The following is a 72,089-nucleotide window of genomic DNA, read 5'->3' as shown; positions in this document are numbered from 1 at the left end:
CTGGTCTAACGAGAAGCACTCCGCCTTCGGGATAGGAGGCTGCAGCCGTAGGCTGACCCGCTTGAAGTCTTGAGATCGGATGTGTAATGTTAAAGCACGACAGAAGCACTCTTTTTTTTCTAAGACCAATTTTCGGATTGGCACCGAACACTTGATATTGTTCGGACGTCATGTTTTTACTGACGTTTCTTGGTTTTCCAAGCTTTTTGGCACTTTTAAACTATTTGTGCTTTTCCAGCATCAGTCTTGCAGTGCAATGCCGGACACCTTTAGGGATTCGGCAAAAACATTCTCAGATATTGCTATATACGCATCGGTTTCGAATTGTGTCTTTGGTCAATAGTTGGGTTGCCCGGCTCCTGCACTTGCTTCCTACGTTCCGTTTTGTTCAGCTAGGCGTGCAAAGGGAGAACCACTGCGATTGTGCTTCCAGCTCACATGGTTAAGCACCTCAGTGGAGAAAGCCGAAAACTGACTGTCACAATAAGCGTAAACTGATCAGTGATCCAATGACTGTGTTAAATAATGGGCCACTCATAACAATGGCCGAAGTGTTTACGGCTTGACCTCGACTGTCGCCGAACACTACCGGGGGCTATTAACTAGCCTCCCAAACTAAATCCTCAATATTTTGCTCTTACATAGGAGCTGAGGTTTCATGATCATGCTTAGCATGACAACCCAAAGAAAGGAACCGATAGCGGGACTATTTTCTTTGAAAGACATTTCTTTTGTTAAGCAGTAATATAACATATCTCTCTGCGTACCTTTGTTTATACAACCGTGTGGCCAGATTGCCTTGTTTGTCGTAAATCTTTGCCCTCATAAAGGATTTATAAAGTAGGACAAACACTCCTCGGCTATTGGCCGAGGAGGTGGAAGCTGATGGTCGGTCAACAAAGTTTTGTACAATGCGGATCCGAGCATTAATGACGTAAAGTACTTGGATACATAGAGTCATTACACATAATTTGTGATTTTACTATGGATATCGATCCTTAATTCAGCCACCCGTGCCCGCATTAAGGCTCGGGGGCTACTGGGCTTCGGGCTTATTATTTACAAATATTAAAGGGGCACATCGATCCCCTGATCTAGTGTTGCCACCCGACCAGTGTCTCGGGGGCTACTGCATTGCTTGTCCAATGCAGAAAATTTTATGTGCAATATAGTTTCCAAGGAGATTTTGATCCTCAGGTTGGTCGGCCGCACCCAACCTGAGTCTCGAGGACTGAGCACGCCACTTTTAGTGTCCCGAGGTATTCTGCCGAGCTTGGACTTGATCCTCAGGCCGATTTTGCAAGTCAACCTGAGTCTCAGCGGCTACTGGGACCAGCGGTCTTATGTCATCCTTCAGGTGCATCTTGGGTTTTAGACCGATACACACCTTAAGGGCTACTGGCTATATATCTCGGCAGAGAATAAATTGCACCAATAAAAAATATTCACAAAAATCGGCCCACATTCGGGGTGGTGCACCACCTCGAAAGCAGCCCGGCATAAAGCTCGGGCGCTAATGGCTGGCTCCATAGAGGGCATTTCTGGCATTAAGCTCGGCTAAACTCCTTCAAACTTCTTTGAACCAAGGTGATTTATGACACCTCGGATATAGTCCGGCGTCGGATCTCAGATACATAGTCCGGCGTTGGAGCTCGGATATATTCTGGCGTTCGAGCTGCGAAGCGGTCCGGCATTGGTGCTCGGTTGCAAAAGATACCTCGAATACAATCCGGCGTTGGAGCTCGGACGCAAGAGGACGCTGTCGCCCGGAAACAACTTCAAACCCGAGGTGTGGCATAAAAATAACAAGGCATTGATAAAGGCCGGAAACTTAAAGGAGCTCCTCGGATACCCGACACGTAAACTCGTCGAATGCATTTCGGCGATCCTCAAGATCGAAGATGAGAAGATTTGTTGAACCAGTTTTCAAGACCGGCGACCGAAGATGAAGAACAGTTCGGAAGAATCGAGGAGCATCGCTAACTTGAAGACCGGTTCAGGGGGCTACTGACGGTGTCCTGGACTAGGGGGTACTCACCACGTCGTCTCCCGATCTGTTAGATTGGGCCGAGGACCCCCATGGCCGTATACTCATGGGCCAGTTCGAACAGCTGCCGCATACAAGGAAGATTCCACAAGACTTGGCAATAAAGGCAAGGACTCCACCCCACCGGCGTATTCGGCTAGGACTCTTGTTATCCTTGGCCTCTGGTGCATTATATAAACCGAGGCCAGGCTAGTCGATAGAATCAACTCCATATACAACAATCATACCATAGGCTAGCTTCTAGGGTTTAGCCTCCTTGATCTCGTGGTAGATCTACTCTTGTACTACCCATATCATCAATATTAATCAAGCAGGACGTAGGGTTTTACCTCCATCAAGAGGGCCCGAACCTGGGTAAAACATCGTGTTCCCTGCCTCCTGTTACCATCCGGCCTAGACGCACAGTTTGGGACCCGCTACCCGAGATCCACCGGTTTTGACACCGACACCAATTTTTACTACTAGCTCGTCAAGTGGGTTTCCCACTTAGAAGCCGAAGCTTCGGTGGACCACGCCGGCATGGAAAGGGCCAACGCACATGAGCAACGCGCCCTATCGCACCTCTGGCAAGTCCGAGGCGAGGCGGAGGACGCCGGGCCGGCGTTTAGCGTGTACCACAGATGGCGGCCGGCATCGTCTAGTTAGCTAAGAGTAAGTTAGTACTTGTACGCTACTAGAGTATTAGCGGGAGTAGATAGTTAACTTGGCTATGATGGTTGTCAATGTGGAAGTTCAGTACTCTATATGTGGATCAGACATGTTACTTTGCTCTGAATGTTGAACTTTCCGTTTGAACGTATGGAATGGGCTGTTATTTTTTATATAAATGGGTTGTATTTGTCCTCCACGGGTTTAGAGGCTGACTTGTGGGCCTACCAAGTTGACGCGTACACAATAAGGAGATGATTGTACATGGAGAGGATGACAACAGGGACCCGCCAAGGTCATGGCAGTACGCAAGCAAGTGCCTCATTATTTCAAGCCAATAAAAAAATGGCTCCTCCTAATGGATTTCTGACATCTTGGTCCCATGCCATTGTCAACGTAGTCAATAAATGAGAATATTGCACAACGAGCGGCTGACACCAGGGACCCAGCAGCTCGCCTAGTTATTTTAGTTTTGGGTTAATTTGATAAATGCCACTCCAAATCTGGTGTTTCCGAGAAATGCAACTGCAATTTCCAAACTTTGAAAAATGCCATTTCATGCCATTTCCAGTGGCATTTTTCAAAGTCTGAAGTGGCGTTTTTCAAAGTTTGCAAATTGCAGTGACGTTTTCTAAAGTTTGAAAAAATTGCAGTGGCATTTTTCAAAGTTTGGAAATTGCAGTGGCATTTTTATGAATCGCCATCATTGGAGTGGCATTTATCTAATTTGTTTTTGAGACAGAAGCAGGGTGTCAAACGGGCTATGCGGGGCACTCTGGCCTGTCTAGACAGCCTTCTCTTTTATGTTTACCACAGACCAGCCCAGTAGTTTTTTTTCTTTCTGAAAATGGCTAGCCCAGTTTTTTTGTGATTCACTACTTGAGCACTATATGCCTAGCTTAATGGCTTTAAAGAAAGCGCTGCCAGGGAGACAACCCAGAAGTTTTAGAGAGTCATTTATTTCTGTTGAGTGCTTTTATATAGTTTAAAAACAAAATAAAATAAAGAGGGCAACCCAAAACTTTTTCAAAAAGGAAAGTGGAAGTGAAAAAGACAAGCATTGTTGAAGTGGGAGAGCTCCTTGAACTTTGTTCATGCTCACGGCAACTTTGTGAATCTTGATTATAGAAAATTTTCAACAAAAATAATTATCCCCTTGTACAATTCGATTGTATTATGAAAATAATGTGCCAAGGTTTGCCTTTAGGATGTTTAGTTTGCTTGTTGGTTTGTACGGTGCAGGACAAAAACTTTGGCTGTAGTGCGTGATTTTACATTTTTTTTACTGGAACGTCAAACGGTTCTGATTCTTTTTGCACTGTCTTTCTATACAAATTTTTTATTTTTCCTAATTTTGGTAGAATTTTTCAAGTATCATAAGTATGGTGAATGTTCATATTATTATAGACTGTTCTGTTTTAGACAGATTCTGTTTTTGATGCATAGTTTGCTTGTTTTGATGAAACTATCAATTTATATCAGTGGATTAAGCCATGAAAAGGTTATATTACAATAGACACAATGCAAAAACATAATATGAATTGGTTTGCAACAGTACTTAGAGTAGTGATTTGCTTTATTATACTAACGGATCTTACCGAGTTTTCTGTTGAAGTTTTGTGTGGATGAAGTGTTCGATGATCGAGAAGGTCTCGATGTGAGAAGAAGGAAGAGAGGCAAGAGCTTAAGCTTGGGGATTCCCGAGGCACCCCAAGTAAATATTCAAGGAGAGTCAAGCGTCTAAGCTTGGGGATGCCCCGGAAGGCATCCCCTCTTTCTTCGACAAATATCGCTATGTTTTCGGATTCGTTTCGTTCATGCGATATGTGCAAATCTCCGAGCGTCTTTTGCATTTAGTTTTCATTTTTATTTTATGCACCATGCTGGTATGAGATAGTCCTTGGTTGATTTATAGAATGCTCTATGCACTTCACTTATATCTTTTGAGTATGGCTTTATAGAATGCTTCATGTGCTTCACTTATATCATTTGAAGTTTGGATTGCCTGTTTCTCTTCACTTAGACAACCGCCATTTGTAGAATGCTCTTTTGCTTCACTTATATTTGTTAGAGCGTGGGCATATCTCTGTAGAAAGAACTAAACTCTCTTGCTTCACTTATATCTATTTAGAGAGATGACAGGAACTGGTCATTCACATGGTTAGTCATAAAATCCTACATAAAACTTATAGATCACTGAATATGATATGTTTGATTCCTTGCAATAGTTTTGCGATATAAAGATGGTGATATTAGAGTCATGCTAGTGGATTAGTATAAATACTTGTGTTGAGGTTTGTGATTCCCGTAGTATGCACGTATGGTGAACCGTTATGTAATGAAGTCGGAGCATGATTTATTTATTGATTGTCTTCTTTATGACTGGCGGTCAGGGACGAGCGATGGTCTTTTCCTACCAATCTATCCCCCTAGGAGCATGCACGTAGTACTTTATTTCGATAGCTAATAGACTTTTGCAATAAGTATGTGAGTTCTTTATGACTAATGTTCAGTCCATGGATTATACGCACTCTCACCCTTCCACCATTGCTAGCCTCTCTAGTATCGTGCAACTTCCGCCGGTACCATAAACCCACCATATACCTTCCTCAAAACAGCCACCATATCTACCTACTATGGCATTTCCATAGCCATTTCGAGATATATTGCCATGCAACTTTCATCATCATCATATACATGACTTGAGCATTTATTGTCATATTGCTTTGGATGATCGTAAGATAGCTAGCATGATGTTTTCATGGCTTGTCCGTTTTTTGATGTCATTGCTACGCCAGATCATTGCACATCCTGGTACACCGCCGGAGGCATTCATATAGAGTCATATCTTTGTTCGAGTATCGAGTTGTAATATTGAGTTGTAAGTAAATAAAAGTGTGATGATCATCATTATTAGAGCATTGCCCCAGTGAGGAAAGGATGATGGAGACTATGATTCCCCCACAAGTCGGGATGAGACTCCGGACGAAAAAAGAAAGAAAGAGAAAGGCCAAAAAAAGAGAAGGCCCAAAAAACAAATAAAAATGAGAGAAAAAGAGAGAAGGGGCAATGTTACTATCCTTTTACTGCACTTTGCTTCAAAATAGCACCATGTTCTTCATATAGAGAGACTCTTGAGTTATCACTTTCATATACTAGTGGGAATTTTCATTATAGAACTTGGCTTGTATATTCCGATGATGGGCTTCCTCAAACGCCCGAGGTCTTCATGAGCAAGCTAGTTGGATGCACACCCACTTAGTTTTCAGTCTGACCTTTCATACACTTATAGCTCTTAGTGCATCCGTTGCATGGAAATCCCTACTCACTCACATTGATATCTATTGATGGGCATGTCCATAGCCCGTTGATACGCCTAGTTGATGTGAGACTATCTTCTCCTTCTTGTCTTCTCCACAATCACCATTCTATTCCACCTATATTGCTATGTCCATGGCTCATGCTCATGTATTGCGTGGAAGTTGAAAAGGTTTGAGAACGTCAAAAGTATGAAACAATTGCTTGGCTAGTCATCGGGGTTTTGCATAATGTGAATATTTTGTGTGGTGAAGATGGAGCATAGCCAGACTATATGATTTTGTAGGGATAACTTTCTTTGGCCATGTTATTTTGAAAAGACATGATTGCTTTATTAGTAGGCTTGAAGTATTATTGTTTCTATGTCAAATGATAGACTATTGCTTTGAATCACTCGTGTCTTAATATTCATGCCATGATTAGACATATGATCAAGATTATGCTAGGTAGCATTCCACATCAAAAATTATATTTTTTACCATTTACCTACTCGAGGACGAGCAGGAATTAAGCTTGGGGATGCTGATATGTCTCCGTCGTATCTATAATTTTTGATTGTTCCGTGCCAATATTCTACAACTTTCATATACTTTTGGCAACCTTTTATATTATTTTTGGGACTAACATATTGATCCAGTGCCCACTGACAGTTCCTGTTTGTTGCATGTTTTATGTTTGGCAGAATATCCATATCAAACGGAGTCCAAACAGGATAAAAACTGATGGAGATTATTTTTGGAATATTTGGAAAATCTGGGAGAAAGATCAACGCGAAACGATGTCCGAGGTGGGCACGAGGCAGGGGGCGTGCCCCACCCCCCTGGGCGCGCCCCTGACCCTCGTGGTCCACCCGTAAGGCGGTTGATGCCCTTCTACGGCCGCAAGAAAGCAAATTTTTGGTAAAAAATCACGGAGAGGGTTTCGGTCCAATCGGAGTTACGGATCTCCATATATATATATATACGAAACGGTGAAAGGGCAGCAACAGAGAACGCAGAAACGGAGAGAGACAGATCCAATCTCGGAGGGGCTCTCGCCCCTCCCATGCCATGGAGGCCAAGGACCAGAGGGGAAACCCTTCTCCCATCTAGGGAGGAGGTCAAGGAAGAAGAAGACGAAGGGGCCCGCTCTCCCCTTCTCTTCCGGTTGCACCGGAATGCTACCGTGGCCATCATCATCATCACCGCGATCTGCACCAACACCTCCGCCATCTTCACCAACATATCCATCACCTTCCCCCTTCTATCTAAGCAGTCCACTCTCCCGCAACCCGCTATACCCTCTACTTGAACATGGTGCTTTATGCTTCATATTATTATCCAATGATGTGTTGCCATCCTATGATGTTTGAGTAGATTTTCGTTGTCCTATCGGTGGTTGATGAATTGCTATGATTGATTTAATTTGCTTGTGGTTATGTTGCTATCCTTTGGTGCCCATCATATGAGCGCGCGCGTAGATCACACCATAGGGTTAGTTGTATGTTGATAGGACTATGTATTGGTGGGCAAGAGTGACAGAAGCTTCAACCTAGCATAGAAATTGATGCATACGGGATTGAAGGGGGACCAATATATCTTAATGCTATGGTTGGGTTTTACCTTAATGAATGTTAGTAGTTGCGGACGCTTGCTAATAGTTCCAATCATAAGTGCATAGAATTCCAAGTCAGGGATGACATGCTAGCAGTGGCCTCTCCCCCATAATACTTGCTATCGGTCTAGTAAAGTAGTCAATTGCTTAGGGACAATTTCGCAACTCCTACCACCCCTTTTCCACACTCTCTATATTTACTTTACTACTTCTTTACTTACAACAGCCCTTAGCTTTTATTTACGCTCCCTTTATTATCTTGCAAACCTATCCAAAAACACCTACAAAGTACTTCTAGTTTCATACTTGTTCTAGGTAAAGCGAACTTCAAGCGTGCGTAGAGTTGTATCGGTGGTCGATAGAACTTGAGGGAATATTTGTTCTACCTTTAGCTCCTCGTTGGGTTCGACACTCTTACTTATCGAAAACTATTGCGATCCCCTATACTTGTGGGTTATCAGCGTGTGGGGAGGCATTAATATTCGATGCCTTTATAAGGGGATAAGGATTCCCTCTTCCTCTCTCACGCCCTCTCTTCGTCTCCGCCTTTCCAATCTCGAGCTCCAGCGCCCAAGTTCTCATCTCCTTTCCACTCAAGCAACCATGTCCGGATCCGGAGGTCAAGGCAAGTGGATGGTCTACTCCGTCAAGGAGGAGGGCATTACTGAGCTTCGGGCGGCCGGATACTTGGAGAAGGAGATCACTCACCGCCTGCCGACCGAGGGACAAGTCGCACCCATGCCAAAGCCCACCGAAAGGGTAGTGTTCATCCCCCATTTCTTCTACGGGCTAGGGTTTCCACTCCACCCTTTCGTCCGTGGGTTGATGTATTATTACGGGATAGATTTCCATGATTTGTCCCCGAATTCCTTCCTCAACATCCCGACGTTTATCGTCGTATGTGAGGCCTTCCACCGCATCCAACCCCACTTCAGGCTGTGGCTCAAAGTCTTTAACGTGAAGCCGAAGGTGGTGGATGGCCAGCACGTGGAGTGCGGAGGAGCCATGGTGAGCAAGCTGTCCAACGTCTCCTGGCCCAAAGGTACCTTTGTGGACATGGTAAAGGAGTGGCATAAGCAGTGGTTCTACATCACAGAACCTCGCGGCACCACCTGGGTCGCAGTTGCCGAATTCCGCTCCGGCGCTCCCATGCGACTCACCTCCTGGGTCGAGAAGAGTCTGGACTGGTGTTCACCTGACGAGCTGATAGTGCTGCAAACGTGCGTTCAAAGCATGGTAACCAAGAACGTCAAGCTCGTTGATGTGATCCATGTGATGCTAGTTCACCGGATCCGTCCGTGCCAGCGTCGAAGCCGCCCTCTGTGGAAGTTCAACCCGAACAAGCACCAGACCCTGGTGAGGCTCTTCGAGACTACTCACGAAGGTGCATGGAAGTTGCTCTTTAAGGGCAACGAGAAACCGCCAGCCACAGATTCAGACCGCAGGCACGATGTTAAACGCCTCGCTAACGAGGTATGTCATTTTTGATGCATTCTCCACTTGTTTGTTTCAAGGATGATGCCTGAGCTTTTATTGTTGCTTTTTTAGGATTGGATGGAGAGGGTGAAGCGGGTCCAATGTCCGGCCCCGCTGCCCAAAGAACCATTCATCCCGCGTCTGGCGAAGATGCTGGCGCCGGCGCCCTATAAGGCGCCGGAGAAGAAGGCCAAGAAGAAGGCCAAGGGGGCCAAGAGTGGCCCCCGTCACAGACGACGAAGCTCATTCCTATGTCCCTGAGGACAATGGCGAGGAAGAGGAGGAGGAGGAAAACAACCCTCCCTTTGAGGAGAGGAGGAAGAAGAGGGCGGCTTCGGCGCATCTGGAGGCGGAAACTCCCAAGAAGGGGATGGGCGTCCCAGCGGTCAATACCACGTGGGACGTTGACAGCAGTCCGGAACGACACCCCCGCAGTAAGCCCCTGGCCGCATCGTAAGTGACATGGCTCGCTCATGCGCACATCTGGCCCTTTCTCTTCATTATTTTGACATAGTTAACTGTACTATTGCAGTCTGGCCTGCGACCTTATCCAGAGGTCCTCATCTGGAGGTTCATTGGCTCCGTCGAAGATGGCGAGCATGTCGCCACCGCATGCTTATTCCCCCGGGGCCAGGGACAACTCCGAAGTGTTATCCCGGAGCACCGCTCCGAACCGGGGAGGAGCCCAGGACACCGTCCGGGAGGCACCACAAGGAAAGACCTCCACTACCGGACACATGGGGGAGCTGATCCCCATGGAGACTAGCGAAGAGGGACGCATCCAGTTCAGCCCTCGGCCGAATACGATTCCGGAGACCCATATGGCTTCGGAGTCGGGCGTGCAGCCCCCTTTGAAGGAGGGGGGGGGTGCGCCGCTTCCACCGGTGGCCCCTGTCCATCCAGGGGCGCCGGATAACCTAATGGAGGCGCTTCGAGGCGCCTCCGTCGTGGACGAGCACTGTGTCCTTATGGGTGCGATGATCGAGAAGATTAAGTCTGCCAAGAGTGGACTGAATGAAGCCTACAGCAGCCTGTTGACAGGTTTCGAGGTAAGAAAGAGAAACCCCGTGTAAACAGTAGCCCCCGAGCAGGCGTCGCTGTTGGTCGCAACCTCACATGCTGCCGAAGTATCTAAACTGAGCCAGAGGCTGGAGCGGACCGAGAACGAGCTCGACGAGGTTAGGGTTCGGCTCCAGGAGAAGCAAGGTGAGTGACGACTTGATGTATGTTCGGAAGGAGTAGGCGCTGTATATTGACCACGGTGTCGCAATATGTGCAAGAGCCGCGACCAAGGTCGAGGCCCTCAAGAAGGCCCTGGGCGAAGCCGAGGAGAAGGCTGTCCAGCAGCAAGCCGCCCGTAAGAAGCTCAGGGCCCGGGTCAAAGAAGTCCAGCAGGAGCTCCAGGATGCGGTGAAAAAATGCGAGGCCTTGGAGCATGATGCGTCGGTTCAAGGGGACGAACTCGCCAAGGCTCGTCAGAGCGCGGAGACCGCACGGAATGAGGCCCAGGCCACCCTCCAGGAGATTCAGGAGGCCAAGAACATCACGACGGGTAATGCATTTAAGATGCAAATCAAGTATGCGGAGAAGCAGTACCTTTTACTGACCCGGGTTCGGAGTTCCCTAGGAGCTTTGGCGGATTTACCACGCAGTGTATCAGACGCCACGCTGAAGGAGGGGGTTCTACGGAGAAGCTATTCTGGTCGTAGTATGCGGCGCCAGAGCATCCCGTCTCCTTCACCGATCAGCTGAAACAGTTGGTGGAGCTGCATTGGGTGGCCGAACTAGCCATAAAGGATTTGGTAATCTGGTTATGGCCAGCCAAAGCTATGCCAGGCAGCTACTTTGGGCTCGTGAGGCGGATGGTGAGCGCCTTTCCTCGGCTGGACGTCATCAAGCGCTCGGCCTGCATTGAAGGTGCGTGCATGGCCTTCGCCCGTTGCAAGATGTGGTGGGTGAAGATGGACGCCGTCAAGGTGACCAGAGGGCCAGCGGAGGGCAAGGAGCACCGCACACCCGAATGGTATTTTGCGGATGTCCTGGAGGGGTCTCGCCTTGGGGCAGCACAATGCTCGCAGGACGTTGTATTCGAATAAATGTATTCGTGTTGCCCTTGCCTTGTATTATGAAAACAAAGCCTGTTTGTAATATAATTTTTATGCTTTAATTGTTTCCTCCCGTGCGGCCGTGTTGTATGTAATCTGAGGGTTGGCCAGTCGCCGGCTTCTGCCCTCACGTAGGTAGTACGGAGGTGTTCGGGATGGAATCTAAACAATCTTGATCCAATTATATGGTCCTTGAAGGAGTTGTTTAGCGCAACGAACAAGGCAATCAGACTATGCAGCTTAAACGCCCTCACTTAGCCATAGGAGTTTTATAATAAAGCATGGGCGCAACCCCTGGTTCAAACCAGAGTGCTGTCAGCATCTGATCGGGAAGTGCCGATCTTTCACATAATGCGGAAAAAATCTCCAATGATTTGTAACCCTCGAACAGCTGACCGGCTCTCGCCGTATCATGATAGTCAGTTTTCGGCTTTCTCTACTAAGGCGTTCATCTGGTCAAGGCCAGGGCACAATCGCAGTTTTTCTCCCTTTACTACCCTAGCCGATTTAGCGGAACGTAGGGTAGCAAGCACAGGAGCTGGGCAACCCAACTATTGACCAAAGACATGATTCAGAGCCAATGCATATAATGCTAAATTCAGGGTGCTGAACTTATCTGTAAGGAGTGTTCGGACTTTGTTGTCGTATCGTGGGGCGATGGGGAGGCCCTGGCAAATATGAAATGTACCAGAGTGTACGGTTGCTAGGGAATAGGTAATTTGAAGGAAAACGGAGGGAGAACAGAGATAGGATCTGGGGCCCTTGAATTTGGATCATGAACTGTTTCCATTATAGTTGGGTTAATGTGTCCAAGCACGTTGGTACGAAATAATGCAATAAGCAACCGGCTATTTGACATGCCACAACTGGTGGCGAGCTGCATGTGGGTCCTAAAAACAGATAGAGCAATCGTTGAGTTAGCCTCTAGGGATTCTCATGTACGCATGTGCTCCATGTCAAACCGGTGTGTTTATCCTTTGACAGGACCGTTAATCAGGCCGTCGAAGGAGGCCCGCATAAGAAAAACCTGCGAAAAAGGGAAAAAGGAAATAGTAAAGTTATATGTGTGTCCGGGATTGATCTAGCCGAACTGTAGATCCCGCCGTCGTCGATGTCCATGGAATTTTGAGTGCGTAATTGTGTACGCGTGGTATGAATGCCGCTACTTCATCGGGACTGGGACGGAGGCTGAATTGCTAATCGAGCTCTTGATGAGCCGCGATGTCCTATTGTAGTGTAGTCCGGAACCACTTGATGATGTCCAGGGGCTCGGCAGTCGTACTATGGTGCCGCTTGAGAAGGCCGCTCTGTACCTCTACTGCTAGGGCGGCGGTGTGCTCCTCTGTTCGGAGGGAGCGTTCAGTATTGCCATTGACTGTTATGACGCTGCGTGGACCGGGCATCTTGAGCTTGAGATAAGCATAGTGTGGCACTGCGTTGAATCTAGCGAACGTGGTTCGTCCGAGCAGTGCGTGGTAGCCGCTGCGGAAGGGGACGATATCGAAGACTAACTCTTCGCTTCAAAAGTTGTCCGGAGAACCGAAGACCACCTCTAGCGTGATTGAGCCCGTACAGCGGGCCTCTACGCCTGGTATGACTCCTTTAAAGGTAGTCTTTGTTGGTTTGATTCGTGAGGGGTTAATGCCCATCTTCCGCACTGTGTCCTGATAAAGCAGGTTGAGGCTGCTACCACCGTCCATCAGGACTCGTGTTAGGTGAAACCTGTCGATAATTGGGTCGAGGACTAGTGCGGCTGAACCGCCATGACGGATACTAGCTGGGTGATCTCGACTATCGAAGGTAATCGGGAACGACGACCACGTATTGAATTTTGGGGCGACTGGGTCTACCGCGTAGACGCCCCTAAGTGCCAGTTTGCGCTCCCTTTTGGGGATGTGTGTACTGTATATCATGTTCACCATTTTGACTTGAGGGGGAAATTTCTTCTGCCCCCAGTGTTCGGCTGCCAGGGCTCTTCGTCCTCGTCCTCACTTTGTGATCCCTTTTCTTTGCTTTCAGCATTTAACTTGCCAGCCTATTTAAAAACCCAACAGTCTCTGTTAGTGTGATTGGCTTATTTATCTGGGGTACCATGTCTCTGGCACGGACGATCGAGTATGCGATCCAGGCTGGATGGTCCCTCGCTGTTCCTTTTGTAGGGCTTCTTTCGCTGGCCGGACTTGGAGCCGCTGAATCCGGCGTTAACGATGGTGTCATCGGTGTTGTCGCCATAGCTTCGGCGTTTGTGCCTATTGCGCTGAAGCTTGCCGGTGCTGTTTTTGGCCTCGGAGGGGCCTGTCTCACTGGCTGTGTTTTTGCTACGAGCTAGTCAGTTGTCCTCGCCCGCGCAAAAGCGGGTCATGAGTGCCGTAAGGGCTGCCATGGACTTTGGCTTTTCCTGGCCAAGGTGGCGTGCTACCGTTCGTCACGGATGCTGTGTTTAAAGGCCGCTAGGGCTTCGGCATCTGGATAGTCAATGATATGGTTCTTTTTGGTTAGGAACCTAGTCCAGAATTTTCTGGCTGATTCTCCAGGTTGTTGAACTATGTGGCTTAAGTCATCGGCATCGGGTGGCCGGACATATGTACCTTGGAAGTTGTCAAGGAAGGCTTCTTCCAAGTCCTCCCAGCTGCCGATGGAATTTTCGGGCAGGCTATTTAGCCAATGTCGAGCTGGCCCTTTGAGCTTTAGTGGGAGGTATTTGATGGCGTGGAGGTCGTCTCCACGGGCCATGTGGATGTGGAGAATAAAGTCCAAAATCCATACTGCGGGATCGGTTGTTCCGTCGTATGATTCAATTTTGACGGGCTTGAACCCCTCAGGGAATTCGTGACCCAACACCTCATCTGTGAAGCAGAGAGGGTGTGCGGCGCCTCTATATCGGGCCACGTCACAGCGCACCTCCTATGAAGTCCGTCTGCGGTTATCGGCCCGGGTGTGACTAGGTTTGTCACGTCCGAATAGGTAGTCATCGTCCCGAGTCGGGAAGCGTCCTCACGATCCATAGATTGATCTGGTATGTCCTGCTCTACTGTCCAGATCCTGCCGAAGGTCGTATGTATGGCCCCGAGCGGTTTTGTCCCTGTTTTTGCGAGGCGGTGGGGCAGGCTGTTGTTCGGCTTGAGTTGCCATTTTATCCCGACCGTGGGGTGGTCGGTCCGCCGCACTATCCTGACCACATGGCGGTCGGTCCGCATTGCATGACGGAGGTATGGGATATGGTGCCTCCTCATCGAACTGAGGTAGCAGTTTGCGCTTTGGGTAACTCTTGGCTGGGCGCTTGAGGCCGTATTATTCGGCTGCCAGGACATCAGTCCACCTGTCAATGAGCAGGTCTTGATCAGCTTGGAGTTGCTGCTGCCGCTTCTTCAGGCTTCTTGCAGTGGCTATGAGCTAGCGCTTGAAGCGCTCCTGCTCGAGGGGTGCCTCGGGCACGATGAAGTCCTCATTGCCGAGGTTATCATCATCCTCGGAGACTGGACAATAACTATCATCATCTGGGTCATTGGGCATGGCCTGTTTATCAGTGTTATCTTGCCCGTTGTTTTGTTCATCCTGTTCGGATGCAGCCCCGACAGGGTCTTCATTGTTTTCGGCGTCGCCCGGAGTACTATTTTCTCTGGTGCCAGTGTTGCTATCTTTTGAGCTACGAGGCTTAGAGCGGCGTTTAGGATGCCGGCGCTTGGACTGTGCCTCAGAAGGTTTATTCTCAACTGGATCTCCTTTGTCATCGTCGCTAGCTTTTTACGTGTGTCGACCATGTACACATCGTATGAAGAGGTGGCTGTCCAACGTCTAGTAAATGGCGGGTCTTGGCCTTGTTCCTTGTCGGCATCTTCGTCCATACCGTCGATGTCTTCGGAGCCGTAATCAAGCACGTCGGTTAAGTCATCGACATTGGCTATGAAGCGGGTGGCGTGTGGGAAGCAAAATTTCCCATCATCAGCCTCTGGCTCGAACCGAACATAGTTCGGCTGTGAGTCCTTCTCCAAGGACAAGTTCTTTAAAGAGTTTAGCACATCACCCAAAGGTGAGTGCTGGAAGATGTCCGCGGCGCTAAATTCGAAAATCGATAACCGATCCAGCTCGGTGTCCGTAGGCGTGCCCAGTCCGGAACTTATAGCCGGAGACGAGTCCAGAGTTCCATTGACCCAAATATTGCAGGGTGCCGAGCCCGTGTGCAGCTCCAACGCCGCGGACTCTGTGGCCTCGGATGGCATGATCCGCTCCGGTTTAAGGCCGTCGCAGTAAGAGGGACCATTTCCTGGATGTGATCCGATGACAGATTTAAGTCATATTCGTCGGGGCGATGGGTAGCGATCGCTAAGGTCTCAAATCCATTGAAGATCAAGTCTCCACGAATATCCGCAACGTAGTTCAAGCTTCCAAATCCGACCTGGTGGCCAGGGGAGTAGCTATTGATCTGCTCCAAATGGCCAAGCGAGTTGGCCCGCAGTACGAAGCCACCGAACACGAAAGTCTGTTCGGGGAGGAAAGTTTCTGCTTGGACAGCGTCACTATATATGATTGGAGGGGCCATCGAACCTTTCGTTGACAGCATAGTGGAACTCTCAATGAAAGCACCAATGTCGGTGTCAAAACCGGCGGATCTCGGGTAGGGGGTCCCGAACTGTGCGTCTAGGATCGATGGTAACAGGAGACGGGGGACACGATGTTTACCCAGGTTTGGGCCCTCTCTATGGAGGTAATACCCTACGTCCTGCTTGATTGATCTTGATGAATATGAGTGTTACAAGAGTTGATCTACCACGAGATCGTAATGGCTAAACCCTAGAAGCCTAGCCTGTATGACTATGGTAATGAATATCCTTTCCGGACTAATCCCTCCGGTTTATATAGACACCGGGGGGAATCTAGGGTTACATAGAGTCGGTTACATAAGAAGGAATCTTCATAGTCGGTCGCCAAGCTTGCCTTCCACACCAAGGAGGGTCCAATCCGGACAAAGATACAGTCTTCAACCTTCATGTCTTCACAGTCCATCAGTCCGACCCATGGATAACAGGCCAGACGCCCGAGGACCCCTTAGTCCAGGACTCCCTCACCCTCCACGGGGTCGCCCTGTTCATCCAGCCCTCCACTGGGTCCTTTTCATCCAGACCCTACCCGCTTGATCGATCGGGGTCCTATTCATCCAGAGGCAACACCACGGGGTCCTGTTCATCCACCCCCACCGGGAACTGTTCATCCAACCCCCCCCAGCAACACTCACTGTTCATCTAGAGGCAGCATCGATCGGCTTCAGTTAGCAGCAGTAGCGAAGGAATCGCTCGATCGGGTTCAGTTAACAGCCAACGATCGATCGCTCGGGTTCAGTAACGCGTAGCCTCCAGTGCAAACGCTCGGGTTCAGTTAGAGCCCAACGCCTCGCACCCACTCGCGTGCGTGTACGAGAGAAACACAGATTGATCGGCCGCGACCACCCACCGTAACCGGGAACACCGCGATATTTTCCTCGCCCTCGCTTCTTGGACGGCCCAAAGAATGTCATGCAGTTGCGTCTCCGGCCCGCCCAGGATGAAAAGCCCATTTTCTATCATGATTTTTTGTCTTAGAAGTAGGATACCACCACATCTATGATGATACGGGTTTTATCACAATTATCATCATAGAAGTGTCATAAGTATGATAGAAAAAAAATTCGTTCGGCCCAAAATGTCACGGTGTCTTTTTTGTAGTGATTATTGTTACTGCTAGAAGAAGAATCTTTCTTACTCTTTTTGCTATATTTTACTTGTGGCATATAAGTAGACAAGAGTACACGCTTGGCAATGTAAGAAGAACTTTTCTTATGAATATCATCATTGATTGCTTTTAAGAACCCATGCTCTTGCTCTAGATTGAGCGTTTCAAAGCGTAGCTTCTCATGAGTCTTTAAAAGCTCTCGATGATCTTCCAAGGTAGTTTCATGAGCTACCTTATGGGTGCTTAGTTCTTTAGTTAGACGCTCAATCTACTTCTTATCATCGTCATTCGTTTTATCTTGATTAGCATGATTAATAGCAAGTTCATCATAGTTTTCATCACTAGAGTTGTCAACAAGTAAATCATCATCACCTAGCAAATCATCTTCATCACTATTGAAATCAACATACTCGGGGTGTGATACCTTTTGGCCTTTAGCCATGAAGCATCTTCCAATTTCTTCATTTGGTGAGACAAATATGTCATAGGAGTTGGTTGTCACAAGTGCTAGACCAGCAACACTTCATCTTGAGTATATTCCGAGTCAGAGTGATAACTTCTCTTGGAGTGATGGTCGGAGTCGGAGCCGGATACCCATTCACCAACATGAGCTTGATGTCCTCGTTTTGTGTAGCTCGTTGATGACTTTTCCTTCCTTTCCGAATCCTTGCTTCTGAGAGAGGTTCTTCGTTGATAACGATCATCTCTACTCCTTCTCTCCCTTGGAGGTGATTCTTCTCTTCTACTTCTCCTTTTAGGTGAGTCTTCTCTTCTTTTGTAGGGAGTCGTACACTCATTGGAGTAGTGTCCGGGTCTTCCACAATTGTTGCAATTACGCTCACGACTAGAAGATATTTTATCATTGTAGGACCTTGGCTTGGAACTTCTTTCTTTGCTTCTACTCTTGTAGAACTTGTTGAAGTTCTTCACCATTAGGCTCAATTCCTCATTGAAGACTTGTTTCTCACTTGATGATGTAGGAGCATCACATGAGGCTTTGTAAGCACCACTTGACTTGTTGTGAAGATCTTCTTTATCCTTGAGTGACATCTCATGAGCAACAATTCTCCCAATGACTTCTGTTGGCTTGAGATCTTTATAATTGGGCATCATTTGGATCAATGTGCACATGGTATGTCATTGGGAATGAAACCTATGGGATCACAAGAATCCCTACTACGGTTGCGGGGCGCGGGGTTGTGAGAAGAGCGGATCAAACAGATAGCACACGGTTCGTTTATCCAGGTTAGGGCCGCGAGGATGCGTAAAACCCTACTCCTGCTTTGGTGGATTGTATATCTGTGTTCTTGAACTAGCTATGGGGCGTGAGGAGCTCCAAAAAGCCGAATCCTCCTCCTGGTCGCCTCGGGCCTCCTTTTATAGGAAAGGGGTTGCCACAGTGGCACACAGGAGGTGGAAAGGGTACAGTGATGTGAGGTTATCCCTCGCATTACATGACAAGGCGCACTTAATGCGTCTTGCCCAGGTGTCCTTGCTTTATCGGGGACGGGGAAGAGCCCTGCCTCGTCCATCGCCGCTCCCTCTCGTGTCGACACGCGCCCTGGCCAGCGACGCCCGCGGTGCCATGTAGGCAGGCAGGCAGCTGAGGTGGGGCAGTGGTGGGTCTCCATGAAGATCCGCATGCCGCCACGCAGGTGCCTGCCCAGCTGGTTGGGTCGGCAGCTGCATGCGAACGGCGATGGAGGTTTGACTGGCGTGGGCCTGATGGTGGCCCTACGGGTGTTCTTGGCAAGGGCCTTGCCGGGGCCCCAGCAAGGGTCTTGCCGTGGCGCCTGCTGTCATCCTCGGCAAGGCTCTTGCCGGGGGCCTTGTGGTCCTCCTTGGCTAGGATCCCGCCAAGGATCATCATCTTCTAAAGGGTGTATCTGATCTTGAATGCCTTCACAAAGATCTGCATGCCACCACGGGGATGTCTCCCGAATCCTTGCCCCATGGGGGCAGTGGACTCAAGGGTGACTCACTCCGTAGGTGTGGGGCGAGCTGCCACGGCAAGGGTCTTGCCGGGTTTGCTAAAACCGCCTCCCGGCAAGGATCTTGCCGGGGGGAGTCCGCTTCGTCTCCTTTGCTCTTTGTGGGCTTGGTCTTGGCGTCGTTCTGCTTCTCTCGAGCTTCGGCCTTACCTTGGCTCACCTCCCTTGCCTTGCTTAGTGTGGTGGTGCCCGTGGCTCAGACTGCCCGTGCACAGTTATAGGGGTACAAAAAGTGTACCCCTGTTTTTGTACACCGACAGGAGCCCCCGGGCCTGGGCCACACGTAAGCGCAATCGCGTCGTTAGGCTAGGCCCAAAAACGGTGCGCGGGCAGGCGGGGCGGTTTTTACCACGGTAAGTCTCTTCGCGCGCTGCGCTTCCCACGACTCCTGCGCGTGGCGCGGCGTGGGGAGGCGCGTGTGACGTGGGCGGCATGCGTGGGGCTGAGCTCTGCATGCATGCGTCACATCGTAGTAAAGGGGGTGGTTCGCACCTTCCTCATAAACGGAGGGAGGCGTGGAGGCGCAGCCCATTTACTGAACAGGGCTGAGGCGTGGTCTTCAAGGCGTCCACTCCCCACAATCATGGGGTGGGGAGAAGTCGCCTCACCCGTTGCCTCGGTCCTGTACGCCTGCCACATGGCTCTCATGCGCTTGGGGTGGCGAACGGTGGAGGCGGGAAACTGGGCTGCCGCGGGCTGGGGCGGCGGGTCGGTCCCAGTTCCCTGCGCCTTCCGCGTCTTGATTGGCTGAGCGGGGCGGCCGAGCCCACACCCCATTCCTTTATAAAGAGCGGGAGGGGGATGGCGTCCCGCGTTCCTTCATCTCCTCCTTCCTTCAGCTTCTGCTTCCCCCTTCCATCCGCCATGGAGAGAGGGAATCCTGGTCCTTCAATGGTGGCGGCGAGGGTCGCCGCTCGACAACGCGTGCCTCCTTCTCTTGCACCCGCGGTGGCAGAGCCAGCCATGAGGGGAATGGGGAGGGGGCGAGGCCGTGGGCGAGGCCGAGGCGCTCGGGGAAGAGGAGGACGGGGCGGCGCACCGGCCTCGCCTCCGCCAGCAGTTCCTCCCCCCTATGGAGGGCCACGTTGGGGATGACCCTTGCGAGTTCTTCATCAGGCTGCGCCGGCCGCCTCGTCGTCGCCTTCGTCTCCCGACTCCATTCGCTTGGGAGATGGAGCTGGATCCGCCGGAATCGTTGTGGCTGCACATGAGGGGCTGCGCGATCAATGGCACGCGGGCCTGCGTCGACTTACCCTCCCCTCACGTGATGTATCTCCGTGGGGGATGGAAGACGTTTGCCCATATCCATCGCTTGACGGAGGGGCTCACTCTCCATTTTAAGCTGATGGAGGGTGGCCTTCTCTCCGTCAAGGTCTTCGGGTGCTTTGGGACCCGTGCAAGGTGCTGCATGGAGAGCTCTTCTGATAGTGAAGACTCCTCCTCGGGCGGGAGTGACGAGGAGGACAGCGGCAATGACGACGAGGGTAGTAGGCGGCAGGATGACGGGTCCAATTAGGTGTTGGGTGCTGCTCCGTGCGGCACCGGCGACCCCATCATCCGCGTCGCCAGCTCCCTGAACTTCCCGGGGTCGTCTCGTTGGTAGGCTGGCGTTGGGAGGCTGCGGAAGAGGAAGAGGGCGGGCGGCAAGGCCGTCAAGTCAGAGTACGCGGGCACCGACGCCTTCGACGCGTGCTGGCGTCTTTCCGCCTCGTCTTCGAGCTCTGCTTCCGGCGCCGCCATCACCATCCAGCCTTTGGACGGCCACCAAGATGTTCTCTTGGTGTCTTCTGCCACCCATAGCTCGCCTAGGCGCCCCTTTTGTCTCTTTCGCCTCCTTGACCTGCCTCCTGAGTGGAATGTTTTTAATGAAAAACGGATGCTTGTCGGGTCATTTGTTTGCGGGTGGAACCCACGACAAGGAGTAAATCCTTGATATCTTCAAGATAAACATTTGCTTGCCCGGCAATAGGCCTTGCCGTCTCCCCACTTCGCTCGACCTTCCTCACGCCTTTGGCGGAGGCAGGGATGAGGCGGGTTCTGGCTCCTTGTTTCATCCTTTCGCTGCTGCGACTACGACCAAACTTGGCCCCAGGAACGAGCCCTAGGGCCTAGAGTTATGGGAGCACGGTAGCTTAGGGGAAAACGAGGTTTCACATACCTCAATCCATAAGGGAATGCATGATAAGGGATGAAGAACTTATGTGAAGCTGTAGCCCCCGGCAACTCTGGTTTGCCATGGGTGAATCCTTGCTCTTGCAGCCCCCGGCAATACTGGCTTGCCGGGGTCTAGATGCTGGTCTGTCCCTCTTCCCTTTTTCGTCCTCAAGTGATCCGGCAAGGATATCTGTGAGTCATGCGAACCAAAGAAGACGAAAGAACGGCAAAGAGACGCACACTCGACCTCTAAGATAGGGGTTAGTCGCCGCTAAGCACTATCAACCCTAACCAAGGACGAGACTCGACCTAGCATGCATGCTATAACTTAGGTCGCCAGCGCTTCATTTATTTATGCTCAGGGTCTGCGCCTGGCTTTGTACAAAGGGTTACATGCATCATCGGCAATGCTTGTACAAAAGGTAGCTTGCCGGGGGGCCCGGCAAGCCGCGCCTCACAGGTAAAACTTGCGAAGATGCTCCATGTTCCAGGAGTTACTCACCGGAACGGCATCTTCGGTCTCCAGGCGGACTGTGCCGGGCCTGGTGACTCATATTACCCGATAAGGGCCTTCCCACTTTGGCATCAACTTGTTGGAATTCTTGGCCGATTGAACGCGCCGAAGGACAAGGTCGCCTTCCTCAAGGCTTCGGGCATGAACCTTGCGGCTATGGTAGCGGCGCAAGGCTTGCTGGTAGCGTGCTGCTCTCACAGCCACCCGAAGACAATCTTCCTCAAAGAGCATTGTGTCATCTTGCCGTAGTTGCTCTTGCTCAAGCTCATCATAAGCGAGCACTCGAGGTGACCCGTATATGAGTTCAGTGGGGAGAACTGCTTCTGCCCCGTATACTAGGGCAAAGGGTGTCTGGCCGATGGCTCGATTTGGCGTCGTCCTGATCGACCAAAGAACCGTCGGCAACTCATCAATCTAGCACCTTCCACTCTTGTGCAGCCTGTCAAAGGTCTTGGTCCTTAAGCCTCGCAGTACTTCAGCGTTTGCCCTCTCATCTTGACCATTGCTTTGTGGGTGAGCAACAGAAGCGAAACAGACTTTGCTGCCGAGGTCTTGGATATATTGCATGAAGGTGCGGCTTGTGAACTGTGTGTCGTTGTCGATGATGACCCTGTTGGGTACACCAAAATGGCACACTAGTCCCTTGAAGAACTTGACGGCTGACTGAGCTGTGACCTTCCTCACTGCCTCCACCTCCGGCCACTTTGTGAACTTGTCGATTGCAACGTACAAGTACTCAAAGCCCCCGACAGCGCGGGGGAAAGGGCCCAGTATGTCGAGCCCCCAGACCGAGAAGGGCCAGGAGAGAGGAATGGTTTGAAGGGCTTGAGTTGGCTGATGAAGCTTCTTTGAATGGAACTGACACGCTTCACACCTGGTGACTAGTGTCGTCGCATCCTGGAGGGCGGTGGGCCAGAAGAAGCCTTGCCGAAATGCCTTGCCGGCAAGGGCCCTTGACCCGATGTGGAATCCACATATGCCTCCGTGTATCTCCGCCAACAGCTCCAGTCCTTCCTTCCGAGGGATACACTTCAATTTCACACTGTTTGGCCTCTTTCTATACAGGACGTCATCGACGAACTGGTACATGGTAGAGCGACGGGCTACCTTTTCCGCTTCTTCCTGCTCTTCAGGAAGTTCCCCTGTTTGGAGGAATCGGACGGTATGCTATGCCCACGCTGGAGCCTGGGGCTCGACGGCGAGGACTAAAGGCATTTCCTCCGCTATAGGAGCGGCTGTCTCGACGGCAAGAGCTTGACGCTCCGCCGGAGCTAGCCGTCCCGTGGCGGGCTCAGTGTCCCCGACAACATCCTTGCCGGTGGCTCCGGGGAGCTCGGCGGGAAAGTACTTGCTGGGTCCTGATTTCCTCCTCTTGTTCTGCTCTGTTGATGGATCAACGGATGGCTGAGTTAGCTGGAGCACAAAGGTACCTGGTTCCACAGGTAGCTTGAGGGCAGCGCGCTTTGACAGGTAATCGGCGATATCGTTCTCCGCTCGGGGAACGTAATTAGCCTGTATACCGTCGAAACGCTCTTCCAGCTTTCTCACTTCATCGACGTAGGCCTTCATCAACGGGCTCTGGTAGTCCTTGTTGACTTGCTTGACGACGAGCTACGAGTCGCCCCTGACGATGAGCTTCTTGATTCCGAGGTCCGCCGCGATACTAAGACCGGCAAGCAACCCTTCGTACTCTGCCGTATTGTTTGTTGACACCTCCCTGGGGAAGTGCATCTGGATCACGTACTTGAGGTGCTCTCCGGTGGGCGCGACAAGCAGTACGCCAGCCCCGGCGCCGTGTAAGGAGAAAGCTCCATCAAAGTACATGATCCAACTGCAACTTGCCTCCTTGCCGGGGAGAGCAGTCTCTTGGGCTTCTTCGTCAGGCGTTGCGGTCCATTCTGCAATGAACTCCGCCAGGACATGGCTCTGAATCGTCGAAGTACTTTCAAACTTGAGGCCAAAGCTGGACAGCTCCAGTGCCCATTCCACAATTCTTCCCGTTGCATCTGGATTGTGCAATATCCGTTGCAGAGGGAGGCGAGTGACGACAGTGATCTCGTGTGCCTGTAAGTAGTGACGCAGCTTCCTCGAGGCCATAAGAAGGCCGAAGAGCAGTTTCTGCACGCTGGAGTACCTTGATCTAGCTCCCTGCAGGAGGGAGCTAACAAAGTAGACTGGGTGCTGCATCATTTTCTTCTTCGGCGGCACTTCAACTGGCTGTGTCGTCTCTGCATTGGTGGTGTCGGGCTCTGTCGCTGCCATTACCTCGTCGTCAACCTCTCTCTGCGCCACTAGTGCGGCGCTGACCACCTGGTTCGTTGCTGCCAGGTATAGCAGCAACGGCTCCTGTGGCCTAGGCGCAACTAGTATTGGCGCGGAGGAGAGGTACTTCTTCAAATCTTGCAATGCTGCTTTGGCTTCTGGCGTCCACTCCATCGGGCCCGCCTTTTTCAGGATGTTGAAAAAGGGAAGGGCGCGCTCGGCAGACTTGGAAATGAATCTGCCCATGGCGGCGACGCAACCAGCAAGCCGACGCACATCCTTGATTCGCTTGGGTGCTTCAATCTGCTCTATAGCTTTGATCTTGTCCGGATTGGCCTCTATCCCGCGCTGTGACACAAAGAACCCGAGAAGCTTGCCGGACGGGACGCCAAAGACGCACTTCTCAGGGTTCAGCTTGAGATTGATCTTGCACAGGTTTGCAAATGTTTCTTGCAAATCCAGTATGAGGGTTGCCCTGTCCTTGGTTTTGACCACTATGTCATCCATATAAGCTTCCATATTTCTATGGAGCTGTTGTTCAAAACCAATCTGGACCGCCCTTGCAAACGTCGAACCAGCACTCTTCAGCCCGAAAGGCATCCGCATGAAACAATACGTACCACATGGGGTGATGAATGCTGTTTTCTCTTCGTCTTCCCTTGTCATGAAGATCTGGTGGTAGCCGGAGTAGGCATTGAGGAATGACAACATATCACACCCAGCTGTGGAGTCAACAATCTGGTCGACGCGCGGCAATGGGAAGGGGTCCTTAGCACAAGCCTTATTGATATCTGTGTAATCAATACACAGCCTCCACTTCCCATTAGCCTTGCGCACTACGACCGGATTGGCCAACCACGTTGGATGGAACACTCCTCTTACCAAACCCGCTGCTTCCAGTTTCTGGATCTCCTCTGTGATGAACTCTTGTCATTCCAAAGCTTGCTTTCTGACCTTCTGCTTGACGGGCCGCGCATGAGGACAGACAGCAAGGTGGTGCTCAATCACCTCCCTGGGAACGCCGGGGATGTCGGAAGCTTGCCATGCAAACACACCGACATTCGCCCGCAGGAAGGTGACGAGCGCATCTTCCTATTTGTCGTCAAGGGTGGAGCTTATGGTGAAAGCCCCTCCCGTGCCGTCCTCATTGACAGAAACCTTCTTGGTTCCCGGCGGTATGGCCCTGGGCTTCTTATTTCCGCCGGTGGAGCTCTCTGGCAAGTCCTCGACGGGAGCACTACACTCCGGAGAGGTGCGCTTGCCGGAGTGGGTGTCCGAGGTCTCACTGATCTTCTTCTTCTTCCCTCCCGGGGTCCCAGCGGTAGGAGCAAGTGCCCTTATGGCGGCAGCTGCTGCAACTGCTTGCTGGTATAGTTGGTCAGCGCAAATCAGCGCATCTTTCTTATCGGAGGGGATGGTGATGATCGTCACAGGTCCTGGCATCTTCAGGGTGTTGTAGGCGTAGTGTGACGCCGCCATGAACTTGGCCAGCACTGGGAGGCCAAGGATCCCGTTGTAGGGCAAGGGGATCTTGGCAACATCAAACACGATCCTCTCCGTCCTATAGTTTAGATCGCTTCCAAAAGTCACGGGCAGCGTGACCTTTCGCTTAGGTTTGCTTCTTCCCGAGTTGACCCCCTGAAACGTGCCCGTCTCTTCGAGGTCTCCATCAGGAATCTGTAGTTTCTCGATCACGGCAGGCGAGATCAAGTTCAGACCGGCCCCGCCATCGACTAGCATCTTTGTCACCTTGAGGTTGCGTTGGTGAAACCAACAATGGCAAGCACCCGACCGCAGTAGTGCGATCAGGGTGATCCTCAGTGTCAAAAATGATAGGTGCGCTGGACCACTTCAGCGGCCTTTGGGCATCAAACGATGGCTCTGCCGCTGTAATCTCTCGCTCCCACTGTTTAAGCTGGCGGTGAGAAGTATGCAGCGAGGCGCCGCCGTCGACGCACATGGCCTCTGTAGCTTTCTAAACCTCTTGGTCGCCGGATTCGTCGTCCTCTTCGTGATCGTCGTCTTCTGGCTTTTTGTCACGGCCCCGGGCGGGCCTCTCCTGTTGTTTATCCTTGCCGTGACGGCCCGCCTGGCCGTCACGCTTCTTGCCGGACCCCTCAGCACCGTCTTGGCCCTTCTCCTTGTCCCGCCTCTCATATTAAGCCCTCTGCTTCTCAGCGAGGAGCTCAACCTGTCGGCAGTCTTGGAGAGCATGGCCTTTGGGGCGATGGATCTTGCAGTATCGCTTGTCGGAGTTTCCTAGCTTCTCGGCAACCACCAAGGCCCGGCAGGAGACACATCCGACAATTTCCTTGTCGGGGTCATCTGCCTTGGTTTTCTTGGTGGAGCCGGTGTCACCAGATCCCTCGACGGCACGCACGGCTTTACCTTTCCGCTTCCTGTTGCGGCGCCGACCCTTCTTCGCCGGGGCGGCAGTATCTTCATCTGAGGAGTCGGTTTCCACGCCGGCGTCTTCGCCGGGGTACTTCCTTCCCTCTTTAGCCCGGGCACATCTGTCAGCAAGAACATAGAGTTCTGCTACATCTTTCACCTTGTTCATTGCCAGCTCTTCGTGCATCTTACGGTTACGCACGTTCTGATGGAACGCGCTGATGATGGCGGCAGGGTGAACATCAGGGATATTGTACTATATCTGGCTGAACCTCTGTATATACTTGCGGAGACTCTCGCCTCCCTTCTGGGGAATGACGTGCAGGTCGCTCGCTTGGCCATGGGCTTGGTGGCCTCCAGTAAAGGCGTCCACAAACTCATGGCACAAATCCGACCAGGAGGAAATAGAGTCTACAGGCAAGTGCATCAACCATGACATGGCGTTGGGTTTAAGAGCCAATGGAAAGTAATTCGCAAGCACCTTATCGTCGCGGGCTCCGGCAGCTTGCATCGCAATGGTGTAGATGCTGAGGAACTCGGACGGGTGGGTCTTGCCGATGTACTTTTCGCCCACGTCAGGTTTGAAGGTGCGGTGAGTGGGCCACTGGAACTGCCGTAGTTCAGGAGTAAAAGCCGGACAGCCTACCTCGTAAGGTAGGCCTCCAGGGCTCTCCGTTGTCGGGTGGTTCACAGCAGGCCCTGCTCGCCCGTCTGACTGGTGGCGTGCTCCGCGCCGGCGCTTGATAGTGGTTCGAGCGTCTTCATTTTCTCGTTCCTGAAGGACTTGGCACTGGTCACAATGGGTCCGCGGGTCGGACGACGCAATGGAGATTTCGTCGCCCGTAACGTCGCGACGGGCTGGCGTCCGCGGTACCGGGCGAGGAGGAGGGGAGTGCACAGTGGTCGCGGTGCTGCCGGCTTTCCTGCCACTGGTGCGTGGGACTCCGTCGGAGCATCGACCCGGGGGCTCCACCGGACTCGGTTCGTCTTTGTTGGCCACCGCAACAAGGCTTCGGATAGTGGCTCTCCATTCATCGAGTTTCCCCGTAGTGGGAGGAAAATCGAGGAGCAACTGCGCGCGTGCCAGGGCTTCTGCTGGCGTTGGTGGCAGCGAAACCTGCACGGATCGCGACGCGCTTCGACTTCTGACCATGTCAGAAGGAGCTCTATCACAACCCCGCGGTCGCATACCATCTTCACCAGCGCCTCGGCGAGCGGGCAGGTCTTCTACCTCCCGGGAGTGGCGCTCGGGGCTCTTCCCGCGGCGACGCCCGACGTCTTCGGCATGATTACGCCATTCGTCGCGCGGCGCCTGAGAGGAGCGCGCCGTCGGCGCCGGCGTGGGAGTCTTGGAGGCCCTCGCATCGCCTTCGGGCGGGGTGGCAGCGATCTTGGAAGGCCCCGCACCACTCGTGGAGGGCCTGGCTCCATCTTTGGATTTGGCGTACCAGGTGCACAAACATCGCCGCCTCCCAAACTCTGGCTGCTGGGACGGTGTTGGTGTTCGCGAACGGCGCCCCAGGTCCTTTCTACGACTGGTCCGCTGCTCGCCCGCGTCGGGACGGGATGTCCGGCTTCCGACGGGCCAACCGCCACCGTCGTCTTCTTCTTAGGCGCCATGATCATGAAGAAGGGTCGAACTAACTGCTAAAGCCGATTCTCACAACTGCGCTCCCTACCTGGCGGGCCAAAGATGTCAGTGGGAATGACACCTATGGGATCACAAGAATACCTACTATGGTTGCGGGGCGCGGGGTCGTGAGAAGAGCGGATCGAACAGATAGCACACGGTTCGTTTATCCAGGTTCGGGCTGCGAGGATGCGTAAAACCCTACTCCTGCTTTGGTGGATTGTATATCTGTGTTCTTGAGCTAGCTATGGGGCGTGAGGAGCTCCAAAAAGTCGAATCCTCCTCCTGGTCGCCTCGGGCCTCCTTTTATAGGAAAGGGGTTGCCACAGTGGCACACAGGAGGTGGAAAGGGTACAGTGATGTGAGGTTATCCCTTGCATTACATGACAAGGCGCATTTAATGCATCTTGCCCAGGTGTCCTTGCTTTATCGGGGACGGGGGAGAGCCCTGCCTCGTCCGTCGCCGCTCCCTCTCGTGTCGACACGCGCCCTGGCCAGCGGCGCCCACGGTGCCATGTAGGCAGGCAGGCAGCTGAGGTGGCGCAGTGGTGGGTCTCCACGAAGATCCGCATGCCGCCACGCAAGTGCCTGCCCAGCTGGTTGGGTCGGCAGCTGCATGCGAACGATGGTGGAGGTTTGACTGGCATGGGCCTGATGGTGGCCCTACGGGTGTTCTTGGCAAGGACCTTGCCGGGGCCCCGGCAAGGGTCTTGCCATGGCGCCTGCTGTCATCCCCGGCAAGGATCTTGCCGGGGGCCTTGTGGTCCTCCTTGGCTAGGATGCCGCCAAGGATCATCATCTTCTAAAGGGTGTATCTGATCTTGAATGCCTTCACAAAGATCTGCATGCCACCACGGGGATGTCTCCCGAATCCTTGCCCCATGGGGGCAGTGGACTCAAGGGTGACTCACTCCGTAGGTGTGGGGCAAGCTGCCACGGCAAGGGTCTTGCCGGGTTTGCTAAAACCGCCTCCCGGCAAGGATCTTGCCGGGGGGAGTCCGCTTCGTCTCCTTTGCTCTTTGTGGGCTTGGTCTTGGCATCGTTCTGCTTCTCTTGATCTTCGGCCTTACCTTGGCTCACCTCCCTTGCCTTGCTCAGTGTGGTGGTGCCCGTGGCTCAGACTGCCCGTGCACAGTTATAGGGGTACAAAAAGTGTACCCCTCTTTTTGTACACCAACACGGTATCATATTTTCCATCCAAGGCTCTTAGGATCTTCTTGATGATGAATCTATTGGTCATCTCTTCACTTCCTAAGCCGGCAATCTCATTTGTGATGAGAGCTGGCCTAGAGTACATTTCAGCGACACCTTCACCATCCTTCATTTTGAACTTGTCAAGCTGACTTTGAAGCACATCCAATTTGCATTCCTTGACAGAGTCAGTACCTTCGTGCATATCAATCAAAGTATCCCAAATTTCCTTTACATTCTCAAGACGGCTGATTTTGTTGAATTCTTTGGGGCACAATCCATTGAAGAGGATATCGCAAGATTGAGCATTTTATTGCAGCATCCTCAATTCTTTTGCGGTGGCTTCACGATTTGGTTCTCTCACATCAAAGAATTCACCGTGCAAGCCAATACACACACAATAGCCCAAACGATGGGGATATGTCCAAGAATATGCATTTTCATCTTATGCTTCCAACTAGCAAAATTTGTACCATCAAAGTAAGGACCCCTACGGTTGTAATTTCCCTCACTAGATGCCATACTCTCATAGGTTTTGAAACCAAGGCTATGATCACCAAAGCTATGGAAATCGAGGCAAATGGAGACCAAGGCTCTAATACCACTTGTAGGATCGAAAGTATGTCTAGAGGGGGTGATTAGACTACTTGGCCAAATAAAAATCGAGCATTTTACCAATTTTAAGTCTTGGCAGATTTTAGCAACTTAACACAAGTCAAGCAAACAACCTACACATGCAAATCTAAGAGTGTAGCAGCGGAATGTAAATCATTGCATATGAAGGTAAAGGGGTGGAGTTTGGAGAGAGCAAACGCAATGTAGACACAGAGATTTTTGGCGTGGTTCCGATAGGTGGTGCTATCATACATCCACGTTGATGGAGACTTCAACCCATGAAGGGTAATGGTTGCACGAGTCCACAGAGGGCTCCACCCATGAAGGGTCCACGAATAAGCAACCTTGTCTATCCCACCATGGCCATCGCCCACGAAGGACTTGCCGCACTTGGGAAGATCTTCACGAAGTAGGCGATCTCCTTGCCCCTACAAACTCCTTGGTTCAACTCCACAATCTTGACGGATGCTCCCAAGTGACACCTAACTAATCTAGGAGACACCACTCTCCAAAAGGTAATAGATGGTGTGTTGATAATTAACTCCTTGCTCTTGTGCTTCAAATGATAGTCTCCCCAACACTCAACTCTCTCTCACATATATGGATTTGGTGGAAATATGATTTGAGTGGAAAGCAACTTGGGGAAGGCTAGAGATCAAGATTCTTGTGGTTGGATTGGAATATCTTGGTCTCAACACATGAGTAGGTAGTTCTCTCACAAAATGAATGCTGGAAGTGTAGGGACGTTCTGATGGCTCTCTCCAAAAATGGAGGAAGGGTGAAGGGGCATATATAGCATCCACACAAAATCTAACCATTACACACAATTTACCAAACTCGGTGGGCCGAATAGTTAAATTCTGTCAGACCGATTTAGTTCAAAATATGAACGTTAGGATTTTCGGTGGGACCGACATGTCAACTCAGTGGGACCAATTTTATTAGGGTTAGGGCATAACGTAATCTTAGTGAGACCGATCACATGAACTCGGTGAGACTGATTTCTGTAATAGGCAAACAAAGAGTTGGTCAGGTAAACTCGATGGGACCGATCGCTCATTTCGGTGGGACCAAAATGTTACGAAAAGGAAACAGAGGGTTTGCATTGCGAACTCGGTGGGACTGATCTCTCATCTCGGTTAGACCGAAATGTTACGAACGAAAACAGAGAGTTTGCAATCCCATCTCGGTGCGGCCGAGATCCCTATCCGTGAGACCGAACTGATTAGGGTTTTTGGCTATGGCTATGTCAAATGAACTCGGTGGCGTCGGATAGATCTAATCGGTGGGGCCAAGTTTGACTTTTGGTTTGGGACATATGTGGAAATGAGAAAGTGGTTGAGGGCTTTTGGAGCATATCACTAAGCATTTTGAGCAAGCAAACCATTAAGAAACACCTCATCCCCTTTTAATAGTGTCGGTGTCGAAACCGGCGGATCTCGAGTAGGGGGTCCCGAACTGTGCGTCTAGGAGGATGGTAACAGGAGACGGGGGACATGTTGTTTTTACCCAGGTTCGACCCTCCCGATGGAGGTAAAACCCTACTCCTGCTTGATTGATCTTGATGATATGAGTATTACAAGAGTTGATCTACCACGAGATCGAAGAGGCTAAACCCTAGAAGCTAGCCTATGGTATGATTGTGTGTTGTTGGTCCTACGGACTAAACCCTCCGGTTTATATAGACACCGGAGGGGGATAGGGTTACACAGAGTCGGTTACAAGGAAGGAGATCTACATATCCGTACTGCCAAGCTTGCCTTCCACGCCAAGGAGAGTCCCATCCGGACATGGGATGAAGTCTTCAATCTTGTATCTTCATAGTCCCACAGTCCGGCCAAAGGATATAGTCCGGCTGTTCGGATACCCCCTAATCCAGGACTCCCTCAGTAGCCCCCAAACCAGGCTTCAATGACGATGTGTCCGGCGTGCAGATTGTCTTCGGCATTGCAAGGCGGGTTCTTCTTCAAACTCTGAGTACCTGCTAAATAGTGTACGGCTTCTCGTAAATGTTGCGCTTCTTGGCTTCTGCGTCCAATAATGGTCATCTTCCACGTGTCAAGAGAATGTGAGGAGCCAGGGTGTTTTTACATTTACCACCCCATCTATGTGAATGAACTGTCTATTAAAGAGTTGAGGATCCTCAGATCCAAACCACACCATCCTCCCTCAACGAGCATTCATCGGAGCGCGCCCGAAAAAATCCATCCCAACATGGCCTGCCAGCGCAGCTCCTCCTCTCGCTCCCGCAGCCCCAAGCCTGGAGATTGGGAGAAGTGTTCCGTCCCGCACAGCCAATTAGTGAAGCTATAGACCCAGGGATTCCTCCCTCCAGCGTATATGGTCCCGGTTCGAGTCGGGCTCACCACCTATAATGGCGGGGAGCAAGCGGAGAGCTTTCCCAACCCCTCGAAGGGAGAGCGGGTATGCCTTGTCCCTTATTTGTTAAGGGGACTCGGATTTCCAATCCATCCATTTTTCTAAGGGCTCCTGGAGTTCTACGGCCTCTAGTTGCACAATCTCACCCCTGCCTCCATACTGCACATCGCTAGTTACGTAGCCCTTTGCGAGCTGTTTCTGGGTTGCGAAGCTCATTTCGTGTTGTGGAAGAAGTTGTTCTGCCTTGTGCCCCGTACACAGAGGGGATTAATATATCAAGTGGGCGGAGCCGAAGTATGGCGCAACACCGGGACCGGATACCTATCCGGTACCCCGAAAAACACGTCTGAGGACTGGCCTTTGGAGTGGTTTTATATGGAGGATGTTCCTCTCCCGGATCCTATCCGGATTGGTCTTCCTGAGTTCGACAACGCCCCTTTGAAGAAATGCCTAAGCTGGCACCCATGGAGCCCACAAGAGGAAGATGATAGAGACGTATTTTATCTGATGGGCCGGATGAAGTTGTTGGCCAAATCAGGACTGACCATAATCGAGGTTATGGCAATATGCATTATGCGGGGGGTGCGGCCACTTCAATATCAAGGCCACCCCATGTGGCACTTCAACGGGGAACATGATGTCACTCGCTGTGGGCGCAAGAGACCGGACTCAGTTGCTGCTCTAGCAAAAATTCTATCCGATCTGTATAAGGGGGAAGAAGAGGAGTTCCTCTGCATCAAGCCATGGGATGGATTCTCCATGAACAACCCTCGAAGCTGGGTGAGCTTCCGCTCTTTTTACTTCCATCCTACCTGTCGGTGTCAAAACTGGCGGATCTCGGGTAGCGGGTCCCGAACTGTGCGTCTAGGCCGGATGGTAACAGGAGGCAGGGAACACGATGTTTTACCCAGGTTCGGGCCTTCTTGATGGAGGTAAAACCCTACGTCCTGCTTGATTAATATTGATGATATGGGTAGTACAAGAGTAGATCTACCACGAGATCAAGGAGGCTAAACCCTAGAAGCTAGCCTATGGTATGATTGTTGTATATGGAGTTGATTCTATCGACTAGCCTGGCCTCGGTTTATATAATGCACCAGAGGCCTAGGATAACAAGAGTCCTAGCCAAATACGCCGGTGGGGTGGAGTCCTTGCCTTGATTGCCAAGTCTTGTGGAATCTTCCTTGTATGCGGCAGCTGTCCAAACTGGCCCATGAGTATACGGCCATGGGGGTCCTCAGCCCAATCTAACAGATCAGGAGACGACGTGGTGAGTACCCCCTAGTCCAGGACACCGCCAGTAGCCCCCTGAACCGGTCTTCAAGTTAGGGACGCTCCTCGATTCTTCCGAACTGTTCTTCATCTTCGGTCGCCGGTCTTGAAAACTGGTTCAACAAATCTTCTTATCTTCGATCTTGAGGATCGCTGAAATGCATTCGACGAGTTTACACGTCGGGTATCCGAGGAGCCTCTTTAAGTTTCCGGCCTTTATCAATGCCTTTTTATTTTTATGCCACACCTCGGGTTTGAAGTTGTTCCCGGGCGGCAGCGTCCTCTTGCGTCCGAGCTCCAACGCCGGACTGTATTCGAGGTATCTTTAGCAACCGAGCACCAACGCCAGACCGCTTCCCAGCTCTAACGCCGGAATATATCCGAGTTCCAACGCCGGACTATGTATCCGAGCTCCAACGCAGGACTATATCTGAGGTGTCATAAATCACCTTGGTTCAAAGAAGTTTGAAGGAGTTTAGCCGAGCTTAATGCCAGAAATGCCCTCTATGGAGCCAGCCATTAGCGCCCGAGCTTTATGCCGGGCTGCTTCCGAGGTGGTGCACCACCCCGAATGTGGGCCGATTTTTGTGAATATTTTTTATTGGTGCAATTTATTCTCTGTCGAGATATATAGCCAGTAGCCCTCAAGGTGTGTATCGGTCTAAAACCCAAGATGCACCTGAAGGATGACGTAAGACCGCTGGTCCCAGTAGCCGCTGAGACTCAGGTTGATTTGCAAAATCGGCCTGAGGATCAAGTCCAAGCTCGGCAGAATACCTCAGGACACTAAAAGCGGCATGCTCAGTCCTCGAGACTCAGGTTGGGTGCGGCCGACCAACCTGAGGATCAAAATCTCCTCGGAAACTATATTGCACATAAAATTTTCTGCATTGGACAAGCAATGCAGTAGCCCCCGAGACACTGGTCGGGTGGCAACACCAGATCAGGGGATCGATGTGCCCCTTTAATATTTGGAAATAATAAGCCCGAAGCCCAGTAGCCCCCGAGCCTTAATGCGGGCACGGGTGGCTGAATTAAGGATCGATATCCATAGTAAAATCACAAATTATGTGTAATGACTCTATGTATCCAAGTACTTTACGTCATTAATGCTCGGATCCGCATTGTACAAAACTTTGTTGACCGACCATCGGCTTCCACCTCCTCGGCCAGTAGCCGAGGAGTGTTTGTCCTACTTTATAAATCCTTTATGAGGGCAAAGATTTACGACAAACAAGGCAATCTGGCCACACGGTTGTATAAACAAAGGTATGCAGAGAGATATGTTATATTACTGCTTAACAGAAGAAATGTCTTCCAAAGAAAATAGTCCCGCTATCGGTTCCTTTCTTCGGGTTGTCATGCTAAGCATGATCATGAAACCTCAGCTCCTATGTAAGAGCAAAATATCAAGGATTTAGTTTGGGAGGCTAGTTAATAGCCCCCGGTAGTGTTCGGCGACAGTCAAGGTCAAGCCGTAAACACTTCGGCCATTGTTATGAGTGGCCCATTATTTAACACAGTCATTGGATCGCTGACTGGTTTACGCTTATTGTGACAGTCAGTTTTCGGCTTTCTCCATTGAGGTGCTTAACCATGTGAGCTGGAAGCACAATCGCAGTGGTTCTCCCTTTGCACGCCTATCTGAACAAAACGGAACGTAGGAAGCAAGTGCAGGAGCCGGGCAACCCAACTATTGACCGAAGACACAATTCGAAACCGATGCGTATATAGCAATATCTGAGAATGTTTTTGCCGAATCCCTAAAGGTGTCCGGCGTTGCACTGCGAGACTGATGCTGGAAAAGCACAAATAGTTTAAAAGTGCTAAAAAGCTTGGAAAACCAAGAAACGTCAGTAAAAACATGCCGTCCGAACAATATCAAGTGTTCGGTGCCAATCCGAAAATTGGTCTTAGAAAGAAAGAGTGCTTCTGTCGTGCTTTAACATTACACATCCGACCTCAAGACTTCAAGCGGGTCAGCCTACGGCTGCAGCCTCCTATGCCGAAGGCGGAGTGCTTCTCGTTAGACCAGTTTAGCGAACTAAACTCGAGCGGTCACTAGCGGGAAAATGGGTTATCTGGCTATTGACCACACACTCACGTCGAAAAAGGAGCGATAGAAAAAGACTTTGCAATGACCAAGAAGAAAACACATTTACTATAAAATAGCTCATAGAAATTTTATGAGCCCCCAAGTGACTTGGGTGGAAGAATGATTGCATGTACCGAAGTACTTATATCATATCTATGTTCAACCGAACTTTAAACGCGTCTTAACCGACCGTCAGCTTCTCCCTCTTCGGTAAAGGACCGAAAAGTGTTATGTACTCCATCGGTCGAGAATATCGACGGTGTTTCCAATAACCAGGCAATCAGGCCATAAGGCTGTAACAGACAAAGCGCGCTCAGGGAACCTATGCTATATTACCGTGAAGTGTAAGAAGCATCTTCGAAGAAAATAGTACCCCCACCGATACCTTTCTTCGATGCTCATTGTTATTATGAGACTTGTGCAATAGATTTTTTGTACTCATGAGTTCCGTTGTGTGCCGACCATCATTGAAAACTATAAGAGCACTAGCTTTCGGCTTCACCCAGTCTGAGGTCCGGCTCAGGCGACCCGATCGTGACAATCGCAGAGGTGCTCCCTTTACTACCTAGCCGAACAATCGAGAACGTAGGGGTAAGCACAGGAGCGAGGCAACCCAGCTTGCAAATCGCTTAAGTCAATATGGTGCATATTGTGGCGTAATACACGAACAAGGAACGAAGTCGTACAAGTATAATCATATGCAAGAGGAAAAGCTTCATGAAGGAAGCCCCCAAATGAATTGGGTATTTGAATTTATGCGTCACAAATAAAGGTTGGACAAGGAAATTTTTACAAGCAACTTTTTTCCAAAAAGTATAATGCTTGGTTGAACCGAACACAAGTTAGAAATTAAAGCTTTGAGCATGCAAGCGACTTAGCTGGTTAATGTGTTCGGTATTGATGACGCGGTCCGAGCTTGATGCGGGGCAAGGTTCCATCCCCCAAGCCGGTCTCGAGGTGGCGGCGCGGAGAGCTCGAAACGCCGAAGTGGTGACATAGCACGGTCAATGCAGACCGACAGAGTGACGCCGAAGTCCCCGGATCATTTTCTTGTGCACAAAAAATAGTGCAAACCGGAGATAGTAGTAATAATGATAATTTTAAAAAAATCGTTGCATAATAAATAATTTATGCAAAGTGAGTAATAAAAGAAATATGGCCTGGCGCCGAAGTCAATGTCGATGCAGGGCGTCGGCGTGATGCGGTAAAGGCGTGGCGAAGCCTGAATTCGCAGGTCGGTCGGAGCTCCGGATGTGGCGTTCGCCGGACTATGTACAGAAATTGACCGAACCACCATGCGACTATCGTGAATGCGGCTACCATTTGATAGACCTGTGTACATATGATGGACAAACCAGAGTAATAATTCCTTGGGAAAAATGAACTCAAACAAGCAAAAAATATTTGGGATTGATAGCACCTGGTTTATTTGTTGTAGCAATCCGAAGGAAGGTAATTCCCAAAATTGGGACTCGATCCGCACACCCATTGCCTGATGGGCGATAAAACGACGGCATGGCAATCCTGATAAAGGTTGGCTCGCCGAGGCAAAGCCCTCGGCCCAGCTAACATGACGGAGCTGGTCGGCTAGTGACGCCGAAGTGGCCGGAGTAGGTTGATGAAGAGATGGCGAAGCCCCCGGTCCAGCCGAGATGTCGAAGCCCCGATGCGAGCCGATGAGTCGAAGTAGGTCGGCGTGATGGACACCAGCTTGAAGAAGCGATAGTGCGGCCCTGTCGATGCAGGTCGTGACGTGGTCGATACCGGCTTGATGAAGCAACCGTGCAGCGATGCCGGTATGCCCGCTCCGTGTAATCCATGGGGCGGCGATGTTGTTGATGATTTATCCTTCGCGATGCCGGAATCTTGTTCGGCTTGCCGAGATGATGATCCGAAGAAGTTGAGCTCGGCTCAACAAAGTGACGCCGTGTCTTAGCGTAGGTCGGTAGCCGTGGAGTAATATTGCCGGACTGGTTTGACACCAGCATGATGTTGAAGATCATGTTCAAAAGATCTTAAAGTTAGTGGGATGTGTTCAGGAACAAAACACAATACCCCATACAAAACCTCCTTCAAAAGGGATGTCCGAAATCCTGTTCATAGAAAAGATGAAATCGGGTCGGATTCGGTTTCGCGCAGAAAACAGATCCGAAAAATGATGCACTAATCGGAAGGTTTCCAGAGTTTGGACGGTTGGATCGAGCTGAAATTTTGAGAGGTGGTAGATACAGGAATTCCGCAGCCGATAAACGGTTGGATCTTCCAAAGGACGTCCGAGCTAGAAGCTGGACACCACTCCCTAAACACATCCAAATTCCCGTCCAGATTTGACACGGCTCCGGTATATCGTGGATTACCAGAGATTCCTCCATCGGAACTCAACGAAATTTTCCAGGGTTGTTGTAGACTCAATTCCGCACAATTCCACCAAAGAGATCGTCAAAGCGATACTCGAGGAGGTGGTGGAAGCAGATACGAGTTCGCTGTCCAGAAAAACAGCACGATCGCTTGAGGGCAATGTTGACGTTGAGCCCCCGAGCTCCATGGATGATTCCTCCGTGATCTTGATAGAGATCGGAGTTGATCTTTGATGAAGGCCCTCGTCCGAACATGGTGATCCGAACATGGGGCGCAATTCCTTGTCGAACCAAGGTGACCAGTCGAGCTAGTGACGAAGATGCCGAAGTCGCAGTTGATCTGCAGGCGAGCCATCGATCCTTTTGTCGACCACAGAGCGGAACTCTTAATGAAAGCACCAATGTCGGTGTCAAAACCGGCGGATCTCGGGTAGCGGGTCCCGAACTGTGCATTTAGGCCGGATGGTAACAAGAGGCAGGGAATATGATGTTTTACCCAGGTCCGGGCCCTCTTGATGGAGGTAAAACCCTACGTCCTGCTTGTTTAATATTGATGATATGGGTAGTACAAGAGTAGATCTACCACGAGATCAAGGAGGCTAAACCCTAGAAGCTAGCCTATGGTATGATTGTTGTATATGGAGTTGATTCTATCGACTAGCCTGGCCTCGGTTTATATAATGCACCAGAGGACTAGGATAACAAGAGTCCTAGCCGAATACGCCGGTGGGTTGTAGTCCTTGCCTTGATTGCCAAGTCTTGTGGAATCTTCCTTGTATGCGGCAGCTGTCCGAACTGGCCCATTAGTATACTGCCATGGGGGTCCTCGGCCCAATCTAACAGATCGGGAGACGACGTGGTGAGTACCCCCTAGTCCAGGACACCGTCACTACCCTTGTGAGGGAGTCCTGGATTAGGGGTATCCGGACAGCCGGACTATATCCTTTGGTCGGACTGTTGGACTATGAAGATACAAGATTGAAGACTTCGTCCCGTGTCCGGATGGGACTCTCCTTGGCGTGGAAGGCAAGCTTGGCAGTAGGGATATGTAGATCTCCTTCCTTGTAACCGACTCTGTGTAACCCTAGCCCCCTCTGGTTTCTATATAAACCGGAGGGTTTAGTTCATAGGACTAACAACAACAATCATACCATAGGCTAGCTTCTAGGGTTTAGCCTCTTCGATCTCGTGGTAGATCAACTGTTGTAATACTCATATCATCAAGATCAATCAAGCAGGAGTAGGGTTTTACCTCCATCGAGAGGGCCCGAACCTGGGTAAAAACATCGTGTCCCCCGTCTCCTGTTACCATCCGCCTAGACGCACAGTTCGGGACCCCTACCCGAGATCCGCCGGTTTTGACACCGACATTGGTGCTTTCATTGAGAGTTCCTTTGTGTCGTCATCGTTAGGCAGGATGGCTCCTTCAATCATCGATAGCGATGTAGTCCGAGGTGAGACTTTTCTCCTCGGATAGATCTTTGTATCCGGCGGCTCCGCACTACGGGCCAACTCGCTTGGCCATCTGGAGAAGATCGAGAGTTACGCCCCTGGCCACCAGGTCAGGTTTGGAAGCTTAAACTACACGGCCGACATCCGCGGAGACTTGATCTTCGACGGATTTGAGCCCCTGACGAGTGCGCCGCACGGTCACGATGAGCATGATTTAGCTCTACCATCGGACAGTGTTCAGGAGACCGCACCGGCAACCGCTCCGACCCTCAATTCGGAGCCAATTGCGCCATCCATGGACAGGTGGATAGACCCCGCCACGGAGGCCGCATTATCAGCGGCGATCGAGCCGAGTATCGACCTTACCCTTCACGGGAGCCGTGACGCCGAACTGCCGGATTCTTCCCCGGCCACGGACTCCGAACCGCCTGCACCCGTGCCTATCGCATCCAACTTTGCACCGATCATGGAGTTCACCTCCACAGATATCCTTCAGCACTCACCCTTTGGTGACATACTGAACTCATTAAGGTCTCTCTCCTTGTCAGGAGAGTCCTGGCCGAACTATGGCCGGCCAGATCAGGATGTGGATGACGAAGAAATTCGCCGCCCACCCAGCACCCACTTAGTAGCCATTGTCAACGATTTGACCGACATGCTCGCCTTCGACTCCGAAGACATCGACAGTATGGACGACGATGCAGGAGACGAACAGGAGCCACTGCCCACAGGGCACTAGACGCACACTTCATCATATGATGTATACATGGTGGACACACCCAAAGAAAACGACGACGAGGAACGGAAGTACGCAGCGAAGGATCGTTCCTTGGAGAAGCAGTCAAAGCGGTGGCGTAAGCGCCGCTCCAAATCCCGCCTCGGCAGAAACAGCGATCATATAGACCTAGCGATAGAGCAGGGTGAGCCAGCAGATGACAAACACGGCGTTGAACCACCGTCCGACCACGGCAACAGGGAGAATCAAACCGAACAACCCGACTCCGGCGAAGATAACAGTCCGGATGACATCACACCGGACAGGCACCCAGAGCAACAGAATACCCATCAAAGGCTTGTTGCCACTACGAGGAGTCTGAAAAAGCAGAAGCAAAGGCTCAGGGTTGCACAAGACACACTCAGAATTAGATGGAGTGAAGTACTCAACACTGCAGTAAAGTATGGCGGTAGTCGCCACACAAAGAGCTACCCGAAGCGAAAGCTGCTACCTGAATTCGATGAGGAGGCCTTAGATCCCCCACAATCAAAAAACAAAACAGCCATTCAGTCGGATAGACGACCTCGTGGCCAACATAGAGCGGCAAACGACTCCGCACACAAGCCAGTACGCGATCCACGTGAGGGCTCGCATCAAAATGACGGTGCAACCAGATCCATCTATGGACCAAGCAAGCGCGCTCCAGCATGCAATGCAACACAACAAAAATCCGAACACCATGGTACACCCAAATACAGGGGTGCCGCACACCCCCTATGTTTCACCGATGAGGTGCTGGACCATGAATTTCCAGAGGGATTCAAACCCGCAAACATAGAGGCGTACGACAGAACGACAGACCCTGGGGTCTGGATTGAGGACTACATCCTCCATATCCACATGGCTCAGGGAGACGACCTCCACACCATCAAGTACTTACCCCTCAAGCTCAAAGGGCCAGCTCGGCACTGGCTTAAAAGCCTCCCCGAAAACTCCATTGGAAGCTGGGAAGAGCTCGAAGACGCTTTTCGGGAAAATTTTCAAGGGACCTATGTCCGACCACCGGATGCAGACAATTTAAGTCATATAACTCAACAGCCCGGAGAGTTGGCCCGAAAGCTTTGGAACAGGTTTCTCACTAAAAAGAACCAAATAGTCGACTATCCGCATGCCGAAGCCTTAGCACCTTACAAGCACAGCGTTCAACACGAATGGCTTGCCAGACACCTCGGCCAAGAAAATCCCAGAACAATGGCAGCATTAACAAGCCTCATGACCTGCTTTTGCGCAGGCAAGGATAGCTGGTTAGCCCGATGCAGCACCAGCGACCCAAGTACATCCAAAGTCAGGGACGGAAATGGGAAGCCACGATGCAGCAAAAACAAGTGCCGGAATAAAGAAGACAGCCCGAAGAGCACCGCGGTAAACGCCGGATTCATAAGCTCTCGGCCAGGTCAGCAAAAGCTGCCCTCCAAAGGCAACATAGACAAACTGTCCAGCCTGAACAAGATTCTAGAGAAACTATGTCAGATCCATAGCACCCCCGATAAACCTGCAAATCATACCCATAGAGAATGTTGGGTCTTCAAGTAGTCCGGCAAACTCAACGCCAAACACAAGGGGCAGGATACACCAAGCGAAGACGAGGACGAGCCTCGCAATCAAAGCATTGGCGAACAGAAAAAATTCCCACCAGAAGTCAAAACAGTAAACATGTTACACATGATGAAGGGCAGAAACAAAGAGGCACTCCTAGAGACACATGCCCCAGGGCCTATCACCGCGGAGTTCTGCCATTGGTCATCCAAACCGATCACCTTTGACCATCAGGATTACTCGGCAAGTATCCGGCATCCAGGATGGGCTGCCTTGGTGTTAGACCCAATAATTGACGAATACCACTTCACACGAGTCCTGATGGACGACGGCAGTAGTTTAAACCTGATATATCAGGACACAGTCCGCAAAATGGGGATAGGCCCAACAAAAATCAGCCATAGCAATACTATCTTTAAAGGAGTAACGCCAGGCCTAGAAGCCCATTGTACGGGCTCCTTGCTACTAGAGGTTATATTCGTCTTTCCTGATAACTTCCGCAGCGAAAACTTAACCTTCCACATCGCTCAGTTCCAAAGTGGCTATCAAGCACTACTCAGACGCGAAGCTTTCACTCGCTTTAACGCAATACCGCATTACGCTTCTCTCATGCTTAAGATACCCGGTCCACGTGGCATCATTACATTAAATGGAAATATTGAGCGCTCCTTTCGTGTGGAAGACCGTGCGGCTGCCTTGGCAGCCACAGACTAGACGGCCTCACAAACTAGAGCATCTGACAGGTCCTTAAGACCACGGACACGGTTAGATGAGTCTGGTGTAGCTATATATAATTGATACAGGTTTGATGGCTATACCCCTATAACAATACAAGGGGCTCAACGCGTGTAAACAAGTGACAATTAGGCTCAACTTTACTAATCTTGAACTGTACATGGTTTATTTAGTATAACCTACCTTTTGCATGACAACTTTTCAGCTAAGTTCCTCTCTTTTACAGATGACCATCGTGCTACACCCGTCCAGGATACGGCACATCGGAGACACGGGCGCAGATGTGCAGCAGGGACCCGTTCCAAGGATTCTTTTTAGATTAAGACCCTGCGTAAACCTTTTTTACTGTCTCTTGTTGATACACATCACCCGGATTCTCAGTACAACTGAGAAGGATGCTGATGTATTGGCATGTGGCCACGTCAGAATATTGCACGTACCTGGACACCAGGGGCTTATTACAAAGGGCATTGTTTAGCCCGGTTTACATCATAAGGACCGAATACCTTAGGGAGTGTTCGGCGTCGCGAGTTTGGCCTTATATGCATCAGCTCCGAATCATGTCTTTGGTCAAATGTTGGGTTTGCCCGGCTCCTGTGTTTTGCCGCCTTACGTTCCGCTCTATCGGCTAGGGCGGCACCAGGATAACTACTGCGATTGTGCCCTGGTTCATCTGAATGAGCACCTCACTAGAGAAAGCCGAAAACTGACTATCATGATATAGCATGAGACTGGTCAACCACTCGATGATCTAGCGGAATCTTCAGGATTCCTCCGCCTTAACGAAGGGCCATTTCCCAGCCAGGCATGTACGCGCCCCGAATTCGGATGAGCGCGGAGCCACCAGGGGCTATATAGTAGCCCCACTATCAAACTCCTCTGGCTAAGTGAAAGTGTTAAAGCATTATAGTCTGATTGCCTAGTTCGCTGCGCTATCACCTCCTTAATGGACCAATATGTTGGATCAAGTGTGAACATGCGTCTTCTGCGAGCACCCCCGCATTATATGCGTGGGGGCTGAAGCCGACGACTGCCATCTTTTAGGTTATATACATATATACATAAACGGCCACACAGGAGGCGTCATAGTACTTTCGGGCAAAAGTATAAAAACAGCCTTGATAAAATCAATAAAACATTGTTTTTCAATGGGAATACATGTCATTAGAACATAATATTCTTCGAGCATTGCGCTTGTATCAAACGAGCACCCACAAGAACTTCTCGAAAGTAGTGCTCAGCAGGTACTCGGCTCTCGTCCGAATCTTGGGCTGCAATGGCGGTGGCCTCCATCTCCACCCAGTATGTCTTCACACGGGCAAGGGCCATCCGCGCACCCTCTACACACGTCGACCTCTTCATCGCGTTGATGTGCGGCACCGCACCAAGGAACTGCTACACCAAACTAAAATAACTGTTCGGCTTTGGCCTTTCCGGCCACAGATGATCCACAACAGACCTCATGGCGAGTCCGGACAATCTATTCAGCTCAGCCCATTTGGCCAACCGATCAGTCAATGGAAGCGGACGCTCTGGAACATAAAATTGTGACCAGAACAGCTTTTCCACTTCATGATCTTTTTGATCTTGGAAGTATTCGGCCGCATCGGCAGCACTCACCGCTAAGTCCAGATATGCGTCCGCAGAACTCCACAGCCGGTCCAAAGGGGCGTACCGAGGATCTCCATTCTTCATCCGTAGCATAAAGGGCTTCACAGCCGCGATATCCCCGGCTTGACGCAGCTCCTCCTTCATCGCTCTCATTGCAGAGCGGGTGTCTTTGGTCGCCATCGTTGCCTTCTCCAGGTCTGTCCTCTTTGCTCGATCTTCCTTTTCAAGAAGCTCATAACGGTTAGCGGTGTTCTTCAATTCCACAGCCATCCTGGCTATTTCCTCCTTGCTTTGGCAGTGAGCACCCTGTTCGGCTTTCAGCTCCTCGATTTCCTTTAGGGCAGCCACATCGCTTTTCCTGGCTTGTTCTTTGGCTCGGGCAAGTTCCGCCCAAAGGTTCTCCACGGCCGCAGCTTCATCTGCATTCACACACATGTTATAGATACTGGCATCATGCTCCTCTTCCCATGTGTCACCAGAGGAATCACATACCAAGTGCCTCGTCAAGCCGCTTGTTGACAAGTACGATGTCGGCATCTGCCACGTCAAGCTGCCGCTTTAGCTCGGCAAACTCATCAGTCCGGCTGTCCACCGGACCCTCCGCCACCTGCATATTAAGGCGGAACGAGTATTCCTTGGACTATGATCCTATGTGCGTTGTCGTCTTCGACAGCACCCAGAGTCTCAGGGGCTACTATCTACACAGGGCACATCTAAAAATGTGTTGTACCGTCAAAAATGTACATCATTTCGCGTACCTCAAAACCCGTCAGTAGACTCATAAAGGCTTCATGCAACCTGCTTTCGGTGGACGAAATCCTTTCAATCACCGTACCCATCAACGTGCGGTGCTCTTCTGAGATAGCCGCTTGCTCTAGCAAATCCCTCAGTACGTCCGACCGTACACCAGACGGTGCCAGACTCTTTCGATTGCTCTCTTCAAGAGCCGGATACTGAGGACTTCAGGTGGCCATAGGATTACCTTCTGGCCTTGCCGGATCAGGAGAAACCCTCCGCAACGACACCTCAGGGTCGCCCGCCTCATGAGGCGGTATGGCAGGGGGAGGCATTTCGCTCTCCATCATCTCTGGAAGAAGATCCCCTGAAGACGAGCTCTGCTGAGAAGGGCTAAGATCCGAACTGCAACATAAGTGCTTCGGTTATTTTCCTCAGAAGTAAGGCGAGATATTTTCATTTTTAAGTACCCTTTTACTTACAGCTCGGTGGAGGGCTGATCCCCTTGAGGGCATAGTGCGGCCGGGGTATCCCCCAGGGCAGGACCCTCCGCCGAAGATTTCTTCCCCCGTTTGGAGACCATGGTCTCCAGGTCCTCAGAGGCGTTCCTCTTCCTTCCCTGGGGAGAGGAAGTTTCAGTTCCTCCTCCCCGGTTAACCTCCTTCGCGGAGGCGCTAGCCTCGTTGTCCCCCCCTTTATCTTCCCCTAAGGGCGCTTGATAAGGCGCGATCTCCAGCATCCTGGTTAGCACGGGATTTGGTGATGTCTTAGGGAGGGGGTCGGACGCCTGATCAACTTTGCCTTTGCTATCCAATCCTGGTCAATGAGCGGCTTTTTTAGGGCAACATTGTGATAAACTAACGGACAGTGTGTTCGGATGCGGGGCTACTTACTTGGGTATCCAGACGATTGCAGCTCAGACTTGCATCCTCAGTGATGTCCGGGCACATTATTTGTGGTCCGAAGAACAATCTGTACATCTCCTCGGGCGTCATGCCAAGGAAGTGTTGAATAGCTCGCGGTCCTTCCGGGTTGAATTCCCACATGCGAAGGGGCCGGCGTTTGCAAGGCTGGACTCGACGAACTAGCATAACTTGCACTACCATAACCAGACTGAAATCTCTCTTAAAGAGATCTCGGATACGGCTTTGCAGTATTGGCACGTCCTTGGCTGGACCCCAGCTCAGCCCCCTGCTGATCCATGATGTCAGTTGTGCTGGGGGGGCTGAGAGAAAGGTGGGGGCAGCTACCCACTTGGCACTTCGGGGAGCTGTGATGTAGAACCACTCCCGCTGCCACAATCCGGACACCTCTAGGAAGCTAGCCTCAGGCCATGGAGCGTCAGCAATTTCGCTTATTAAAGCGCCTCCGCACACTGCGTGCTGCCCCTCGATCATCTTCGGCTTCACATCGAAGGTCTTGAGCCACAGGCCGAAGTGAGGGGTAATGCGGAGGAAGGACTCACATACGACAATAAATGAAGAAATGTGAAGAAGGGAATCCGGGGCCAGATCGTGAAAATCTAGCCCATAATAGAACATAAGACCCCTAACAAAGGGTTCCAGAGCGAGGCCTAGTCCTCGGAGGAAGTGGGAGACAAACACAACACTCTCGTTGGGTTTGGGAGTAGGGACGACCTGCCCTCAGGCGGGCAGCCGATGCGAAATTTCGGCGGTCAGATATCTCACCTCTCTCAACCTCTTGATGTCCTCCTCCATGATGGAGGAAGGCGTCCACCAACCTTGAAGGTTGGATCCGGACATAGTTGAAGGTCCGAAGCACCTGACCTGAGTTTTGGGTGTTAGAACTCAAGGAGGGGGAAGGATTTGATTGAGCACGAGAGGGAAAAAAGAAAAAGCCTTGTCCCCTTTATAAAGAGAGTGAATATCAAGCATCCTCCTCGTGGCCGTTTGGGACTTGCCTAAGATCTAGGAGTCCTACCAATAGGCACGATTGGGTTACCCACGTCCGTATTGATGAGAATCCCGTAATAAAGGGGACACGATCTCTGCTTCGACAAGACGTGCCAAGGAAACCGCCTCGCGAAACACGCTGAGATTGGTTACGAAAAACGATTCGAATAAAGACCTGGCTGTGGTGTGATGTCACACTACGGGGTACGTCAGCAGATTGGATTTATGGAAATATTATTCTCTCTACGGTGGTATGTGGAACTTGTTTTGCAGAGCCGGACACGATCCTCGTGTTTAAAATCTTCTATGAAGTATTCGGAGGAGGAAACCGCCTTGCAATGCCGAAGACAATCTGCGCGTCGGACTCATCGTCATTGAAGCTTGGTTCAGGGGCTACTGAGGGAGTCCTGGATTAGGGGGTATCCGGACAGCCGGACTATATCCTTTGGCCGGACTGTTGGACTATGAAGTTACAAGATTGAAGACTCCGTCCCGTGTCCGGATGGGACTCTCCTTGGCGTGGAAGGCAAGCTTGGCAGTATGGATATGTAGATCTCCTTCCTTGTAACCAACTCTGTGTAACCCTAGCCCACTCTAGTGTCTATATAAACCGGAGGGTTTAGTCCGTAGGACCAACAACAACAATCATACCATAGGCTAGCTTCTAGGGTTTAGCCTCTTCGATCTCGTGGTAGATCAACTCTCGTAAAACTCATATCAACAAGATCAATCAAGCAGGAGTAGGGTTTTACCTCCATCGAGAGGGCCCGAACCTGGGTAAAAACATCGTGTCCCCCGTCTCCTGTTACCATCCGCCTAGACGCACAGTTCGGGACCCTCTACCCGAGATCCGCCGGTTTTGACACTGACACCTTGTTTTCATGATAAATATTTACCTTGCTGTTTCATCGCAGGGACTGCGTAAGGCAGTAGGGGAGATCAATAGCCCACCTCCACAACCGGAGGATCCTGAACGGGTCCTCGACCCCGGCCTCAAAGAGGATCCGGACATATTCGTGGAGCTGATTGACAGGATTTTCTATCAGCTAAGCTGTGATGACGCCATGGTGGCCATTATAGCCGACTACCCTGGGCTACTCCCAGCCTCGCAGGTAAATGAGACCGGAGTCCCAACCTTTGAAAAGGATTTCCTTTTATGCACTTCACCTGCCGTATACAAACGGTGTTTTATAGGGAAGGCCCTCGGGACGCCATGCCGAGCCCGCGGTGACTCGCCCACAAGGGGTTCCAAAGCCAGACAGGCTAAAAAGGAAGGTGGTCCGGACGGAGACACCGGCGCAGAGGTATGATGCAACACCTCACTCCGTGGTTGTTGTCTTTAAAAACATAATAACACCCATGTTTCCTAGAAGGAAGAACGCTCGTCGGACAATATCCAGTGAGGTTGCCGATCACGCCTCTACCAGTCAGGCTCCAGGTCCGAACACAGAGGCGAAAGCTAACACGAGGCACACGCCGGATACTCCTTGAGGGAGTCCTGGATTAGGGGGTCTCCGGACAGCCGGACTATCTCTATTGGCCGGACTGTTGGACTATGAAGATACAAGATTGAAGACTTTGTCTCGTGTCCGGATGGGATTCTACTTGGCATGGAAGGCAAGCTAGGCAACACGGATATGGATATCTCCTCCTTTGTAACCAACCTTGTGTAACCCTAACACTCTCCGGTGTCTATATAAACCAAAGGGTTTTAGTCCGTAGGACAATAATCACAACATACAATCATACCATAGGCTAGCTTCTAGGGTTTAGCCTCTCTGATCTCGTGGTAGATCTACTCTTGTACTACCCATATCATCAATGTTAATCAATCAGGACGTAGGGTTTTACCTCCATCAAGAGGGCCCGAACCTGGGTAAAACATCGTGTCCCCTGCCTCTTGTTACCATCCGGCCTAGAAGCACAGTTCGGGACCCCCTACCCGAGATCCGCCGGTTTTGACACCGACATTGGTGCTTTCATTGAGATCCTCTGTGTCATCGCCATTAGGCTTGATGGCTCCTACTATCATCGATAGCGATGCGGTCTAGGGTGAGACTTTTCTCCCCAGACAGATCTTCGTATTCGGCGGCTTTGCACTGCGGGCTAATTCGCTTGGCCATCTGGAGCAGATTGAAAGCTACGCCCCTGGCTGCCAGGTCAGATTTGGAAGTTTGAACTACACGGCTGACATCCGTGGAGACTTGTTCTTCGATGGATTCGAGCCACAGCCAGGCACGCCGCACTGTCACGATGGGTATGACCTAGCTCTGCTGCCGAACAGTACCCCGGAGGCCGCACCTACATCAGCTCCGACCCTTAGCTCGGAGCCAACTGCGCCAATCGAGGACAGGTGGTTAGACACCGCCTCAGGGGCTGCAGTCTCAACGGCGATCGAGCCGAACACCAGCATAATCCTCTGGGCAGCCCGTGACTCCAAGGTGCCGGACTCTTTTTCTGAGTCCGAACCGCCCGCGCCCCTGCCAATTGAATATGATTGGGCGCCGATCATGGAATTCACCGCCGCGGATATCTTTCAGCACTCGCCCTTCGGCGACATTCTGAATTCACTAAGGTCTCTCTCTATGTCAGGAGAGCCCTGGTCGGATTATGGCCAACGGGATTGGGATGCGGGCGACGAAGAAATTTGACGCCCACCCACCACCCACTTAATAGCCACTGTCGATGACTCAACCGACATGTTCGACTTCGACTCCGAAGACATCGACGGTATGGACGACGATGCGGGAGGCGAAGAGGAACCACCGGCCACAGAGCGCTGGACGTCCACCTCATCATATGACGTATACATGGTGGACACACCAAAAGAAGACGACGACGAGGAACGGAAGGACGCACTGAAGGCTTGTTCCCTCGAGAAGCAGTCAAAGCGGCGGCTCAAGCGCCACCCCAAATCCCGCCTCGGCAGAAATAACGATCATACAGACCAAGCGTTGGAGCAAGGCGAACCACTGCCGGACCACGGTAATACAGAGAATCAAACCGAACAAACCAATTCTGTCAAAGATAATAGTCCGGACGACATAACGCCGGACTGGCACCCGGAGCAGCAGAATGCCCGTCAAAGGCTTGTTGCCACCACGAGGAGTCTGAAAAAGCAGAAGCAAAGGCTCAAGGCTGCGCAGGACACACTCCAAATCAGATGGAGTAAAGTACTCAGCACAGCAGCAAAGTACGGCGGCAATCGCCCCACCAAGAGCTACCCAAAGCGGAAGTTGCTACCTGAATTCGATGAGGAGGCCTCAGACCCCCCACAACCAAAAATCAAAACGGCCACATGGCCGGATAGACGACCTCATGGCCAACATAGAGCGGCAAACAACGCCACTCACAAGCCAATACGCGATCCACGCGAGGGCTCGCACCAAAAGGACGGCACAACTAGATCCATCTATGGACCACGCAAGCGTGCCCCAGCATATGATGTAACACAACAAACATCCGAACAACGCGGTACACCCAGATACAGGGGTGCCGCACACCCCCTATGTTTCACCGATGAGGTGCTGGACCATGAATTTTCAAAGGGATTCAAACCCGTAAACATAGAGGCATACGACGGAACAATAGACCCTGGGATCTGGATTGAGGACTATATCCTCCATATCCATATGGCTCAAGGAGATGATCTCCACGCCATCAAGTACTTACCCCTCAAGCTCAAAGGGCCAGCTCGTCACTAGCTTAAAAGCCTCCCCGAAAACTCCATTGGAAGCTGGGAAGAGCTCAAAGACGCTTTTCGGGCAAATTTTAAAGGGACTTATGTACGACCTCTGGACGCGGATGATTTGAGTCATATAACTCAACAGCCTGGAGAGTCAGCCCGAAAGCTTTGGAACAAGTTTCTTAATAAAAAGAATCAAATTGTCGACTGTCCGGACGCCGAAGCCTTGGCAGCTTTTAAGCATAGCGTCTGTGACGAATGGCTTACCAGACACCTCGGCCAAGAAAAGCCGAGAACAATGGCAGCATTAACAAGCCTCATGACCCGCTTTTGCGCTGGTGAGGACAGCTGGCTAGCCAGATGCAGCACCAGCCACCCCAGTACATCTGAAGTTAGAGATGGAAACGGAAAATCACGGTGCAACAGCAATAACAAACGCCGGAATAAAGAAGACAGCACGAAGAGCACGGCAGTACATGCCGGATTCAAAAGCTCTCGGCCAGGTCAGCAAAAGCCGCCCTCTAAAGGCGCCAGAGACGAACTGTCCAGCCTAAACAAAATTCTGGACCAAATATGTCAGATCCATAGCACCCCTGGTAAACCCGCTAATCATACCCACAGAGAATGTTGGGTCGTCAAGCAGTCCGGCAAGCTCAACGCCGTACACAAGGGGGAGGATACACCAAGCGAAGACGAGGATGAGCCTCTCAAGCAAGACACTGGGGAACAAAAGAAATTTCCACCAGAAGTCAAAACAGTAAACGTGTTACACGTGATCAAGGGGAGAAACAAAACGGCACTCCCAGAAAATATGCCCAAAGGCATATCACCGCGGAGTCCTGCCACTGGTCGTCTCAACCGATCACTTTCGACCATCGTGATTACTCAGCAAGTATCCGGCGTGCAGGATGGGCTGCCCTGGTATTAGACCTAATAATTGACGAATACCACTTAACACGAGTCCTGATGGACGGTGGCAGCAGTCTCAACCTGATATACCAGGATACAATCCGCGAAATGGGGATAGACCCAACAAAAATTTGCCATAGCAATACTACCTTTAAAGGAGTAATGCCAGGCCCAGGGTCTCATTGCACGGGCTCCCTGCTACTAAAGGTTATATTCGGCTTCCCCGATAACTTCCATAGCGAACATTTAACCTTCCACATCGCTCCGTTCCAAAGTGGCTATCAAGCACTACTTGGACGCGAAGCTTTTGCTCGCTTTAATGCAATACCACATTACGCTTCCCTGACGCTCAAGATGCCCGGTCCACGCGGCATCATTACAGTGAACGGAAGTATTAAGCGATCTTTGCGTGCCGAAGAGAATGCGACTGCCTTGGCAGCCGCACATTAAAAACGACCTCACCAACTAAAGCATTTGATAGGTCGTCGAGACCACGGACGCGGTTAGACGAGTCTGGCGCTGCTATATGTAATTTGTACCGGATTGATGGTCACACCCCTATTACAAATACAAGGGGCTCAACGCGCGCAGACAAGTGGCAATTTCTACACATTTTTAGTTATACATGGTTTCTTTAAGAACTATCTTTTTGCACGACAAAATTTTCACCTAAGTTCCTCTCTTTTACAGATGATCATCGTGCTACACCCATCCAGGATACGGCACAATGGAGACACAGGCGCAGACGTGCAGCAGGGACCCGCTCCAAGGATTCTTTTTAGATTAAGACCCTGCGTAAACCTTTTTTACTGTCTCTTGTTGATACACATCCCTCGAATTCTCAGTACAATTGAGAAGGATGCTGACGTCTTGGCATGTGGCCAAGTCAGAATAATGCACGTACCTAGACACAAGGGGCTTCTTACAAAGGGCACTATTTAGGCCCGATTTATACCATAAAGACCGAATACCTTAGGGAGTGTTCGGCGTCGTGAGTTTGGCCTTATATGCATCAGCTCCGAATCATTGTCTTTGGTCAAATGTTGGGTTTGCCCGGCTCCTGTGTTTTGGTGCCTTACGTTCCGCTTTATCGTCTAAGGCAGCACCAGGAGAACTACTGCGATTGTGCCCTGGTTCATCCAGACGAGCACCTCAGTAGAGAAAGCCAAAAACTGACTGTCATGATATAGCATGAGACTGGTCAACCACTCGATGACCTATCGCAATGTTAGAATTCCTCCGCCTTAACGAAGGGCCATTTTCCAGCCAGGCATGTATGCACCCCAAGATCGGGAGAGTGCGGAACCACCAGGGGCTATCTAGTACTCCCACTGTCAAACTCCTATGGCTAAGTGAAAGTGTTAAAGAATTATAGTCCGGTTGCCTCGTTCGCTGCGCTATCACCTCCTTAATAGGACCAAGACGTTGGGTTAAGTGTGAACACACATTTTTTGCGAGCACCTCTGCATTATATGCGTGGGGGTTGAAGCCGACGACTGCAATCTTTTAGGTTATATACATATATACACAAACGGTCGCACAGGAGGCATCACATTACTTTTCGGCAAAAGTATAAATATAGCCTTACTATATTTCATAAAAAACATTGTGTTTACAATGGGAATACATGTCATTCAAACATAATATTCTTCGAGCACTAGGACTCTATCAAACGAGCACCCTCAAGAACCTCTTCAAAATAGTGCTCGGCAGCTACTCGGCCTATGGCCGAACCTTGCGCCGCAACAGTGGTAGCATCCATCTCTGGCCAGTATGCCTTGACACGGGCAAAGGCCATCCGCGAGCCTTCTATGCATGCCGACCTCTTCATCGCGTTGATGCGCAGTACCGCACCAAGGAACTGCTGCACTAAGCTGAAATAGATGTTCGGCTTCGGCTTCTCCGGCCACAAATGATCTACAATAGACCTCATGGCGAGTCCGGACAACCTATTAAGTTCGGCCCATTCGGCTAGCTGATCTGTCAAGGGAAGCGGACGCTCTGGAACATTGAATTGCGACCGGAATAGCTTTGTCCACTTCACGATCTGATTGATCTTGGAAGTATTCGACCGCATCGACAGTGCCCGCCGCCAAGTCCATATATGCGTCTGCCGAACTCCATAGCCGATCCAGAGGGGCATACCGCGGATCTCCGAAGTTCCTTCGCAGCAGAAAGGGCTTCCCAGCCGCAATATCCCCGGCTTCGCGGAGCTCCTCCTTCTTCGCCCTCATAGCAGAGCGACTGTCTTTGGTCGCCATAGTGGCCTTCTGAAGGTCCGCTGCCTTCACCCGGTTATCTTCTTCAAGGAACTGGCAACGGTCGGCAGTGCCTTTTAATTCTATGGCCATCTTGGCCATCTTTTATTTGCTTTCGCAATGGGCGGACTTCTCAGCTCTTAACTCTTCGGCCGCCGTCAAAGCAGCCGGATTACTAACCCTCGCTTGTTCCTTGGCTCGGGCGAGTTCCGCTCGAAGGGTCTCCACGGTGGCAGCTCCGTCTGCAGTAACAACATATTAAAGATACTGGCATCATGCTGCTCTTATTGTGTGACATTCACCAGAAAACATTACTTACCCTGTGATTCGTCAAGCCGCTTGTTAACAAGATCAATGTCGGTATCTGCCGCATCCAGTTGCCATTTTAATTCGGCAAACTCACTAGTCCGGCTAGCCACCAGAGCTTCCACCACCTGCACATAAAGGCAGTCTGGTTATTGCCTGGGACTATGATCCTCTGTTCGCCGCGGTTCTCGACGACAACCAGAGTCTCAGGGGCTACTATCTACACAGGGCACACCTAACATGTGCGGTACTATCACATATTATTTCACATACCTCAAAGCCTGTCAGTAGACTCATAAAGGCTTCAGGTAATCCGCTTTTGGCGGACGAAATTCTTTCCATCACCGTACCCATCAGCATACGGTGTTGTCAGGACCCCGATTCTAAGTCACATCAATCTAGCCGGTAACACCTCATATCACTTTGCGGCCTCACGCACGGTATTCCCACGGGTGTCGCCTTACCATGGCCCGGGACCGTTGGCGCCTTTTGGCTCACGTATATGATAGTGTCGCTAGCATCCATATGACAGAGAACCCGGGCCGACATGACTAGTTGTGAACCCAAAGTGGCACTAACTTACGGGGATAGGCATACATGAATCAACATCGAGCATGTCGGTCAGCAGCGTGCGAATGCGGGCTGTAGCACTGGGCTAACAGGACTCCGGTGAACTGGGCTGTAGCAGGCTAGGCAGGACTTCGGATGTCACCGCGTGACATTTTCCTGAGGGGACAGACACAGGAACGAAGTGAATCACATGCCGGCCAGTCAAGTGTTCCGGAGCAGTAGTGCTGGGCTAGCAGGACTCCGGTGAACCGGGCTGTAGCAGACTACTATGGCTCATGGAAGCACAAGACTACATTTCCCCATAAGAGAGGCTACCAAGGATGAACAACTAGGTTGTCGGATTCCACACATACCAAGCATTTGAATCATACACACAATATGCTCGATATGTGTAAATACAACATGGCATCACAACATAACTCTACGACTCAAGTATTTATTCATTAGACTCCGAGGAGCCAAGGATTACAAACATGGGTCTCATGAACCAACATACAGAGCATACAGGCAACAAGCACATGCGGAAGCTTAACTTGTCTGAGTACAGACAACTACAAATGAAGAAGGCTCAGAAGCCTGACTAACTACAAGACCCTCCCAAGGGTACAAGATCGTAGCTGAGGTAACAAGCTAAACATCGAAGTCCACGTGGAACTACTAGCGAGACTGAAGTCTCTCTGCAAAACATAAATTAAGCAAACGTGAGTACAAATGTACCCAACAAGACTTACATCAGAACTAACTACATATGCATCTGTATCAACAAAGGGGTAGTGGAGTTTAACTGCAGCAAGCCAGCTTTGACTCGGTGGCTATCCTGAACTACGACTGCAAGTAACTCTTTTGAGGTGGCGCATACGAGTCCACATACTCACCATATCAATACACCACTATGGATCCGCTCCCGTCTCCCTACGAGAACGCCATCCATAGCACTCACGCTTATCTTGTGCATTTTAGAGTATCCACTTTCACTTGTCTATGAACTATGTAAGGGGTCCAAGTTTCCATATTCGAGGAATCCGGCAATTCGAATAGATAATGATAACCCTGCAGGGGTGTAATTCTTCACACACGCTCTCGTCACTTACCACCATGTACACGTCGTGTATCTCGGCAACCTTCAAGCGGAAGCCTGGCGAGGGAGTCGGCCACAACCTGACTAACCAACAAGTCTCTAGTCTAGGTTTATCGCCTATTCGGGTTCCATCCGCAAGGAGATCCGGCCGGGGTGTCGCTCATGGCCCCAAACGATGTGAGCAGGGTTCCCAAGCCCACCATTCAGGTGCCACTTGGTACACCGTGCCACTGTGCCTAGTCTGTCCCAAGCCCACCTGTACCGGGATCCACTTGGTAGACTACTAACACTACCTACTGTTATGGCGCTGCTAGAAGGAGGGCGCGAGAGGGCCGGCCGGGGGCCTTTTGCCCACGGCCGGGCAAGATGGAAGGGATTTCCTTCTTGATTCTTGCTTGATTAGATTGATACATCTCCTCTCTTTATGTAGAGAGGTTTACTTGACTCCCAAGCAAGGCTTACTTGACCCCTAAGAAAGCGACCCTTATCTCTAATTAACCCTAAGACTAACGGGCTATACCGCCAGCCCAGGCCATTAGGCCCATTACGTACTCTAACACTACACCCCACCTGGACATGCAGCTTGTCCTCAAGCTGCAGCCTAACCAACTTATAACCATGACTCGAGGCAACACAAACCTAACACCTAAAAACAAGCCTTTTACATCTTAGCTTGTTTTATTACTCTCAACCTGAAATGGACTGGGATGATTTATTTTGGACCTCTTAACAAAAAGTGGATACCATCCGCACGTCGGACGTGCACGTGTACAGCCACCTGGATCCCATGGACACCATATGGACAAAAGCAGTGCATGTGTATGGCCACCTGGAAGTGGTCGCAAGAGCGACCAGCAGAGGCGCCCTCGTGGCGGCCGGCGGCGGAATGCAGTGGTGCTACGCGGTGCGCTCTTGTCGGTGACACCATGCCTTCTCCCCGCCGGACAGCTGTTGGTCGGCACCGCACATAGAAGAGTGGAGGGTTGTCGATGGACAATGGCGAGGAGGGGTGCGCCTCCCCAACCGCCGATGTCACAGACTTTGAGGGCGTTGTCCTTGGGGAAAACAGCATGCCCAAGATCCCCAACACAGCGGACGAGATCAAGGTCCTTTGCGCAGCGAAGCGCAACTGGGAGGAGCGGCAGCTGCAGACCACGCAACTCCCGCACACGCCGACGCGCTAGGAGGCCGCGTGCAGCAGCCTGCAGCCTCACCGTCGCCGACATGTGGCGGGTAGTGATCCAAGCTGGAAGCGGTGACGGCGACGGCGGAAGCTTGATCTGCTGGATGGGGACGCCCTGGGGAAGCGGTGATGGCGACGGCGGGAACTTGATCTGGTGGATCGGGACTCCCGTCGGCGCGGTCGATGCGGGGCCGGAGCTGACCGGTGATGGCTGCTGTAGTTGCAGCGGCTGCTGCGGCGGAGCGCCGGGCGCGGCAGAGGTCGCCAGGAGCGGTGGCTGCCACTGCAGCCAGGGCGGGGCAGTGGATGGCAGCTGCTGCAGCGGCCTGATGAGCGCGGCGGAGGCCACCTGGTGCGGCGGCTGCCACGGCAGCCAGGACGGGGCGGTGGTGGCGGTGGATGGCAGTTGCAGCGGCTGCTGCAGCAGCCCGACGAACGCGGCGGAGGCCGCCTGGTGCGGCGGCTGCCACGGCAGCCAGGACGGGGCGATGGATGGCAGCTGCAGCGGCTGCAGCTGCAGCGGCTGCAGCAGCAGCCCGGCGAGCGCGGCGGGGGCGGCTCGGTGCGGCGGCTGCCATGGCAGCCACGGCGGCGCGGTGGCGGTGATGGGCGGCGCAGCCGGGTGCGGCCCATAGGACCCGGCCAAGAACAAATGGATCTCCTGGACCGCCTGTGTTAGGTCCCGCAGCGCCCCGGACACCTCCGGGGTGAGGACGACGGGGGCGGGCGCGACGGAGGATCCCGGTGCGGGCAGGAGCGGGGCGACGGTCGTGACCGGCAGCGGAAGAGACGGGTTGGGCGGCGGTGAAGACATGATCGAACCGAAGCTAGCTGATACCAAATTGTTATGGCGCTGCTAGAAGGAGGGCGCGAGAGGGCCGGCCGGGGGCCTTTTGCCCACGGCCGGGCAAGATGGAAGGGATTTCCTTCTTAATTCTTGCTTGATTAGATTGATACATCTCCTCTCTTTATGTAGAGAGGTTTACTTGACTCCCAAGCAAGGCTTACTTGACCCCTAAGAAAGCGACCCTTATCTCTAATTAACCCTAAGACTAACGGGCTATACCGCCAGCCCAGGCCATTAGGCCCATTACGTACTCTAACACCTACAAACACCAGAAACTAGTTGCAACTCCTGGATAGAGATCAGGTTGATTAATAAGTCGAGAGAGCTTGGAGCGCCCGGAGCCCAACGTGTGGAGGTAACTGTTCATGGATCACAAACACAGAACTCGGTTCTTGAGGACGGCTGCAATGAGACAACCCACCATGTACTCCTACATGGCCTCTCACCGCTACCTTTACCAAATCGTGTTCACACACTTAGCTCTCAACGGTAGGACATGTTCACCACGTTCCAATTCATTCCTGATGAATCAGACTTGACTCAACTCTAAGAAGTAGCAGGCATGACAACAAGCATGAATGAGTAGGCACATCAGGGCTCAAACAATTCCTACTCATGCTAGTGGGTTTCATCTATTTACTGTGGCAATGACAGGTCATGCAGGGGAAAGGGGTTCAACTACCGTAGCATGTAACAGTTGAATCGTTGTTGTCCTAATGCAGTAAAAGAGAGCGGGAGCGAGAGAGTGGGATTGTATCGGAATGAACAAGGGGGTTTTGCTTGCCTGGCACTTCTGAAGATAGTATAGCTCTTCATCGGTGTCATCGGTCACATCGTCGAAACCACGTCTACTGAGAGGGGACAAACACCGGCAAACAAGGAAGAAACACAATAAATGCAATGCAACAATATGATGTATGATCATGACATGGCAACATGCTGGTGTTTGGGCTAATGCAACAGAAAGTCATTTTAATTGAAGTGGAATTCAAAACTAAATCAAATTCCAACTCCAAACCTATTATGAAATTTTCCCTAATCATGTTTCATCCTAAATAGTGAGGTTAACTTGCTTAAACATGCATGAAAATTTTATAGATGGATTCCTTGAATTTTTCTGATAATTTTTCATATATAAATTATTACATTTGGAGCTATAGATTAATTTCTATGATTTTTCAAAGTTTTGGATATTTTCTAAATTAAAAAATCATTTAAGATTTATTTAAATTCCAGGAAAGGATTACTGCGTCAGCCTGACATCATCATGACGTCAGCAGGTCAACAGGGCACGGTCCAGGTCAAACCTGACCAGTGGGACCCACTGGTCAGTGACCCTGAGACACTTAGTGTCACACACAGGTGGGTCCGGCCAACGGTGATGTGGCCAGGTCAAGCTGACCTGTGGGGCCCATGGGTTAGTTTAATCTAAACAGGGGTTTAAACCAGGGTTAGTTAGGCAGCAGGGCCCAGGTGTCAGTGGCGTAGGGGGGTTGGTTAGTGGGGTGTTTAACCGCTAATGACGGCCATGTCAGCTGCCGGCGTTTAGCCGCCGGCGACCAAATCCGCGGTGGAGGGAGTCGGGATTTCGCTGCAGGGCCCTATTTGGCGCGCGGGGAGCATCTACGTGAAGCTGGGGGGGCTGCCGCGTCGAGTGGTGGTGGTGTTTGGGCTCGGGGTGGTCGGAAAAGATGTCGGCGACGACGTTGGCGGCTGCCGGAGTTCGGGTGTTGGCGGGGTTGGTGCTAGGGTGCGCGGTAGGGCGAGTGAGTGTGTGGGTTAGGCTCCTGGGGGCCTCCTGAGCACGTTGATGTGCTCCGACACGAGCGACGGGAGCTGTGGCCGCGGCGGCGCCATGGCCGGCAGAACTGAGCTCACGGCTCTGGCGGTGACAGCTGCTAGAGGACGAGCTAGAGGAGGGGAACAAGGGGGGACTGGAGAGGAGCTCACTGCGGGGCTAGCAGAGGTGACGGCGACGTCGGGGAAGCGATGGGGCCGGCGAATCAACGGTGGCAATCTCGGGCACCCGTCGGTGAAGACGATGACGAGGACGACGATGTAGGGCAGCCGAGGACGCGTGAGTCGGTGGCGAGGACAAGAGAGTCAAGGCAGAGCTCGCAGGCATGGCGAGGGGTCGAGGGGGAGGCGGTGGACGCAGCAACGGCGAGCGACGGCGACGGCTCCACTCGGCTTCGGAAGAGAGAGCGAGAGCAGAGGAGAGGGGGGCCACGGGGAAGAGTGGGAGGGGTCAGGGGGTTGCGTGGCGTGTTCAGGGCGTCGGGGGAGTGAAGCAGGCAGGGTGGAGGTGGCCTGCGCGTGGCCAGCAGGCGGCGAGCACGCGCCCCTGTCCTTCTATCCAAGGAGGAAGACGACAGGGGGCAGCGGTGGTGGGCTGGGCCGCCAGCTACAGTACTGGGCCTATTGGTGGGCGCTAGGTAAGCTTCTGCCAAGTAAGTCCCTCTCTTTTTATTTTTGTTTTCTATTTTGCTTTTTTGTTTTTGATTTAGTAATAATACTAAACCATTTTTAAAACTCCTGAGAAAATTTGTGGGCACTTTTAAAATGTTTACTAACAGCCCTCAAATGTTTTCAGAATTATTAAAGCATTTAAAATATTTATAGCCATTAAATGCTCCAATTCAAATACTTATGATTTAATCCAATAACCTGAAATGACCTAGGGAAAATATCCACCCATTTTTGTCAGAGGTTTTCACCAGTTTCAAAAATGATAGACTTTTCCTGAAGTCACTTTGGGTTTATTGGAAGTGATTTTATTTGAGCCTATTCGAATTCATTTGGTGCTAGGGTTTGGTCAGTCCCCATTTCAAGTTTCTGAGAAATTTAGACATGATGCAATGACAAGCAAGGCCAATGCTAGGGCTATGACAGGTGTTCTTCTGAGATGGCTGCTCGCCCCGACAGCTCCCTCAGAACGTCCGACCGCATACCAGACGGTGCCGGACTCTTTTGTTTGCTCTCTTCGAGAACCGGGCGCTAGGGACATCGGGGGTCTATGGGATTATCTTCTGGCCTCACCGGATCCGGAGAGGCCCTCCATGACGACACTTCGGGGTCGCCCGCTTCTTGAGCGGAGGAGTCCGGGGGAGGCGTTTCGCTCTCCATCATCTCCGGAAGAAGATCCCCCGAAGACGAGCTCAGCTAAGAAGGGCTAAGACCCGAACTGCAAGATATATGCGGTGGTTATTTTCTCAGAAGAAAGATAGTATACCTTCACTATTAAAGTATTTTTTGGATTACTTACGACCCGTTGGAGGGCTGATCCCCCCGCGGACTTTGTGCGGCAAGAGCACCCCCCGAGGCAGGGCCCTCTGTTGCAGACTTGTTCTCTCGTTTGGAGGCCTCGGCTTCCGGATCCTCGGAAGCAGTCCTCTTCCTCCCCCGGTTATCCTCCTTTAAGGAGGCGCTCATTCCCGCGGTTGGAACTGGCAGCAATGGGGGCCCGCTTCCACCCATATTATTCCCCCCTGTATCTTCCTTCGAGGGCTCCGGGTAAGGTGCGAGCTCGAGCATCTTTTCCAATACCTGATTTTCCAAACCCTCGGGGAGGGGGCCGAACACCGAATCATCTTCGCCTTTGTTAGCCAGTCCTGGTCAAAGAGCGATCTCTCAGAAATAACTTCATGATGAATAAAAGGCAGTGTGTTCGGCTAGAGGATTTCTTACTTGTTCGGCGGCACGGTTACTGCTCAGGACCACGTCCTTGGTAGTATCCGGACACTCTATTTGAGGTCCAAAGAGTGACTTGTGCATCTCCTCGTGTGTCAGGCCGAGGAAACTTTGAATGGCACGCGGTACTTCTGGGTTGAACTCCCACAAGCGAAGGGGCCGTCATTTGCAAGGCTGGACTCGACGAACCAGCATAACTTGCATTACCACGACCAAATTAAAATCTCCCTCGAAGAGATCTCAAATGCGGCTTTGCAGTATAGGCACGTCCTTGGCTGGACCCCAGCTCAGACCTCTGCTAATCCATGACATTAGTCGTGGTGGGGGGCCCGAGCGGAAAGCGGGGGCAGCCGCCCACTAGGAACTTCTGGGAGCCGTGACGTAAAACCACTCCCGTTGCCATAATTCGGACACCTCTAGAAAGGAACCTTTCGACCATGGAGCTCCTGCCATCTTGCTTATTGATGCACCTCCGCACGCTGCATGTTGCCCCTCGATCATCTTCGGCTTCACTTCAAAGGTCTTGAGCCACAGGCCGAAGTGAGGGGTAATGCGCAGGAAGGCCTCACACATGACAATAAATGTCAAGATGTGGAGAAAGGAGTCCGGGTCTAGATCGTGGAAATCTATCCTGTAATAGAACATCAAACCCCTGACGAAGGGATCCAGAGTGAGGCCTAGGCCTCGGAGGAAGTGGGATACGAACACGACGTTCTCGTTGGGTTTGGGAGTAGGGACGACCTACCCTCGAGCAGGAAGCCAATGCGAAACCTCGGCGGTCAGGTATCTGGCCTCCCTCAACTTCTTGATGTCCTCTTCCGTCATGAAGGAGGGCATCCATCGGCCTTGAAGGCTGGATCTAGACATGATTGAAGATCCGGAGCACCTAACCTGGGCTTTGGGTGTTGGAACTCGAGGCGGGGGAAGGGTTCGATTGAGCACGAGAGGGAAAAAGTGAAAACCTTGTCCCTTTATAAAGATGGTGAATATCAAGCGTCCTCTCCGTAGCCGTTTAGGACTTACCTATAATCTAGGAGTCCTAGACACGGTTGGGTTACCCACGACCACATTAACGAGAATCCCGTAATTGGGGGAACACGATCTCTGCTTTGACAAGACGTGTCAAGAAACCGCCTCGCGTTATGTGTGGAGCTGGTTGAAGAAAAACGGTTTGAATAATCACCGGGCCATGACATAACGTCATGCTGCCAAAACAAGCCAGAAAATTAGATCTGCGAAAATATTATTCTCTCTACGGTGGAATGTGGAACTTATTTTGCAGGGTCGAACACTATCCTCGTATTCAAATTCTTCTGTGATGTATTCGGAGAAGCAACCCGCCTTGCAATGCTGAAGACAATACTGCGCGTCAGACTCATCGTCATTGAAGCCTGGTTCAGGGGCTACTGAGGGAGTCCTGGATTAGGGGGTCTCCGAATAGCCGGACTGTTGGACTATGAAGATACAAGATTGAAGACTTCGTCTCGTGTCCAGATGGGACTCTACTTGGCGTGGAAGGCAAGCTAGGCAACACGGATATGGATATCTCCTCCTTTGTAACCGACCTTGTGTAACCCTAACCCTCTCCGGTGTCTATACAAACCGAAGGGTTTTAGTCCGTAGGACAACAATCACAACATACAATCACACCATAGGCTAGCTTATAGGGTTTAGCCTCTCTGATCTCGTGGTAGATCTACTCTTGTACTACCCATATCATCAATATTAATCAAGCAGGACGTAGGGTTTTACCTCCATCAAGAGGGCCCGAACCAGGGTAAAACATCGTGTCCCTTGCCTCCTGTTACCATCCGGCCTAGACGCACAGTTTGGGACCCCCTACCCGAGATCCGCCGGTTTTGACACCGACACTCCTTCTACAGAGGATGCGGATAAGATATCCGCTACGAATTCCGAAGTGGAGAGCGCCATGAATCACAGGCGTCGCCGAGCCATACTCCGTGACGCTTGTTTCTCCCGAGAGGCGTTTGATGCATTCAACTCAGGAGATGCGTACATCCGTGCTGCTCAAAATGGTCTAGCCAGAGCCACGGACCAGTATGTAAAGGATGTACGGGTAAGAAAATTTGATGAGTATATATGTCAGTAGCCCCTGAGACTTGAAACAGTTGGCACAACTGATTTAAGGATCATTTATTGTGCAGGTTCTTACAGAGAAGAATACTCGACTGTCACAGGAGCTGGAGGAATGCAAGACCCAACTTCGGGCCGCCGTCGCCGCATTGAAGGAACCTGAAAAGTCCCCAGCTGGTAATATTTGTTTCAAAGAATGATAGGTACCATATAGTGTGCGGCATGGCTGCAGATCTAACAATAGATATTGCAGATGACTCCGGAGAGATTCCGGAGGACCAGCATGTCATACGGCAGCTAAAGGCTGGTGAACGCGTGCTGACTAAGGTCATGCGGGAGAAAAACAATCTCCAAGACGCCAATACCAAGCTGAGCGTGGAACTGAAAGATGTTTGGGCCCAGCTTGTGGACTCCGTGAAGGAGAATAAGCGGCTTCGACGCGGCATTTTCAGTAAGTGCTTGAACGAACCCTTAAAAGAGTGCGGCGAAGAAGCCGGCTAACAGAGTTATGTCTGCAGGTATGCTGACGGGTTGTCCCGCGGAGGAGATGCCCGGGTCTGCGGGTGATCTTCCACCCGAGCTCTCACAACTACACGAACAAGTTCGGCAGGTGATGCAAAGTATTGCCTAGGCCTTGTGGGTATCCGTCTCCCTGCCAGCAGGCATTGGAGAGCTTGCGGAGAAGCTCAAGGGAGCACGGCGGCGCTTTCGATTATGGAAGATATTGGCCTGCCGTCAAGGTGCCAGGGAAGCCTGGGCCATGGTGAAGACGCGGTATACCAAGGCTGACCCAAACCACATGGCCGAGGTCGGACCTATGGGGCCCGATGCGAAAGAGATCCCCATTAGCTTAGTGTATGGGCAAGTAGAATTAGCCGCAAAGTATTCCCAACAGGATTGTAGGCTAGACAGCCTGTTGGATGGTATAGAAGAGGAATTTAGTCAGTCTACATGACTATGTAATTAAAGTGACATGTATAATGCCTTCTAGCCGGATTGTAAATCATTTGTCATGGCGGACCTTTTCGCTTCAACCTCGGGACCCGATAGTCCGGAGTGTATCCGAATACCCGCTCAGTTATATAAGAACCGGGGTATGCGTGGAAACCAGGCGTAGGGGTCATTAGTGCTTGAACAGACAAGTACCCAACTAGTTATGTTATATTACATGGGTAGTAAGAAACATCTTCCAGGGAGAATAGTTTCGTTAAGGGTTCCTTTCCCTGGGTACGCATGCCCTAAAGTGCATGTCCGGACTGCAAGAGGAGACGCAGGAAAAAACATCTGGGGGCACATATGGAAAATAAATAAAAATCATCTTTTGTTCACCGACCAAATATTCGCTTAAGAATGCTAGCTTTCGGCTTCACCCAGTCTGAGGTACACATCAGGCTGACCCAGCAGTAACAACCGCAGAGGTGCTCCCCTTATTCCCTAGCCGAATTAATGGGAATGTAGGGCATAAATACAAGAGCCAGGCAACCCAGCTTGGCCAAAACTTAAGTCATATCGATGCATATAATGGCGAAGAAAAGGTACATGTGGAAGAATAACACATGTGCGGGGCATGAAGCCCAGATAAACAATTAAGCTTCTGTGTAAGAAGCCCCCACGTATAATGAGTGCGGTTAGCGCGTCAATAGTGTGCAAGCAAGGCACAAGTTGGCCCTTGAAGGCCTTGAGAAAGAATAAAAGAAAGAAAGAGAGAAAAGACAGATAATGTATATGCAAAAAATGGACAGAGGAAGGAGACGAACATAGAGTCCGGCACTAGGCGTAGAATCTTCGGAGCCTGGCTGTGTTCCATGGGTTCAGCTCAAGTCGATTATTCGATGCATCCCGCAGACGGTACGCTCCACCGGTCAGAACTTGGTCAATAATGAAGGGACCTTCCCATTTGGGCTCGATCTTGGTCTTTTTCTTCTCCGGCAGGCATAGAACTAGCTTGCCAACGTTATAAGTTTTGGTCTGTACTTCTCTGCTTTGGTATCTTCGAGCCCGTTGCTGATAGAATGCGGAACAGGCTTTTGCCACGTCGCGCTCCTCCTCCAGGGTGTCCAGACTGTCCTGTCGATCGAGCTCGGCTTCTCTTTCTTCGTACATGCGCACTCGTGGTGAGTCATGAATTATGTCGCGGGGCAGAACTGCCTCTGCGCCGTACACCATAAAGAAGGGTGTGTATCCGGTAGTACGATTCGGCATGGTCCGCAGCCCCCAGAGTACGGAGTCGAGCTCCTCTACCCAGTGTGTGTTAGACTCCTTTAAGGACCGCACTAATCTGGGTTTGATGCCGCTCATGATAAGACCAATTGCTCGCTCAACTTGGCCGTTGGTTTGTGGGTGATAGACAGAAGCATAATCAAGCTTGATGCCCATGTTGCTGCACCAGAGTTTTACCTCGTCGGCCATGAAGTTCGTGCCATTGTCAGTGATGATACTATGGGGGACGCCATAACGGTGTACAACCCCGGATATGAAGTCTATCACTGGTCCAGATTCACTCGTTTTAACGGGTTTGGCTTCTATCCATTTTGTGAATTTATCCACCATGACCAGTAAGTATTTTTTCTTATGGGTTCCCCCTTTAAGGGGTCCAACCATGTCAAGCCCCAGACCGCGAAGGGCCAGGTAATGGGGATTGTTTGGAGGGCGGTGGGCGGCATGTGGCTTTGGTTTGCAAAACGCTGGCAACCGACGCAGCGTTGGACCAAGTCCTGTGCATCTACCCAGGCCGTCGGCCAATAGAAACATGTATGGAAGGCCTTGCTTACAAGGGCCCGGGCTGCGGCGTGGTGGCCGCCGAGTCCGGCATGAATTTCTGCCAAAAGCTTCCGCCCTTCCTCTTCGGAGATGCACCTTTGAAGGACTCCGGTAGTGCTTTTTTTATACAGCTCTCCCTCGTGGACCCTGTAGGCTTTAGATCGCCGCACTATGCAGCGTGCCTCATTTTGGTCCTCGGGAAGTTCCTGCCTAGTTAGGTAGGCCAGGAATGGTTCTGTCCACGGGGCAATGATGGCCATTATTACGTGGGCTGAAGTTGTTATTTCGGTGGCAGAGCCTTCAATTATGTCAGAGTGTTCGGTATCGGGCATTTTGGCCGGGTCCGGACTATTGTTACCGGTGTCCCCTTCCCATACCATGGATGGCTTAAACAACCTCTCCAAAAAGATGTTGGGGGACCGCATCACGTTTTGCGCCGATGCGAGCGAGGATATCTGCCACCTGATTGTTTTCCCGAGCCACATGGTGAAATTCGAGCCCCTCAAACCGAGCTGACATCTTTAGGACGGCGTTGCGATAGGCCGCCATTTTTGGATCCTTGGCATAGAAGTCTCCATTTATTTGGGATATTGCGAGGTTCGAATCCCCACGCACTTCCAGGCATTGAATGCCCATGGAAACTGCCATCCGAAGACCATGTAACAGGGCTTCGTATTCGGCTGCATTGTTGGAGTCTGTATACAGTATCTGTAGTACGTATTGAACTGTATCTCCGGTTGGGGATGTCAGGACGATGCCAGCTCCCAGACCAGCCAGCATTTTGGAGCCGTCGAAGTGCATGATCCAATTGGAGTATGCGTCGTACTCTTTTAGGGAGTTCGGCTTCCGTCCATTCGGCGACAAAGTAGGCCAATACTTGTGATTTAATGGCTCGCCGGGGTTTGTATGTTATGTCGAACGGGAGGAGCTCAATAGCCCATTTGGCAATCCGGCCCGTGGCATCGCGGTTGTTTATAATATCATTAAGTGGCACTTCCGAGGCTACTGTAATTGAACACTCTTGAAAGTAGTGTCGCAGCTTCCGGGATGCCATCAATACCGCATAGTGTAGGATCGAAAGTATGTCTAGAGGGGGGGTGATTAGACTACTTGACCAAATAAAAACTTAACCTTTTCCCAATTTTAGTTCTTGGCAGATTTTAGCTATTGTAGGACAAGTCAAGCAATCATCACACGATTCAAGCAAGCATGCAAAGAGTATATAGGCAGCGGAAAGTAAAGCATGCAACTTGCAAGAATGTAAAGGGAAGGGTTTGGAGAATTCAGACGCTATTGGAGACACGGATGTTTTTCCCGTGGTTCGGATAGGTGGTGCTATCCTACATCCACGTTGATGGAGACTTCAACCCACGAAGGGTAACGGTTGCACGAGTCCACACAGGGCTCCACCCAAGGGCAACGATTGCGCGAGTCCACACAGGGCTCCACCCACGAAGGGTCCACGAACAAGCAACCACCCACAAAGGGTCCACGAAGAAGCAACCTTGTCTATCCCACCATGGCCATCGCCCACGAAGGACTTGCCTCACTAGCGGTAGATCTTCACGAAGTAGGCGATCTCCTTGCCCTTACAAACTCCTTGGTTCAACTCCACAATCTTGTCGGAGGCTCCCAAGTGACACCTAGCCAATCTAGGAGACACCACTCTCCAAGAAGTAACAAATGGTGTGTAGATAATGAACTCCTTGCTCTTGTGCTTCAAATGATAGTCTCCCCAACACTCAACTCTCTCTCATAGGATTTGGATTTGGTGGAAAGAAGATTTGAGTGGAAAGCAAATTGGGAAGGCTAGAGATCAAGATTCATATGGTAGGAATGGAATGTCTTGATCTCAACACATGAGTAGGTGGTTCTCTCTCAGAACATATGAGTAGAAATGGTGTGTGTGTTCTGATGGCTCTCTCCTAGAATGAGAAGGAGGTGGAGGGGTATATATAGCCTCCACACAAAATCCAACCATTACACAGTTTTCCAATCTCGGTGGGACCGAATAAATAAACTCAGTCGGACCGAAGTAGTAAACCTAGTGACCGTTAGGAATTTCGGTGGGACTGACATGCAACTCGGTAGGACCGATTCGGTTAGGGTTTGGGCATAACGTAATCTCGGTGAGACCGATTACACAAACTCGGTGAGACCGAATTTGGTAATTAGCTAACCAGAGAGTTGGTCAGGCAGACTCGGTGGGACCGATTTGCTCTTTCGGTGAGACCGAGTGGAACTCGGTGAGACCGAAAAGTTACAAAGGGGAAACACTGAGTTTACATTGCAATCTCGGTGGGACCGATTCGCTCTTTCGGTGGGACCGAAAAGTTACGAAAGGGAAATAGAGAGTTTGCAACCCCATCTCGGTGAGACCGAGATCCTTATCGGTAGGACCGAATTGCTAGGGTTTGGCAGTGGCCAATGACAAGTGAAACTCGGTGGCGCCGAATAGGAAGAATCGGTAGGACCGAGTTTGGCTTAGTGTTTAGGTCATATGTGGATATGGGAAAGTAGTTGAGGATTTTGGAGCATATCATTAAGCACATGAAGCAAGAGGCTCATTAAGCAACACCTCATCCCTCCTTAATAGTATTGGCTTTTCCTAAAGACTCAATGTGATCTTGGATCACTAAAATATAAAATTAAGAGTCTTGAGCTTTTGAGCTTGAGCCAATCCTTTGTCCTTAGCATTTTGAGGGTTCCACTTTCACATCCATGCCATGCCAATCATTGAGCTTTCCTGAAATAATCATCTTGGAATAGCATTAGCTCAATGAGCTATATGTTGTTATGAATTACCAAAACCACCTAGGGATAGTTGCACTTTCAATCTCCCCCTTTTTGGTAATTGATGACAACATATAGATCAAAGCTTCGACAAATGATAATAAGCATGAAGTATATCGTCGCTTTGAGAAGTATGTGATAAGTAAGAGCTCCCCCTAAATTTGTGCATATTTAAAATTTGCTTTGGACTGCAAATGCACAAAGAGTTAGAGTCATGGGTTACTCTTCCATGTCACATACATCTTGGTGGAGCGCTCAAAATGATAAGAATGAAATACATGCACTCATCACCAAGAATAATGAATGATCACACAAGATAGATAGGATAATGGCATTAAGCAAGCATTAAGTGTAGCTTATGATCAAACACATGATCATCAATGTCTCACAAATAATGACGTAGTATCAAGCACTCAAAAGCAGATAAGTTCGAAAAACCACCAAATAAAGCAAGAGAGAAAAGCAACACTCTCTCTCTCGAAGCCTATGATCTATACATCTTCTCCCCCTTTGGCAACAAGTTACCAAAAAGTTCCTAGAAAATGCATAGCACTAGATCGATGCTCAGGCTTGATCTTCTGGTGGTGGTGGAGTCCGGATCACTCCAAGGACGAAGGCTTCTGTAGATGTTGAAGTAGTCGCTGGAGTTGGAGCTGAAGTAGATGCTGGAGCTGAGGCTGTAGCTGGTGCTGAAGTGGTGGCTCTGGTGTCAGCAACTGGCATGGCAGACGTCCTCGGGCCTCGTGGCACTCTAGAAAAAGCATGAGTCGTGGTCCTGCCTCTCCTCTCATTCATGTCCTCCTGGAGCTGCTCCACTGCAGACTGAACTTCCGTTACCTTGACATCCAAGTCATAGAACTTCTGTTCCATGATCCTCTCTAGGCTTTGCTGATTCTGAGTGAGGGTGGCCAGACTTTGCTCAATCCTCAGCGTGGATGCAATCAAGTAACCAAGCTGCTCTTGTTTGGTCTTCAAGAAGTACTCAGATGCCTCCTCTTGAGTAGGCATCTTGGCAGCTTTCTCCTTCCTCGCCTTCTCCTTCTTTGCAAATGCTTGAGGAGATGATGGCTCGTTCTCAGTCATGACAACTTCATTGTCCTCGAAATCTGGACGGATGGGCAGGTGTTCCTTATCCAACAAATATACGCCCGTGCCCATCTTGGAGTCGATGAGCTCCTGAATCTGAGGGGCATATCCACAGCTCCTCTTTTGATCTGCTGCAGTCCTCTTAATTGTTTCCACTATGAGGCTCATGACTTTGAATTTTTGAGGCACGTCAAAGACATGAAGCAAATTGATCGCATGACCTCTGATCATCTTGTGATCTCCAAACTTGGGCAGAAGGGTGTGCCTAAGGATCCAGTTGATCGTCAGAAGCCCTGACAGAAGGTAATGCACAGAGCCAAACTTGAAGGTGTCAAGAGCTTCATTGGGAATCTCCTTGTACATGTTGGACATGGAGTTGTGGTCCATCTTTTTCTTGGCGTAGATATCCAAGTCCTCATCTTGCTCCTCTGGGGCATTAATGATCTGTGCCCACTCAACCACTGTAGATTGGTACCTTGTACCCTCAGACATCCATGTGATCCTCCCATCTGGATAAAAGTGTGCCGTGGAGTAGAACTGCATGATAAGTTCCTCGTTCCACTTTGTGAGCTTCTGCCCAACAAAGTCAGCTACTCCACATGCTATGAAGCTGTCTTGCACTCCAGGATAGTGCTCCTCATTGTCCTTGATGTATGTCCAATCAACCCATCGCATATCACAGACAATGGGCTTCTTATCTAGCAGCACTGTCTCATAAAAATCCTGCTGCTCCTTGGTGTGAAACCTGTAGTCCACGGCAGTCTTCTCCTAGAAGCATATGGGTCTGCTTCTCTCCACTTCTTGAGCTTCATATCCTCAGCCACAGGATGAGCATCGTTGTGGTCTGGGATCTTGGGCTTGAGCTTCCGAAGGACATTCTCTTCCTCATCCTCAGCAACAGTCTCAGGCACTGGGGCCTTGTTCTTCTCAGCTGCAGGAATGCTCCGTGTGTTCCTCTTGGGCTTTGGCTTTGGATCTGGCTTGGCCTTGGAAGCAGCTCCCCCTGATTTTATGGCATCTCCCATTAGCTTGGGTGCCTTGGGCGCTGGTGCAGCTGCCTCTTCTTCTTCTTCCTCTTCCATGATGGAAGCTTTGCCAAGCACCCTAGCCACAATCTTCTTCACTCTTTCCTTGATCTTCTTGCCTTCTGCAGCAACTGGCTCTTGGGGAGTGGGCTTCTCAGTTGAGGCTCTTGCCTTTGACATGGGCTGCCTGCCTGCTGGCCTTTTGATTTTCAGCCCTGGCTTTGTGCCTTGAGCTGGCTCAACTCTCTTGGAAGTGGCCTCTTCCTCTGCCACATAGTCCTCATCTTCAGAGTCTGAAGTTTTCTTCTTCCTTTGTCTCGTGGTAGCCTTTGGCAAATTGCTAGGAGTGCTCCTGCTGCCTTCATCAGATGAACTGGAGGGACTGGTGCCCTCACTCATCACCACTTGCTGCTCTGACAGATTCTGACTATCACTCTGGTCTGACATGCTGCAAACTGACTGCTAACCCTGTGAATAGATTATAGAGGAGATAGAGTGGATGAGCATCACAAAATGCAGAGATTTTTGCAAAAAGAATGATCCAAAAACTTAGTTTTAGTTTCCCACTGAAATCATCTCGGATCTACCGATTTTCAAACTCGGTGATACCGAAGCAGTTTTGGAACCTAAACTAGTGAACTCGGTAGGACCGAGTCACAGTTCGGTGGCACCGAGACTGCTAGGGTTTCACTGAGTTCAAAAATCGGTCACACCGATAAGTAATTCTCGGTCAGACCGAGTCTCACTTGTGCAATGGCATAAGCCAAATCGGTGGGACCGAGTTTTTCAACTCGGTGGGTCCAAGATGGTTTTGGCGGAAACCTAAACCTAGAATTTTCGAATCAAACCTAATCTATGAGCGTTTTGACTAGATAGAAGTTTATCAAACATGGCTAGAAACAGTATGATCACAATGTGCTAGGAATCAGATTGAGGAATAGCACAAAGATCAAGTCCATACCCTAGTTCGGCGGGGACTTGCTGCGGCGGCAACGGCGGGGCAGAATTCCTGTTGACGGCGATGGAGACCAGCGACTGGAGGCTGCTGGTGGCGAGAAGACGATCCGGAGACCTCAAGGGCAGAGCAGGCTATCGCGCGGGCGAAGGGGTTCGGAGAAATTTCCAAATTTTGCCCGTGACTATATATAGCCCGACCCTGTCGGTGTGACCGAGTGGAACAACTCGGTGGCACCGAGATTCATAACTGCGTGTAGTTACTGAAACTCGGTGTGACCGAAAGGTTCAAATCAGTTGCACCGAGATCGAAAACCTAGATCAACTTAATGATCTCGGTAGGACCGAAA

This window comes from Triticum urartu, chromosome 2A (assembly GCF_056163025.1).
Source record: "Triticum urartu cultivar PI428250 chromosome 2A, HENAU_Tu73, whole genome shotgun sequence".
Taxonomy (NCBI): domain Eukaryota; kingdom Viridiplantae; phylum Streptophyta; class Magnoliopsida; order Poales; family Poaceae; genus Triticum; species Triticum urartu.
The sequence above is the reverse complement of the archived record's forward strand: the minus strand, read 5'-3'. Positions refer to the sequence as shown.